The 54,474-nt window shown below is 41.8% G+C and overlaps 2 protein-coding genes across 2 annotated transcripts; both read right to left on the bottom strand.

Moving 5' to 3' along the window:
• Nucleotides 1-18,579: 18,579 nt before the first annotated feature.
• LOC147434058 (putative pentatricopeptide repeat-containing protein At5g09950) lies at nt 18,580-21,867 on the bottom strand. The gene is made up of 4 exons (XM_086489572.1): nt 21,711-21,867; nt 21,399-21,627; nt 20,928-21,225; nt 18,580-18,795 (listed from the first exon to the last, which is right to left on the bottom strand). Exons 1-4 carry the CDS (start codon nt 21,865-21,867, stop codon nt 18,580-18,582), a joined length of 900 nt encoding a protein of 299 aa, XP_086345698.1.
• Nucleotides 21,868-24,357: 2,490 nt separating this feature from the next.
• Nucleotides 24,358-29,073, bottom strand: LOC147434057 (isocitrate dehydrogenase [NADP]). The gene is made up of 16 exons (XM_086490674.1): nt 28,858-29,073; nt 28,219-28,262; nt 28,029-28,138; nt 26,984-27,021; nt 26,826-26,903; nt 26,702-26,755; nt 26,524-26,625; nt 26,337-26,428; nt 26,105-26,208; nt 25,946-26,014; nt 25,736-25,851; nt 25,621-25,655; nt 25,371-25,513; nt 25,133-25,255; nt 24,817-24,903; nt 24,358-24,695 (listed from the first exon to the last, which is right to left on the bottom strand). Exons 1-15 carry the CDS (start codon nt 28,907-28,909, stop codon nt 24,822-24,824), a joined length of 1,242 nt encoding a protein of 413 aa, XP_086346800.1. The 5' UTR covers nt 28,910-29,073; the 3' UTR covers nt 24,358-24,695; nt 24,817-24,821.
• Between the last annotated feature and the right edge of the window lie 25,401 nt (nt 29,074-54,474).

Raw genomic sequence — 54,474 nt, 5'->3', positions numbered from 1 at the left:
GCTCCTCAAGCACTTTTTGGATTTTTATAGTTTAGACATACCAACACTATCTACATAAGCCTTACATTTAGAGAGAGAGAGAGAGAGAGAGAGAGAGAGAGAGAGAAATGCAATGTTATATTAACGTCTTCAAAAGGACAAAGTGACCTATGAGACCAAAAAGTTACAATGTGATGGATCTGATACAAAGTCTAACAAATTAAAAATAGTGTAGAATCCTAAGCTACTAGATGTGAGCTAAGCAGCTAGTTGGAGAGAGAGAGAGAGAGAGAGAGAGATGTGCTTGACCTTTCTCACTTGCCCTCAAATTTACTATTCTGCTCTAATTTGCTCTCTTTTCATGGATATTGATTCTCTCGACCTTTCTCACTTGCCCTCAAATTTACTATTCTTCTCTAATTTGCTCTCTTTTCGTGGATACTGATTCTCTCTCTCTCTCTCTCTCTCTCTCTCTCTCTCTCTCTCTCTCTCTCTCTCTCTCTCTCTCTACATGCCCAACCAAAGGAAACCCCCTCAAGCTACTGCAGAGAGGCAAAAGGAACGTGAAACTTTGTTTGCTATGCATGTAGAGTTCTCATGTTACAATGCCCTAATGGTCTCTTTGCTTTCTTCCTAAGCCATAAATTGTACTAAAAATAGTATTTTACTCAATAAGATCATTTTCAAGCTTATGCTATATTCAATCAAGGGAGGTACAATTATGGCATACCAAGCCATAAATTGTACTAAAAATAGTCTTTTACTCAATAAGATCATTTTCAAGCTTATGCTATATTCAATCAAGGGAGGTACAATTATGGCATACCAGTGTCTATAGTACATGGAATGCCACATTGACTTCCATGTGTATGCAATCCATTCATGTTTTAGCGTAATCCCACCTATAAATTTTGAGATTTACCTCTAAAGTTAAAGAAAACCTACAAAAGCTAGAGGAAGTTTAGTGTGAAAACCTTTAAATATAGTCAATTTACTCGTTCAATTTCTCGTATGTAAGGTTTTCAATTCTTTGAAAAAGAGTTCTTTTGGAAAAAATGTCCAACCTTTTCGCTCTTGCATGTCTTACAAGTGGCAACGATAGAGGCAACATTTGTGTGATGAGCCGAGCAATGATTGCGATCCTACAATCTCACACGTCACCAAAAAAATCAAAGTTGTTTATATGTGATGCCCTTTTGCTATATATTTCGATCATGGCCAAGCTCTCTGGCTATGTGATCATCTCCTACTCTACAAGAGAGTTCTAATAGTGGTTTAGGGAATCCCACCTTTCAATGAATGGGGTATGTTTATCTACCTCAAAAGCAGGTTCTATCCAACCTAAAAATGTATGAATATCTGCTTAGCCATGGATATAGACAACTCATCTAAAATGGGTAGAAGTGTGATTCTAGGCCAAAGGGCAGCAGCACATGGTGTGCCTAGCCTTCAATGCCTGTAAGGCACAGAGTTTCAAAGTGGCAAGCAAGCGGCCACTGCCCTGTGACAAAGAACACCTTCACCAAATTATTTGAAAATTGTTATAATGTCTCAGTAGTCGCTCTGTATTATGTGGCCTTGAGGCCATGCATGCATGCAAGGGAATGAGGTGGGCGGCAAAGGCTGTTGTTGGCTAAGTCATTTCCAGTGGCGTAGGACTTCTACAAAGCTAGTCGACGCCTGAACTTGACAAAGCAGCAAGCAACGGATGGGGGAGAGGGGGGGTATATACTACACGGAGAGGGAGTACTCACCAGAGGATCTGGACAACACAGCGAGCAATGGATGGGAGAATACAAGGAGAGGGAGAGAGATTACGTGGAGGTGGGAATGGGGGGAGGGAGCTGGGAGCTTGGAACTGGGAACTGGGAACTGGAAGGGAGGTGGTGATGCTTGGACTGCACATGCATGCACAACAGAGCAACTTGACAGGGCGTCATAGACCAAGGGAGGCATCTTGTGAGGGAGGGGGGCAGAGAGAAGCAGAGATGCAAGAAGGCAGGCACAGGTTGACCATTCGAGGCAGGCAAGTTGTGGAGGAAGCCTGGGGTATCTATCAAGCCGAGAGGAGAGAGGAAGTTGAGGGGTGAGAGAGAGAGAGAGAGAGAGAGCGTGTGTGTGCGTCGTTTCAATGTCGAGCTAACAAGGTGAATGAAGGGCACCGACAGTTGGAAGGGAGGGCTTGTGGTGTGAGCCAGCATTTGTTGCCACATGGCAACCCACTCCTGTCTTTTTTAAAACAAGGTGAAATTTCACTATGGCCTACATGAGGCTATGAGAAGAATTTATAATGAAAGGTTTCTTTGTGAGAGAAAACAAGAAAGTGACATTAATTTTTTAAAATATTTGTTATCACAATAAAATTTAATGTTTTTTGAAAAAATGTAAAACAATAAACTATTTAGACTATAATATATTCCAAAAACTAAAAAACAATGTTTGTTAAACTACACTTGGAAGCATTGCAGCAAATTGAGAAAAAAAAAAGGCGAAAGAGGACTAAAAAGATTGTGTATGATCCAATATTCAATAACCCTCTTTACAAAGAGGTAAACAAATGTCAACACCTCTCGCAAAGACCTATAAAAAATATTAAAAAAGAAAGGTTTTTGTCACGTGGCACTAATTTTCAAGCTTTATTCAATGGTCCACAATTGCACCAAAAATCCAATGCTTTACTAAGGACTCCTTATGTACTTCAACAAGGTGAAAGTTCACTATGGCCTACATAAGGCTACGAGATGAATTTATAGTAAAAGGTTTCTTTATGAGAGGAAACAAAATTTGTTATCACAATAAAATATTAAGTTTTTTGAAAAAAAAGTAACAATAAACTATTTAGACTACATTATATTCCAGAAACATAAAAAACAATGTTTGAAAAACCACACTTGGAATCATTGTAGCAAATTGAAAAAAACGAGTGAAAGGGTCACGATAGCTTTCTAAAACAATAAGAAAGTGATAAATCATTATGTTGAATTTAACTAGAATTATATAAGGTGAAGCATTGTTCGAGAATATCTCTTTTATGTAGGGACTGAGTGTCCTCCTGGCAAAGAAGCAAACAAAAAATACTACCATTTTTTTTTTTTGTAAGATTTTTGAACTAAGTTTTGACATCATTGCATCGATTTTTTTTTCTCTTTACCATGGCTTTCTCATATATATATATATATATATGTTTATTTATTTGTTTATATTGTGTGTGTGTGTGTGTATATATACATACACACACACATATACATAATAGAACTTACTAGAATTATGCAAGGTGGAGCTTTACTTTAGCATTCTAAAAGAATAGAATGCAAGAGAAGTCAAGCCATGTGAGGAAGTGAAATGAAAGGTGAAATAAAAATATCCATTTAATACTTTAAAACCAAAATAACATTTAAGGTAAATCTCAATCATCACTAAAAACATTGAAAGTATGCTAACTCAACACTTCTCTAAAACTTCTTTTAGAAAGCCAAAAAAGGTGATAGGGCGAGAAAGATTGTGTGATATCTAATATTCAATATTCCTCTTTAAAGAGAGCGGTACACAAATGTCACACCTCTCACGAAGACCTAATAAAAATATTAAAAAAGAAAGGTTTTTGCCACGGGGCACTAATCCGTAAGCTTTATCCAATGGTCCACAATTGTACCAAAAATCCAATGCTTTACTAAGGACTCCTTATGTAGTCCAATAATGGTGAGCAGTTTCTCACCCAAGTTCAATGGTACCAAATTTCATGCTTATCAGATGAAGGTCAAAGATAATCTTACTCATTAGAAGGGTTAAAGGGAGTGTTGTAACTTTCACAATCAAATTAAAAGGTACACGCACACACACCCCATAAGCAACTTATGAGTCAAACCTAATTGGGAGAAACACATGCTTTCAAAAAATGTATTCCATTGTTATTTGTCTTCCTACGGAGGACAAATACACCCATACCCACTCATGCACACCACACTTTCACCTAGGCTTTGCATGGAGTAGGATTGTCCAAGAGGAATGCTTGTAGCAACATTGAGGACACTCTTCAAGCACTTATCCGATGGTTGATTTGTTGTCAATTGACATAGATTGGGCCTTGAATGTTACCTAATAACATGTAATGCTTACCCTTGGCGTATTTGTTTCTCCACCTTGTTTTTCTTTAATATTGAAAAACCACAAGATTACGACTACTGATGAGGTATTGTATTAGGATTGGCTTTAGCAGTTTATTGTAGAATCTCTTGAGAGTATTGATAAATCGTCCTATTTGTAGTGGATAGAAAACTACATCATGTTTCTTTGATTATATAATTTCTTTTGCCCTTATATTTTGATAAAAATGCTAGCTTTTTCATGAAAATATTTTTCTAAAAATTTAACACATGCTTTCGGAGTGAGCTTTTCTTATTTCTGTTGCTGATTAGCATTTGGAAAGTGCAAAATATTGCCATAGAAAGAGTCCTTTTTGGTTAAATGTTTCAATATCACATACTCATCAAGAATACCTTTAACATATTTGTTAATTTTATAGACTTGTGTTTTTTAGTATGAGGCATTTACTTATGCTTGTGAAGTCATGTATCTACCTTTCAGTGTTTGATTCTTTGACTCACACCTTAAAAGACATTTTCTTTTAGGTTATTAGCTTTTATATCTGGTTGCTAGAAATTTATCTTGTCATGCTTGACTATCAAACATGCAGTTCAAGAAAATGGGTGAAAAACATATATGAGCTTCTATGTGTGGCAAGCTACCATTGTGTGCTAATTGTTTTACCCATCAGGTCCTTGCTGATTTTCTTCATCCTTATGCACTTGTCTAACACTTCTATGTTCACCAATCAAAGCTAAGTAAGAGGTTCTATGAATTCTCAATGTCGTTGTTTAATTAACTTGTAGTCAAAGAAGAGCTTTTGAAGGGAGTTATGCTTGTCAATTGTTTGTTATCAAGTAACAAGCTTTCATATGGGGATCATTTTCTTTTGCCCTCTTGAAGAGCTAAAACTTCATTATCATCACCAATCAAGCCACCTGTGCAAGCATTGTCCCTAGAGGGCGGACTATCGTGTTATATTCTCGAGTTTTATAGGTCCTCAAAATACCTTATTTGCTACTTATTTGGGTATCATCAAGGGGAAATCTTATGTTTCTTTTTGTTGTTAGGCAAGAGAAAATTGAGGAGCAACCTTATAGCACCAAGTATAAATTACAATGAGTGTGTACATGTAAAAGTTTAGCAATGGACATTCCAAATTGGTGATTCTTATTTAAAGTGTAAATTTAATATAAAATTTCTATCAATCTATGAGATTTAAAATAGATCAAGCAGTAGCTTGAAAATGGGATGCAAAAAATAATTAAGACTATATTGAATAGCAAGGTGGATAGGTACAATAAGTATGGTGCAAAAAAAACATTAAAAAACATCGTGCAATATGCGTAATCACTACGAATAAAGATAAATTGTTAGGTTTTGAATACAAATAGATGTACATGTCTATTTATGCATGCTTGCATACATGTAATGCATGTATACATACATCTAAATCAGTGTATGTACTAGACACACATATGTACTTGCATATATACATCATATGTACACAACCCTCTATACATGCATGTATGTGTATTTGTGCGTGCAAATAAAGTATTGAATATTGACATATTATTTATCATACGATATGGGAAGATTGATAAATAATATTGACATATTATTTATCATACGATATGGGAAGATTGATAAATATGCATTTGAAGTGCAACGTTGCTCAATAGTTAGTTGAAGTCTATAATCTCATAGTTCTACATTCTTTTTCCCAATTTGCAATTACAGAACATAGCCAAACATAACTTCTAAATTGTCCTTTGATACATTATCAATAGCTTCATCACCACTTGCCAGCTACTACCACATTTTCCTAACCATAGAAAAGGCTAGCAAGTTCCCATGAAGTGAGTAATATTTTGTAGGCATCTTTGACATTGTCTCATCTTAGATGTTGCTACCTCTACTTTGAGCTCAAGAAGCTAGAATATTTTATACTTTTGGTAGACTATGCCTAACTAGCCTATGCAATCCCTTTATTTGCCATTTCTATTATAGGCCGCCATGTGCTTTCTAGTAAGAGCATGCTTGGTCTCTTTTGGAGAGGTTAGGCAAGTCCTTCTCTATTTGGTCTCTTTTTTTGGGAGGCTAGGAAATTTTTTGGAGGGCTTGATCTCCAATTGTGCCTAGCCCAATGCCTACGCTTTGGAAATAATAGGGTTAAATTGAGCGGCTAGCATAGTATGTCATGAACAAAACATTTTGTGCCAAATAAATGTATGCTTGGCAATTCTTTGGGAGGCATTCTCTTGATAAATACACCACTTCAACTTAAATTTTTTCAATCCCTCATGTTACAAGTGCAAAAATTTCATTGCAGCCAATGGCTTTTACCTAGCTGGTGATTTCCCTTATGCACGTGTTTGTATAAGCTAAAACTAAAGTGCTCAAAAGAGGTGCATTCCACTTTGGGTGAAAAAGTACATACTATACTAAACATAGATTTTGCATGAGCTAGAAATATTTTGAATGCGTAGGGGCTAATTATGAATGTTATTGCACAAGGTAGAGATGGATGTTGCTGAAATGAATGTCCTTGTAGTCTTTATCTTGCAGAGTTTGTGGGAGCGGAGCGGGCGAGTGTGGGTGCATGAGTGCACGGTTAAGGAGGAGACACACATGTGGGTGGAGCTCTCAGTGAGACAATGTCCTAATCACCGCTCGTTATTCTATCTATATTACCAATGGATAGGAGATAACAGTGTCCGGCCCGTTGGCCGCATGAAGCCTAACAATCTCTCACTTGAAGGCCAATCTGGTCCAAGTGGCTATAAGTGTAAGGGTTAATATGTACAATTGTATGAGTGTGAAGCATAGCAATGGCTTCACCCTACACCCATCATCTCCATGCAATGTGCAAACTGCTATGAGTGTAGACTCTTTGTAAGAGCATCTACAAGGTTGTCATCTGTATAAACTTTGACTAGCTCAATGTACAATTGTACAGGTGTGAAGCATAGAAATGGCTTCACACTACACCCATCACCTCCGTGCAATGTGCAAAACACTCTGAGGGTAGACTCTTTGTAAGAGCATCTACAAGGTTGTCATTTGTATAAACTTTGAATAGCTCAATGCATTGACTAGCTAATGTGTCACGTATCACATGATAACGGACTTTTATGTGTTTTGACTTGGAGTGAAACACAGGGTTCTTCGCTAAAGCAATCACACTCTGACTATCATAATGCAACACTGGAGTCTGAGTGATGCCAAGATCTCCCACTAGGCGAGCTAATCATACAGTTTCCTTGCTAGCATCATAAATTTCCATATAGTCTGCCTCACTACTACTGGAATATGATGTGCAATTTTGGAGACATGATCTCCATAACACAACTGCTCCAAAAAATAGGAATACGTTGCCATATGTGGATCGTCTAGAATCCACATAACCCGTACAATTTGCATCAATGTAACCCACAATGGATGCATCATTGTTCCCAAAGCATAAGCACTTGCTTGTCGTACCTTTCAAATACTTTAAAATATGTTTCATTTCTTCCCAGTGCTTTCTGTCAGGAGATGCCATAAAGCGGCTAACCACTCCCACTGCAACTGCAATGTTAGATCTCATGACATACATAAGACTACCAATTGTAGAAGAATACGGCACCTTGGCCAACTCTGCTTTCTCAGCATCGGGCTTGGGAGCATCATATTGTGAAGTTGTGCATATGCCTGCATTGGAGCACTCAATGTAGCTTTCCCCCCCTGAATCTTTGAAAACATAGCAAGACCTTGTGGATATATGTATCTTGAGACAACGTGAGTATTCCTCTTGATATGCATACCAAAACCGTGATTTGCATATCCTAAATCCTTCATAGCAAACTACTACTAAGAGATTTCTTTGGTAAAGCAATCTCATCCTTGGATTCCAAGCAATGAGCATATCATCCACATAGAGTATAAGGATGATGACGAAACCATTGTTCAACCTCCTGGTATAGAAGCAGTGATCTTCTTGGCTCCGTACACATAACCTTGGGATTGCATGCATTTATTGAATTTTTATATATAGGATAAGCCAGAAGCAGATGTCTGGAAGCTAGCAGGGTTATGGCAAGGTGATTGGATAGATACTTGATGCTAGATATGGCAGGTCCTATGGGATGTGTATGCCAGATAAGGCATTTAACATGCCAAATCTTTACATTTTGAGTCATGCCAAAGAGAAGCGATTTGTTGCAGATTGATGATCAAGTTGGGCAATGATATCATGATGTGTATGGTGAGAGATTGCTCAGGCTTGGTGAGTTTAAAGATCTTTAGGTATTTGAAGCACAATGCCAATCAAATCTCGATCGGATAACATGGTAGGCGGGTAGTTGCAGCTTCAACTTAGTTGATGCTCGTGGAGATCGTCACCTCTCCTGATAAGTTCTCGACATACGAGAGCCCTCGTTGCGGAATGGCTCATATTTGTTCATGGCAATGAGGTCATGGGCACAAGAAACTATTGTTATGAAGTACTATGTGATGCAGATTTACAAGGTAGCCTATGCTCACAAGTGGCTAGGAGGCGTTGGCACATGTACAAAAAAGTATTGATGCCACTGTGGCATGCAGAGTTGGAGGCCGTGTCATTCTTCTCGTAAGCAATAAAGGAGGTTTTTTTCTACGTTGGTTAAAACAAGTGAAAGGGTCACGATGGCTTTCTAACAATAAAAAAGTAATAAAATCATTAAGTTGAGAATAACTGAAATCAATGATCGAGAAAGAATTGCCTCAGCTTATCCTTAAGCCGGTTACAAACCATGGTAAAGGGAAGAAGCACCGGTGAAATATGTGAGAAGATACCACGCCATGTTTTTGCCTGCTACATATCAGAACCACCACTCGGCACCAGATTCTACAAGTATTGTCTTTATACCTTAACATTTCCATATGGTTCGTACAACAAAAAAAACACTAAAATGATCACTGTAACCAAAATAAAAAGATGATTTCCACAAGTTGCAAGGGCTTGACAGGAGGATCAAAAGTGATCCAAACTAATAGTCTACAAGATATGTACTTCAAGGCTACATGGTTAGTTTCTAGATTGGTGAGGGAACATGGATCGCAATCCTTGTCCCCTTGCATCACCCAAACTTCAAAATATTTCCGCAAAAAACTCCCCATAACCCTACGACTTCTCTGCAATGAAAATAGAAAAAAAGGTGCCCAAACATAGATCACGATCCATGTCCCCCACTTTCTCATATTTGGACCAAAATTAAGCAATAATTGGAGTACAGCTTGGGAATGGTTCTCGTGAAGTTTGGTGGAATTTGGACATCCTTTGGTCTAGAAACCACAAATTTTCCATAACTCGGAGTTCAAATGGTCATTTTGACCCAGAGAAGGCAAAAAAGGTGCAAAACCCCAAATGTTGATGTCCTGTAATTATAAAAATATGCCATGGAGTTTCCCTAGAAATTTCTTATCAATTGACTCTAGAATATGAATCGTGATCCATGTCTCCCATATGCCATTTCAACCCAGATTTGGTTGAGAATTAGCTTAGTGTACCGGTCGGCCATGGATATTAAGAATGTCAAAGAAATATATAAGGTTGGATGAAACTCAAGATTGTACCTTCATAGTCTCCGAGCATTACAAGCTAGGGTTCTTTGGGAAAACCTTGAGTTTTAAACTTTGGAAGTTCTTTACATGAATTAAGGAGCCAAAATGTATCCAAAAAATGCTTGACAAGAACATAAAACCTGGCATCATTGGCAGAAGGTCCAATCAGAGTCAAATTATGGTAAGAATTGACAAACAAGAGGATATACATGTGTTTTTCAGATCATAGAATGCTAACACCTACTAACCACAGGATTGCAACAAAGAAAGCTTCAAAAATCAATTTTGGTCAAAGTTGGAGATATATGGCCATAAGCTGAAAATTTGTGTTAACTTAGTGAATTTTTATTAGACTTTGAAAAGATTTCATTAGTGTGCTAGGATTAGCTATTAGGGCATACTCTCCAAATCTTAGCCACTCTGTGACCAAACATGGATCGTGATCCATGTCCCCCTCCCAGACTTCTGATCCAAAACCTAGCCATCTTGTCCACATGCTATTTATAGACTAACCCCAAAGTTTCAAGTCATTTGGATACTAAAATCCTTGTGAAAGTCCCATAATTACTATCCAAATGTGTGAAAAAAATGTAAAGATTGACTTGATTTGCAAACGAGACATCCAAACCCCAAACGTTTGCTACCAGGGCATCTACTAATCATGTTGAACTTGATGGTATCAAGAAAACTCAAAATGATGTTCCAACATGGATTGCAATCCATGTATAGCTAGCTCAAAATTGACCTAAACAAATTTTTCCTAGTGCATGTAGTTATCTTAGACACACTCGTGAAATTTGATCAAATTTGGATCACATTTCCTTAAGTTATGCTCAATTTTTAGTTTATGGTCAATTTTATGCTAAAGCAATTTTTTTGACAAGTTTGCGACCAAGTTCTTGGCACTAAAGTGATTTACTTTGTCAGCAAGATGCCTCAAAGACGTTTGTCAAAGAAGCGGGGAGCTGTCCCTTATGAGGTGGTAGATATTTCATCAAATGAGAAGGCACACATCAAAGATGAAGACCTAGAGCAAACACAACAAACATCTTTATTGGCAAGTTTCAAGTTGCGGACAAAATAAGGTCAATGCTACCATATTTTCCAAGGAATTATGGACGCTCAACCAAAATCCTAAAGTACTTGATGGTGCTAGATGCCTACAAATTGACGGCTTCTTTTGCTTCCCACCATGGGGCACAGGTCTTCAAAGAGCACATGAGCTGATGTCCAGCATACAATACAATGGTGAGGCGACCCTTATGGAAAAATATGGAGCTATCGTGTAGGTGAAGATTACTAGTGAGATAATACAACAGGCCCTTCACTTACCTGCCGACCACCACCACCTACTGCTAAAGACACAAACTTACTTACAAAGATCTGATCTATGCAAAAATGGAGCTCCCATTGCGGTTGATTTGACAGCACATCAAAGTACAAAAGCCGCAAGATACACAGAGCCACTCCTACATCTGGTGATGGTTTTGACCATTGGATTATCAAAGCACCGTGTCATCAAGTGCGACATTGGCAGCTACATCTTGGAGAACCTGGTCAAGGCCAACCTCAAGAGCAATGACAAGAATAAAAGCTACATGAATGTTGGGCCAATGTTGACTCGCATTTCATACCAAGCTCTTGGTATGATTGACAAACTTCCAGAAGCAGAATCATAGCTAGACCTTTTGCACAAGTCCAAACACAATGTACAAGCTGTAAGGAGTGCTTCCACAACTCCCACTAAAAGAAAGTCATGTGGCTCGAGCTCCAAAGCACTTACCACAAACAGTGAAGCCACGAAATTGGATATAGAGCTCCGGGGTGAAATAAAAAAGGAAGACATTCCTTCAAAGTATCAAATGACTGAGGAAGAAGAAGATATTAAGATACCCCTTGTTAGGAGGAAACTGCATCAGGAGGAGCATATCCCAAGCCTACTTCAAGGATCCATGGAAGAGGCCCAAAGGCTCATAGCCGAAAGGCTAGCCAAGATGGCCGAAGAACAAAGGAAAGCTGCTGAGACCCAATAAGTTTTGTCCTCCTCGGATACAGATGATTCAAAGTTGGATGCAAGATTGTGTGAACTGTCTGGAATAGACAAGAAGTTTCTCATTGCAAAAAAAAGAACAACTTAATATTGATCCATTTGATGCACAAGAAATTCAAGAAGGGGATGGATATGATAGTTTACAAAGTGAGTGTGAAAGTGAAGATGCATCATCTAATAATGTGAATCGATGCTTCACAAAGAATTCGATGGCATATACTTGAGGATGTGCAAGTTTGAAGGGGGTGGATATCATCTTGCCTAGAATGTTCAATCATTGTTCACAAATAGAGTGTTCAAAGGGAGGAATCATTGTCCACAAATAATAGTGCCTACGTGGCCATCAAAGATGTGTCCATAGATCATGACAAATGTAAAATTGATTTTGGGCATAAAATTTAAGCTCAAGGAATTTCTTTTATAAATTTAGGGCTCAAAATGGGTTATTTATTGGTAAGAGGGCCAAACAACATCCATTTTGGGTCAACTATGGCTAAAAAATTCTACATCAATCAGAGTGTTGTGATTGTAATAAGCAAGGGAAGTGATTGCTTATAGCCAAATATCACCCTCTTTGAGAAGGGATAGACAAGGTTTCTCGGTGATGCACTAGCGCAATCCTGCCCACAACCCTGTGTTCAAGTGAGTGAGGGTGCCAATTAGGGTCTTCTCCTTAAATAAGTGTGTGAGCTTCACTATGGAAGTGCTCAAGCTTCACAAAGAATTGAGGGAGGAAGCTAGGATTTTCGACAAGGTAAACTAGCATCATATTTGTACACTTGGAAGCGGGACTACATGTAAGTCTGAAACATGCACAAGACTTTTGTGTTGATTTTGTGCTTGTGTATGAGTGGAGCTTTCATGTCTAAACTAAAGATTTTCTTCATCGTGTCTCTCTTGAATAAGTTGTGTATGTTATCATTCAAGATACAAACTCTTACAGTCGGGCATGGTGCCCTCCTAAAGGTACCATGAACTTAACTTCTCGACAACATAAGTTTTTACTAGCAAGAAACACTCCACATGGAGCTCTATCTAATGTGCTAACCAAGAAACTTGTCACACTTGGTGGGCTTATTCAAACGTTAAAACCCAGAATGGATCAAAGAAAAGAGATAACTATCAACATATATGAAGATCGGCATTGTGCTTCTAGTTTCAAATTACTACTAAAATATATTAGTTGCATTTTTCAAAGTCAAATGCGACATTGTAAGAAAAAAAAAACCGTGCCCTCCCTTGTTATGTATATGTTGACAAACCTTAACTACTTATCGGTTCAGTCATGTGCACTTCACAATGTTATCCAATTCGAGGAAAATCATGTGTTGTACTATGGCCACCAAGGTAAAAGGGAAAGATATCACAAGAAAGGCAACAGTTGGATACGAAATTATGCCACTAGACCATAGCAAGTTTTTCTATTGATATTGAAAAGTAGTCTGTCTACTATGAAAATCAATATCCTATGGTATTGAATCGTTAAAAATTCCTAGAATTTGATAGCTTCATAATCAATATTAAAAACTTATAAAATTTTAAATTCCAAAAATTGGTACCTACAAACACATTGAACTAGAGTGCTTCGTTAGCTCTATTCGGATCGAATTAAAATTGAGCAATATAGTGGAAACTATATATGCCATTTCAATACTTCTCAAGTGAAAATTTTTACGAAAGGAGAGAGAGAGAGAGAGAGAGAGGCTACCGATTGCCGTGGTTGAGAGGTGTACCTCGCAAGAATGAGATACCAATCGTAGTGCTTCAGAGGGGTACCTTGCAAGAAACCACGAGCAGAGTTAGAGGTTTGTCAAGGTCAATGTTTGTAATCATACAAGTTGTCAATGTTATCAATTCTTTGTTGTTCCATTTTTATGTTTTTTTTAAAAACAAAACATGCAAGTTTCTTTGCATGGGGGAGTTTGCACAGTCCTCCCCAATTTTAATAATACGAGGGAACGTACCATTCCCACGGCAACATGCAATTTTCAGTGTTTTCATTAACTGCATTTGCAGTGTCAAAAATGTCAAAAATCACAGAATGATAATGCTTATTCACCGCGTGATTGAATGTTTGTCTCGTCGATGCACCTTGCATCAACGATGTTGGACATCTCCTATTGTTCACCCGTTGCAAGAGATTGACAGCCCATGGAGGATGAAGGAGCTAAGCTTGTGACTATTTGGGTGGAGGAACTTTAGGAAGAAGCGGGTCTTTGCATATGGATAAGATAGCCCAAAGCCTCCTTGCTAGAGCCATGTATCTCATATTCAGCAATCAACGCACTATGAAGGGGACATTTTGCATAGGAAGCTCATCGGTTTTGTCCTTTAATACGGACACCTCATCCAGCATACATATGGATCAAAGCATTTCCTGAATGTTTCTGCAACAGCCCTTCACTTGCAACCACATCATGAATTCTTTAACCCATTCAAAGATCTTGTATAAGGCCACAAGCCTTCCAGGTGGAAGCGTAGGTGATTGCGATTAGAGACAGAACATCCCTTCGCATCTTGTAAAAAGAGCCCACAGCTTCCTTGCCACGACGAGGTTGACCCTATCCTACATTCCACTCAGTCCAAGAGATGACAACCTAGAGAGGATCCCCATCAAAAACTTATCATGCTATTGTGACAGCACTACATTTGGCATACATATAGATCAAAGCACTGCCAAGTATGGCATCTTGATCCGATAGCCCCTGGCTAGTAATCTCATCATGAATTAAGAAATCATACATGTGAAGGTCTTGCCTAAGCTTGCCACAACCAGATTGACCATATCCTGTAATCCACTGACTCCAAGAGACAACATCCTAGAGAGGATCCCATCAAAAACTTATCGTGCTATCATGACGGCACCACATTTGGCATACACATAGATCAAAGCACCGCAGTCAGTGCATTGCAAGAGTTGGCATTCTGGACAGAAAGCTCTTCAAGCACTTTTTCTGTTGTCTCAAGCGCACCACATTTTGCATACATATCGACCAAGGTAGTTCCAAGCACGACATCTTTTTTCAACAGCCTTTGACTAGCAATATAATTGTGTATTTTTGTGCGTATATATATGGATTTTCAAAAACCCTTGCCTTAGAATCTCATCATGAATCTGCTTCCCCTTATCAATAGCTTTGCTTGTGGCACAAGCTTTCAATGTGCAAACGTACATCACTGCATTTAGCGAAACACCCTCATTGCATCTACTCAAGACAATTTAGAACAAATCAATTTTCATGTGCATAACTTGCCAACACCATAGTCCATGTTGTCAAGTAGTGTTTTGGACTCATCAAGCTTGCCACATTGCCAAGCACAAAATGTTTCTGCAACAGCCCCACAATAGCCCCTAATTGCATAGGTGATTGCATTTGAAGGAAGGCCTTTCCTTCGCATCTGCTAAAAACATCTCAATGCTTCGTTGCCACAGCCATGTTGTGCATATCTCATCAAAACATCCTAGCCATGAAAAAGCGTCTTTCTTTTGCATATGGTGAAAAATCTGGTTACTTCGTTATTGCCATGGCCATGTTGGGTATATCCTGTAGCACACCACATTTGGCATACATATCAACCAAGGCAGTGCTAAAATCAGATAAGAGGTTTCTGGCGCCGCCCCTATCTGGAAAATCTTCCAATCAATGCATTCAAGAGCCCACACTCCAGACAAGAAGCTCTTCGAGCACTTTCATCGAGCCAGATGCCTTCAAGATGTAAGCATAGCCTTCAAGACGAAAGTATAGGTGACTGATACACTTACTTTGCATCAGCTGATAATAGGTTAGAGGCTTTTGCCCTGCTCTTGTTGCGCACATTCTGCAATCAGTGTATTCCAAGAAGGCAACATTTCGGGCATGAAGCTCCTTAAGCACTTTTTGGTGCTTTTTCAAGTACACCACATCTCGCATACATGATCCTTGCTTCTATGTAGTGCCACATGCTTTCAAGATGCAAGCATAAGTGATTACAGGAGAAATGTCCTTGCTTTGCATTATGAAAACAGCCAGCAAGAGCTTCCCGGTAGAGATGACATTCCGGACATCAAGGCAGTGCCACATGCCTTCAAGACAAAAGCATAGGTGATTGCATCTAGAGAGATGCCCTCGCTTTGCAGCTGTTGGAAACAACCCAGCCCAGCGCTCCATGGCCCTGCCATATTTGGCATACATGTTGACCAAGGCAGTGCCAAGCATTACGTTTCGTAAAAGGGAACCACAATATTGATCAAACCACCGCCAAGCATGACATCGTACCACTAACAGCCCCCGACTAGCAATCACATCATGGATTCTGATACCCTTGCGATAGGCATATTGGGCATATCTTGCAACCAACATGTTGCACCCCCGACTAGCAATCACATCGTGGATTCTGATACCCTTGCGATAGGCATATCTGAGCTTTCTGACCGTGCTCCTGTTGTATGTATGCATGCACTCCAAGAGACCTCCTCACGCACGTTTTGTGCTTCCTATAATCACCACATCTCGCATACATGTCATCAGCCACATGCATTCAAGATGCACACGTAGAGAATTGCTCTTGCTTCACACCTATTGAAAACAGCCAGAGCTTCCATGCCCAACCCTTGTCGGGCATATCTTGCAATCAGTGTGTTCCAAAAGACGACATCCCACAGCAACATATGTGATTGCATCTAGAGAGAGGCCCTCATTTTGCATGTGCTGAAAACAGCCGAGATCTTTTTGGCCATGCTCTCCTCGCGCGTATCCTGCATCTGTTCAAAATAGTCGAGGGCTTTTGCCCATTTCTCCTTGTCGCAAATTGTGACATGCCTTCAAGATGCTGTATCCATAGAGATGCGCTCGCTTCATGTGGAGAGATGGTCGCTTCGCATCAGCTGAAAATAGTCAAGAGCTTCCTTGCACCGCTGATGTGCGGCACATCCCACAATCAGTGCGTTTAAAGAGGCAGAGTTCCGCATAGGAAGCTCCTCGAGCGCTTTTCGTGTGTTCTGAAGATCACCATATGTAACATACACATAGTCCCAGGCAAAGACAAGCACTTCTTTCTTGTATCGCTCATTGGCCTTGCTCTTCTTGCGCACATCCCACATTGAGTGCATTCAAGGAGTCCACACTGCAGAAAGAAAGATGAAAATAGCCTAGAGCTTTCCGAGCTTCATCACCTGCCCTTGCTAACTGGATATACAAGAACTCCAAGGACTTCGACTGGTGAGAAGCCGTCACTTTTCTAAAGCGCAACACATGTCATTCTTATCGACCAAGATTGTGTGCCAAGCGCGACATCTTTTTTCAACAGCCTCTGAACAACAATAAAAAGCTGAGTTTGTATGCCCGTATCACCCTCTTGCATAGACACACATGCCTGCAATGTGGACATGTAGGTGATACCATATATAGAGAGACCCACATTGGCATCTTGTGTACATACATATGCCTTCAAGACGCAAGCGTATGTGATTGCATCTGGAAAGAGGTCCTCGGTTCAGATCCGCTAGAAACATCCGAGAGCTTTCTGTCCGTGCTCTTGTTTTGCGTATCTTGCAATCAATGCACTCCGAGAGACGGCATCAGGGATATGAAGCTCCTCAGGCAGGTTTTGTGCTCTCTGAACATTCAGCATACGTATTGACCAAGGCATTGTTAAGAACGACAATTTCTTGGAACAGTCCTTGGTGAAGTGTCCCACATTTGGCATGCATATCGACCAAGATAGTGCCTAGAACGCCATCTCTTTTCGAGAGCAATTTGCATAGAGACACATGCCTGCAAGATGGACACGTAGGTGATAGCGTCTGGAGAAAGGCCCTCTCTTTGCATGTGCTAAAAAAAGCAAACGTAGGTGATAGCGTATGGAGAAAGGCCCTCGCTTTGCATGTGCTAAAAAAAGCCCAGACCTAGCTGGCCCGCCATTGTTGGGCATATCCTGCAATCAATGCGTTCCAAAAGACGACATCCCGCACAGGAGCACCACATCTGGCATACATATTGACCAAGCCATTGCCAAGCACAGCAATTTTATGAAAAAGCCCTACTGAAAATGTCCCACATTTGGCGTACGTGTCAACAAAGGCAGTGCCAAGCACGCCATCTCTTTCAAAGAGCCTCTTGCATAGAGCCACATGCTTGCAAGATGCGCATGTAGGTGATAGCATCTGGAAAAGGCCGTCGCTTTGCAAATGTTCAAAACAGCCCATAGCTTCCTGGCCCGGCCGTTGTCGGGCATATCTTGCAATCAATGCATTTCAAAAGATAACATTCCGCACAAGAGCACCACATTTGGCATACATATCAACGAAGGCATTGCCAGGCACAACGGTTTTCTGCAGCAACTTATGACCAAGAACATTAGAGTGAATTTTTAAGCCCATATGAGAATCTTGCGTATAGACACATGCCTTGTAGATGAACGCGTATGTGATTGCATTTGGAGAGAGGCCCTCGCTTTGGATCCGATGAAAACAGCCGAGAGCTTTCTATCCCACATTTGGCATACATATCGATCAAAGCATTGCCAAGCACGCCATCTCTTTTTTAGATCAACTTGCATAGAGCCACATGCCTGCAAGATGCACACGTAGGTGATAGCGTCTAGAGAAAGGCCCTTGCTTTGCACCTGCTGAAAACAGCCCAGGGCTTGCCAGCCCGGCTGTTGTTGGGCATATCCTGCAATCTGTACGTTCCAAAAGACGGCATTCCGCACAGGAGCATCACATCTAGCATAGATATCGGCCAAGGCATTGCCAAGCATGGCAGTTTTTTTCAACAGCCCCTTACTACCAATATCGGAGTGAATTTTTAAGCCCACAACAACGTGTAGTGTGCCTTCAAGATGCACGCTTATGTGACTGCATCAAGAGAGAGGCCCTCGCAATATGCACGCTTATGTGATTGCATCTAGGGAGAGGCCCTCGCTCTGCATCCGCTGAAAACAGCTAAGAGCTTTCCGACCCTGCTCTGTTGCGCGTATCCAGCAATCAAGGCACTCCAAGAGATGGCATTCCAGACAGGAAGATCCTTAGCCACGTTTTGTGCTTTCTGAAGTGCACCACATTTTGCATATGTCTCGACCAAGGCTTTGCCAAGCATGGAAAGTTTTTGAAACAGCCGTATCTGAAGTGTTGGCGTACATTCCCGCAATCAATGCACTGCAGGAGACGGCATTCGGGAGTAGAAGCTCTGCAAGCACGTTTTTTGCTTTCTGAAGTGCAATACATTCAGCATACGTATCGACCAAGGAGCGCGACAACTTTTTGAAAAAGCCCTTGCTGAAGTGTCCCACATTTTGCGTACGTATCAACAAAGGCGGTGCCAAGCACGCCATCTCTTTTACAGAGCATCTTGCATCAAGCCACATGCCTACAAGATGCATACGTAGGTGATAGCATCTGGAGAAAGGCCCTTGCTTCGCACCTGTTCAAAACAACGCATAGCTTCCTAGCCTTGTCGAGCATATCCTGCGATCAGTGCATTCCAAAAGACGACATCCCGCACAGGAGCACCACATTTGGCGTACATATCAACCAAGGCATTGCCAGGCCCGGCAGGTTTCTGCCGCAACCCTTTACTAACAATATCAGAGCGAAATATTAAGCCCATGTCGGCATCTTGCGTACACATACATGGCTTCAAGAGGCATGCATTTGTGATTGCTTCTGGGGAGAGGCCCTCGATTCGGATCCTCTGAAAAGATTTCTGGCCCGGCTACTGATGCGCTTATCCTGCAATCAATGACTAGGGCAATAAGCTCCTCAAGCTCATTTTGTGCTTTCTGAAGTGCACCACATTCAGCATACGTATCGACCAAGGCATTCCCAAGCACGACTAGTTCTATAAACAACCCTTGTCGTCACTTTTCTGAAGCGCAACACGTGTCATTCTTATCGACCAAGATTGTGCCAAGCGCGACATCTTTTTTCAACAGCCTCTGAAGAACAATAAAAAGCTGAGTTTTTGTGCCCGTATCAGCCTCTTGCATACATACCTGCAATGTGGACATGTAGGTGATACCATATATAGAGAGACCCACATTGGCATCTTGTGTACATACATATGCCTTCAAGACGCACGCATATGTGATTGCATCTAGAAAGAGGTCCTCGGTTCAGATCCGCTAGAAACATCCGAGAGCTTTCTGTCCGTGCTCTTGTTTTGCGTATCTTGCAATCAATGCACTCCGAGAGACGGCATCAGGGATATGAAGCTCCTCAGGCAGGTTTTGTGCTTTCTGAACATTCAGCATACGTATTGACCAAGGCATTGTTAAGAACGACAATTTCTTGGAACAGTCCTTGGTGAAGTGTCCCACATTTGGCATGCATATAGACCAAGACAGTGCCTAGAACGCCATCTCTTTTCGAGAGCAATTTGCATAGAGACACATGCCTGCAAAATGGACACGTAGGTGATAGCGTCTGGAGAAAGGTTGGAGAAAGGCCCTCGCTTTGCATGTGCTAAAAAAAGCAAACGTAGGTGATAGCATATGGAGAAAGGCCCTCGCTTTGCATGTGCTAAAAAAAGCCCAGACCTTGCTGGCCCGCCATTGTTGGGCATACCCTGTAATCAGTGCGTTCCAAAAGACGACATCCCGCACAGGAGCACCACATCTGGCATACATATCGACCAAGCCATTGCCAAGCACAATAATCTTATGAAAAAGCCCTACTGAAAGTGTCCCACATTTGGCGTACGTGTCAACAAAGGCAGTGCCAAGCACTCCATCTCTTTCAAAGAGCCTCTTGCATAGAGCCACATGCTTGCAAGATGCGCATGTAGGTGATAACATCTGGAAAAGGCCCTCGCTTTGCAGATGTTCAAAACAGCTCATAGCTTCCTGGCAGGCCGTTGTCGCGCATATCTTGCAATCAATGCATTTCAAAAGATAACATTCCACACAAGAGCACCACATTTGGCATACATATCAATGAAGGCATTGCCAAGCACAACAGTTTTCTGCAGCAACCCATGACCAAGAACATTAGAGTGAATTTTTAAGCCCATATGAGCATCTTGCGTATAGACACGTGCCTTGTAGATGAACGCGTATGTGATCGCATTTGGAGAGAGACCCTCGCTTTGGATCCAATGAAAACAGCCGAGAGCTTTCTATCCCACATTTGGCATACATATCGATCGAAGCATTGCCAAGCACGCCATCTCTTTTTTAAATCAATTAGCATAGAGCCACATGCCTGCAAGATGCACACGTAGGTGATAGCGTCTAGAGAAAGGCTCTTGCTTTGCACCTGCTGAAAAGAGCCCAAAGCTTGCCGGTCCGGCTGTTGTTGGGCATATCCTGCAATTTGTACGTTCCAGAAGGTGGCATTCCGCACAGGAGCACCACATCTAGCATAGGTATCGTCCAAGGCATTGCCAAGCATGGCAGTTTTTTTCAACAGCCCCTTACTACCAATATCGGAGAGAATTTTTAAGCCCACAACAGTGTATAGTGTGCCTTCAAGATGCACGCTTATGTGATTGCATCTAGGGAGAGGCCCTCGCTCTGCATCCGCTGAAAACAGCTGAGAGCTTTCCGGCCCTGCTCTGTTGCGCATATCTAGCAATCAATGTACTCCAAGAGATGGCATTCCAGTCAGGAAGATCCTTCGCCACGTTTTGTGCTTTCTGAAGTGCACCACATTTAGCATATGTCTCGACCAAGGCTTTGCCAAGCATGGAATTTTTTTGAAACAGCCGTATCTGAAGTGTTGGCGTACATTCTCGCAATCAATGCACTGGAGGAGACGGCATTCGGGAGTAGAAGCTCTGCAAGCACGTTTTTTGCTTTCTGAAGTGCAATACATTCAGCATACGTATCGACCAAGGAGCACGGCAACTTTTTGAAAAAGCCCTTGCTGAAGTGTCCCACATTTTGCGTACGTATCAACGAAGGCGGTGCCAAGCACGCCATCTCTTTTACAGAGCATCTTGCATCGAGCCACATGCCTACAAGATGCATATGTAGGTGACAGCATTTGGAGAAAGGCCCTTGCTTCGCACCTGCTCAAAACAACGCGTAGCTTCCTAGCCTTGTCGAGCATATCCTGCGATCAGTGCATTCCAAAAGACGACATCCCACACAGGATCACCACATTTGGCGTACATATCAACCAAGGCATTGCCAGGCTTGACAGGTTTCTGCCGCAACCCCTTACTAACAATATCAGAGCGAAATATTAAGCCCATGTCGGCATCTTGCATACACATACATGGCTTCAAGAGGCACGCGTTTGTGATTGCTTCTGGAGAGAGGCCCTCGCTTCAGATCCTCTGAAAAGAGCCGAGAGATTTTTGGCCCGGCTACTGATGCGCTTATCCTGCAATCAATGACTGGGGCAATAAGCTCCTCAAGCTCATTTTGTGCTTTCTGAAGTGCACCACATTCAGCATGCGTATCGACCAAGGCATTCCCAAGCACGACAAGTTCTATAAACAACCCTTGCTGAAGTGTCCCACATTTTTCATACATATTGACCAAGACAGTGCCAAGCACGCCATCTCTTTTCGAGAGCAATTTGCATAGAGTGAGATGCCTGCAAGATGCACACGTAGGTGACGGCGACTGGACAAAGGCCTTCGCTTTGCACATGCTGAAAACAGTCCAGAGCTTGCTGGCCCGGCCGTTGTTGGGCATATCCTGCAATCAGTACGTTCCAAAAGACGTCATCCCGCACAGGAGCACCACATCTGGCATAAATATCGACAAAGGCATTGCCAAGCATGGCAGTTTTTTGCAACAACCCCTTACTAACAATATCAGAGTAAATTTTTAAGCGCAAACCAGCGTCTTGTGTTCTTTCCAGATGCACGCTTATGTGGTTGCATTTGGAGGGAGGCCTTTGCTTTGCACCTGCTGAAAACAGTCAAGAGCTTGCTAGCTCGGTGGTTGTTGGGCATATCCCTCAATCAATGCATTCCAAGAGACGACATTCCGGACAGGAAGCTTCTCAAGTAGTTTTCCTGCTTTCTCAAGCAAACGACAAGTGGCATACATATTGCCCAAGACAATGCCAGGCATTGTATCTTGAACTTTTTGAACAACCCTTGACTATAGCACTCTCATCATGAATTATCTCATCCGTGGGAGGATTTCAAAGTGCTTGCAAGAGCTTCCTTGCCACAGCCATGTTGAGTATACCCTGCAATCAAAGCACTACAAGAGACATCCCAGAAAGGATGCCCATCAAGAACTTACGTGCTTTGGTGAGGGCATCACATTCGACATACATATCGAGCATACATACACTCATCCATGGCAACGTCTTGTGGACTGAAAACACAATAGAGCTTTCTGGCCCATGAGGATGTAGGAGGAGTTGCTTGCTCATCAGATGCTAGTACTGCATCGCTATTGCTTCCACTAGAGAGAGGTTCTTGGATTAAGGGAGGCGCTGTTTAGCACGCTGTGAGTACAAAAAGCGTTTGACACGGTGTGAGCTATATTAAACGATTAAATGAATCCTGCCGTTTCAAAAGCTCTGCCAAGTGGCTTACGGAGAGGCCAGATTTTTGAAATCGGCTTGTACGCTAACGAAGTAACAAGAGTCTAAAACACCAAGCTCAAATTTTGACCTTGGAATTTAAGATTCAACTACATTATAGCGACAATTTCACAGTTTTAACCAAAAAGACATGTAGCTGATTGATTTCATCGTTTGACAAATAAGAGAAGCACCTTACAAACAAGGGTTTCCAAGCCACACCCTAGTACCTAATCCATCCCTATTTTGCCTCTAATGTTCATCACCACTACCCACCATGAACAAGATGGAATGCCAAAAATCAAACAAGAGGAAACTTTTGTTCATCGCTTCCAAAGAAGACAAACAAAGAGAGGGATGCCAACCCTAGTTTATGACTGCATCTCCTAATTATCAAAAGATAAAAGAGGAATATCTTGCATTGTTCTCCACTACTAGTTTTTTCTTGAAATAATGTTGAAATGCAAAAGTGTCTAAACAGGACATGAAAGTGTCCTTTCAGGGTTTTGAAAAAATTCAAGCTCTCCTAGAAAAACCTATTCTTTTGAAAAACCCTTTCTGGAGTGTGTAGATTTGGGATTCTCAGGGCTGCCAACAAGATAAATGATAAATAAGGGAAGGAAGATGTATTGGTTTCACACAAAGAATACAGGACGAGTATGCATATCATGCCACCTGCCAATTTTACTTTTGAACCTGTCCAAAGTCCACTATAATCTTTGCTTAGCAGTAATGTTAAACTCCATGAAAATTCTGGCCATTGGGAATACTCTAACATGCTGCATCTAAGACCCCTTTAGAAATGATGCCTGAGAGAGTTGATCACAGAACCGATAACAAGACAAAAGCACTGCAAACATTCCAAGAAGGCTGAGCCTGTTGTATCTTCATAAATCACAGGAGAAAAGAGTATCAGCAAAATTGTTGCATACCTAAAGCGACTGGAAAGACTGCCCATATTTGCGATGGAGAGAGTCACACGTTGATGGACAAATAACATTATCCAATGTTTTACTCCCTCCAGGATTCAATATTCAAAACCCTATAAACTAAGGCAGATGGAAGTCTTGCAGATACATCTAAAAGCAGAGCTTTTGCACACACATCAACCAGTATCCAAAAGAGGAAGTAATCAGTTCATCTCTACCTATGAAAAACTTGGACAAAGTGAAATTTGACAAAGTTAAGAGCAAGCTGTAAAAATTTCTTGATCATCCATTGCACAGGTCTTTTGCCAAAGAATAAATGACTATACGGCATCCACAGCAACCTCACAGGGTTGTTGCATTGGAATTCAAATGTCAATCTTACAACCAAGTATAATATGTCCAGGAAGCTAGATCCTCAAGAGTTCGCCCCACCATCTCTCAAACAGGTGCATCTTATTTGAAAATTTGAATTGGGGCATTCCGAGAACATCCAAAGCTCAGACTGACCTCTTCTTTGCACCGCAACCATGAGAAAACTTGCCTTATTCTCCAAAAACTACAAGACGTTCCGTACAAAACTGTGGGAGCTTAGGAAAGCAGTTACCTGATGACAAGCGTAATATAATGAGGCAAAGAACACACAGTAGGCACATCAAGCAAAAATAACATCAATACCGCAAGTGATTCGCAATATCAAAAACCCACAAAAGAAAAAAGGCGAAGACCTTTCTTATACAGAGAGCTTCTCGGTTAGATGTTTTGCAACAGCATCAAGAAATTCCTCAGTGTTCAAGTAATGATTCCTGGAAAGCCTGCAATAAAGCAATGAAAACAGTCAATCCAGCACAAAAAACAGATTACAGATTAAGTGCAAAATTGAGTACATAATGAGATGTAGCCAAGAGATAACTCAAGATGACCCGCCAACGGGGGAGGGAAGAGGGGGGGGGGGTTTGGGGGGGGGGGGGGGGGGGGGGGGGGGGGGGATGTTGAAATACATCTTTCACTGTCGAGGAAAGAAAGCACAGGATGAATCTTTACTTTGGGCCATGAATCAATAAAGCTAGGTCCTTGGTCATTTTTCCAGCTTCCACCGTCTCAATACATGCAGCTTCCAATTTTTCACAGAACTCCTGCAGCTCCTTGTGTCCGTCCAGCTTGGCCCTACAAAATCAAACAGACATAAGAAGCACATTGATTAAGCAGTTGTATTGTCACAACTGATGAGGACAAATATATCCAGAAAACAAAGTTGGAAGTCCAAATCTCAAGTACAGACCTGTGAGCAAGCCCCCTGGACCAAGCAAAGATAGAAGCAATACTGTTGGTGCTCGTCTCTCCACCTTTCTGATGGACCCTGTAATGTCGGGTTACTGTTCCATGTGCAGCCTCTGCTTCAATGGTCTTGCCATCAGGAGCCACCTAAGATGTCCATAAAACTGTTATAGCCCTAGTGCAGTGTGAATGATGGGGAAGAAAATATAATCCACAAATAATAAAGCAACCCTTAACCAGGGGAAAACACTTACAAGAACTGATGTCATGAGTCCAAGAGATCCAAAACCTATTTACATAAAGAAAGCTCAACAACAAGCCGCACATGTTCCAAACCTTAATAAAAAAAACCATATCAACACAATTCACCCTGTGCAAGGAAGTCGCTCTGCACATCACCATCATAATTTTTACAAGCCCACACATAGCCACCATCACTTTTCAAGGCATATGCAACCATATCATCAATAAGCCTGTGCTCGTACCTAAAAGCATGGGACCAAAGACAAGAGTGAGGCCCTGCATATTATCATAGCAATACAGATGGAATCAAAGCCTTCCAACATTCTCGAGTCTCACCATATACCAGCTTCCTCATACTTTGACTTCCAATCAGCTTCATAGACCTCTTGGAAGATGTCTTTGAACCTGCTTGGGAAAACTAAATTCATTCCAAGAAATGCCCACAATAATCTTCACAATAAGACACCCAAGTTCGAGAGATATGATGAGAATTACCTTCCATCATACTTCTTCAATATAGTATTTTTCGTGCTCAAGTAAAGAGGCCATTTCTTTTCAAAAGCCATTGCCATAGAAGCCTCAGCAAAACTGCGAATAGACTACAGGGCAAAAGAACTTAACAATCAACGAACATGTTGATATTGAGCTCAAAGAAAGTGGAAGAATTTTCCAAAAACAGTATAGCTTCTAAAGCAAGATTCTTCACAATCATAACTCACTAAGGTACCTCATCAGTATTGTACATGCTCAGGGCGACACCACCAGCTCCCTGAAAATCAAATACCTCCATCTCCTCAGCTTCACCTCCTTTTGAAGGAACTGACACACACAGAAATACAGAACTTAAATAACAGTCATAAGAGAAAGCTAAATGTCAAATAAGCCATAACCAAAGGCATTTGTTAGTAATTGACCAAAGACTAGCTTGAGCTTTCCAGGGCATTTGATGACAGTGTCAGTGGCTCTGTATTGATCACCAAAAGCATGCCTCCCGATGCAGATAGGTTTTGTCCAGCCTGCAAGGAAAGGACGGGTAGAGGTTTAGCAACCAAGCAAAAGGCCAAGCCCTACAACCCCATCCATTTTGCTTACCTGGAACTAGCCTCGGAACATTCTTGCAAACAATAGGCTCTCGGAACACAGTGCCTACAATAGATTATCAGGAAGCTAAATTGCCTGAATGAAAGCTTGGAAGCAAAAGGTATGCTATACTCACCATTCAAAATATTTCTGATGGTACCATTTGGACTTTTCCACATGAACTTCAGTCCAAACTCCTTCACTCGCGTTTCATCTGAGAAAAGATAGTGTGGAATTGAATATCTAACCTCATAATATGAAAACTTTTAGAAGTTTCTTAGTCCTCTCACTCACCAGGAGTAATCGTTGCACACTTCACAGCCACGTTGTACCTGGAAAACAAACAAGAAACCGTATGCTTTCATATTCATAAACAAGTTAAGATCACCATGATCCATCAACAATACACAATCAAACAGTTTAATTACTGTGCATCTTAACCAATCAGTTGTACACATCCCAACATTGCCAAATGTTCCTCCAAAAACAAACCCAAGGAACAAGGGGACCTAAGTTTCAATCCTTCATCGACGGATATTGAGTTGTTTATGAATGAACCCCTAATCTCTGTCTTATTATACAATATAGGCTGTAGCACATGGCAGAAAGCAAAAAAAATTACTTCAAAACCATCACGCATCCTCATGCCTCCAAATTTCAGTCGTGATACAACCTGAACTGCAAGAGGAAGAACTTGGCAAGATTGAATTGAAACTCAAAGTTGGCAAAGCACTTTCTCAAAGTTGACATGATGCTGCCAGCAAGAAACTCGATAGATTTGACCAATGATTGAGCCACTGCAATTGGCCATCCGTGAATCTCAGGCTGCTTACACACTGCCTGCCCAATCTCAGGCATGCAGATGTGGTAGTCAGCTCGCGCAAAACCATTAGTAACAAAAAGAGGCCATGAACATAATTGTAGGTAGCCAATACCCCCTGTCCTAGCTTGCCCAAGCTTGGGCGGGGATCGAGCTTCTGCCAGCTCGCGCAGCGAAGGGCATCGAACCGATACACTGCAGAGTAGAGCTGATACAGCCATCGTGTTTTTGACACACGACGCTTTCAGTGTGTAACGCATGGCCGCCCCCGTCCCAAGCATGATGAACCTATAAATATTTTTGAGGTTCCAGAGAGCCTCCAAGTAACACTAACATGCATCTTTCTAAAAACTCATCATCCAATTCCTCTTTAGAGCACGAATAGTTTCCTTTCACAACCTCTTATGTTAGCCTAATATAATCCCAAGATTTGCTCGATGACTCAAAGAAACACACAAACTGAAAACTTCAAATAAAGTGTACAACCTAACTTTAAGCACAAAAGTTGTGAGTAATTACTTTAAGGTGGCCAAAGCTGACTCAGTTGTCACATGATCATTGGTAGCATCTCTGTGTTCCAGCCCAAGGTCAAAATACTTTATGTCCAGGTCAAGGAACGGCAGAATGAGCTGTACAAACACACTAGCATACATATAAGTATCAAAGCATTAAAGATGCTACATTTAAATTATTATGGAAACAATTTGACCTTATCCTTAATCATCTTCCAGATCACCCTTGTCATTTCATCACCTGTATCAACAGAAACCAGCAAAAGAATCACCCAATTATGACAGCTAAAATCAGTATGAGTAAAGAGATGCACAATCAGAGAGAGAGAGAAAGAGAGAGAGAGAGAGTGTGAAGGAAGAAAACAATCTTCAGAGCAACTTTGATCACAGGTCAATTCGTTGGGTGTTAAGTAGCATTATTAGCAAATTGAAACTGATGCTGTCAAAAGGTGATTCGAGGGCGCTGTCTTGAACATTAGGCATAGATCAGAGGTGCTTAAATTCTTAAAATTCACCATGCGTCACAGAGAACATAGGTGCTTAAATTCTTAAAATTCACCATGCGTCACAGACGAACATTCGATTCCACATGAAGAAACACTATAGATCTGATACAGATGGCTAGCATAAGTCCGACCGAATCGAGAGCTCACGCAGAATCACCTTGAGTAATATTCATGACAAATGGCAGAGAGACAGACACACACGCAGAGAGAGAGAGAGAGAGAGAGAGAGAGAGAGAGAGATCTTCAAACAAAAACAATACTGGAGATTCATTGTCCAATCCCAGTGAGAGGAGGAGAGAGACGCGGAGAAGGAGCACAGCAGAAGTTTACCGTCCATCTCCACGATAGGCTTCTGAACCTTGATCTTGTTGAAGGCGGCCATGGCGATTAGTCGACGAGCTTGCGATTCCGTCTGTGTAGCAGCTCGAGTTTCTCAGAGACCTCTAGGCTCTCGCAGAATCTCGCACTCTCTCTTTCTCTCTTTGATCAATGCAAAAGCCGGATTCTAAATTTGAAATGAAATCCACGTGCGTGCTGTCGATTGGCTCTTTCCTTCGAGCGAGCCGCACCTTGTCTGGCAACGCCGTATTAGGGTTTAAAATGTCCCTTCAATTTCGTAACCCGTTTGTCTTTTCAGAGTTTGAAGGGAACACTCCATCACCCTCCACCTTCAGATGGGATCTACGGCTGGGGGGATTGGGACCGTCCGATGCACTTTTGTAAAATTGGGGCGGCTTGTAAATTTGGGATCAGGTTGCTTGTAAATCCGGGGTTGTCCTTGCAGCGAGCCATGTGCTCTAACTAGTCTTGCTTGGTGGGCGTTGCTATAGAACCTACCAAGACATACGCAGATTGACGTCAATCATCTAGCACTGAAGTAAATGAAGTACACAATGCATTGATGATTTTTTTAAAAAAATTGGGTATATGATGACTAATTACCTCTACATCTATCTATAAAATGGTGGAATTTCACGGCATCGACGAACTTTTAAAAATGAAATGCATGTGTATTTATTCCCCAAATCAACCGTAGTCAATTTTCTCTTATTTCTCACAGTACCCGAGAGAGAGAGAGAGAGTTACGTGTTGTCGTAGTCGGAGGGAACAAGGAGTCTTGGTTGTCGATATTTGGGGAGGAAAATGTTAGGCAAAAGTTGTCCTCGTGCTACAGAATGGTTATGCAAAGGAGAACGTTGGCCTGCAATATATAATGCATTGCCAAACAAGGACGTAAGTACTTAGATTCACAGCAACCACCTAGGAATAAAGTAAACATGTGCAAAGTGCATTGAGTACTATAATACATAACTTGAATTGCCAATTTGTCAGAGAAGAAGTGTGGGTCTATTTGGTATATAGATTCAATGATTGAGATTGAGCATTCACTACTGAGAAAAAAACATGTGGCTAATTTAAGCTTAAGGAAGCATTGAGAAACTCAAAAAATATAGAAAGCATCAACAGGCTAAAAATTGAAATACACTACTGACCTGGTAATCGTATATGGGTGTCATCCAATTGTGCAAGCTGGAGGACAATGTTTGAATCAAGCTACATCAAAGCAATGTGAATAGTTACACATTTCGTTTTGCAGTTAGGCGCAACGTGCAAATGCTAAATATACAATGTGCGTCATGCAAAAGTGCCATACGAAAGTATGGTGGAGAGTTGGCATTGTGGTCTCTCCAAGAATTATGAGAAACGGAAGTCGTGCCTTGCCACGTAGCATTTATGTGTTGCGCCAAGCAAACGTATAGGCATAGGGAATTGGATATAGATAACGGACCTCGCAATATTGTCGAGTTGGAGTCATGCTTGTACGATTGAAGCGTCCACTGTTGTGAACTTATCATCAGACACAAAACAAGAGTCAAGACAAATACAGGCGCTCATGAGTGATGTTGATACTATTGAGGTTGTATGTTGTCTCAGGCCTTGTCGTCCATTGCGACATATCTAAATAAGCAAAAGCTTTTGCTTATCAACATCATCAATGAGGCGTTTCAGGCTTAGCGTCCCACGTTGTTCGAGCTATTATGATGGAAACACATCCTTGAGCACAAGCGAAATTAAGCTTGGGATGAACACCTTGCTCAGGAGCAGCACCTCTTGCCCCAAGTGCCGATAATTTTGGTTGCACTCTAGCCTCAATTGCTAGCACACCAACTTGCCACCCATGTGCATATCCCCACTCTTTCTGGCATTAACAATTGCATTGTCACTCATAGTGAACTCCCGTTTCTTCACCGATGGATTCAGCTATATCTATGTCTCCTTGTTCGGACAGAAAGGAACCCACTCTCACAACCCATTCTTTGGCTTGGTCCCTATCCCACAAACACCCCATTTGCCCTCGTCCAGCTCTTTTCCACAAAATGACTTCACAGGTTTGATATAAGCATCTTCGATACAAAAAATTTCAAGTATAAGCTATAATTAGGTCGTTAGTAATATCTTGCACATATGAACATGGCAGTGACAAAAACTCTCCTCGAGGAGGAGGGGTTGTTGCGTCAAATTTTGGATTCTCTACCTGCCCCAAAGGCCTTGCAGTTTCGCAGAGTCTGCAAGCTGTGGAACAACATACTCGCCTTATGAGCGTTTCTGTAAACCTGGTCTAGGAAGCACAAATACCATCATATGGACGGTGCCATCCCATTATGGATTGTGTCATAAAATCTAATATCTAACCAACCCAAATGATTTTCTCATATTAAACTAATCGTTTAATGTGGGAGAATAAATGGGAACAAGGGTTAGAATATAGACATGTGCTTATGGATTTGTCTCAACGCGTGGCCAAGGTTAAAGGGGTCCAAATGAGAGATGGTATGTTAAAGAGCAATGCTACCTAATGGAGCTTAAAGACCTTAGGGTTAACTTCATTAAAGACCTCCAAAAGTTAGTGTCACAAAAAGTCCTTTGACATTAGGCAAGCTAGGGATGACCTTGAGGTGGGAATCCTACCCAAGCATGAGGTGTTTGTCGTGCTTGCTAACTAAGGTGCTTAAGGTGTTTGTGGGAACCTTGCCCAAGATTGAGATGCTTCTCATGCTTAAATAACTAAGGTTCTTGAAGTGTTCAATTCAAACATGATCTCTCAAGAGGCATAAACAATTTTCATGCTTAAATAACTAAGGTGTTGAAGTGTTTAATTTAAACATGATATCTTAAGAAGCATAAAATACACATGTCAAGATCCTCCCCATGTGGCCCTCATGACATGCTTGAATCCTATTGGATAGGCTTTAAAGGGGTCCAATGAGAATTTAGATGCATAAAAATAAATAATTAAGTTCTTTCTCTCAAAGAGGAAAAAGAGGACACGTGTCCAAATTATATAATTTAGTAATACGAGAGAGAGAGAGAGAGAGAGAGAGAGAGAGAGACAGGTGGACCGAGCATGAGAGGGGGTATACTCTTCCACTCTCTCTCTCTCTCTCTCTCTCTCTCTCTCTCTCTCTCATTGTGTGAAGTGCAAAATGCAAGAGCTCCATCTCCTTCTCCAAGCTTGTTGAGAAGTTGAGAGCCTACACCAACACTCTTGGCTATGGAATGCAAATCCAACCAAGAGCCATGCTTCAATGCTTAAGCTTGCCATCTTCTTCATCTTCATTACTATGCTATTATGTTATGGTAAGCAAAAAGAGTGATGATAAGAGAGGAACTATTTCTTTCTCCTATGAATGATTCTTCTTCTTCTTCCCTACCCCCATTCCCCGCTAGCTCTCTTCGCCTTTTAAGGTGTTTGAGGCCTTGGGATTGAGGCCGGGGATAGTTAATGCTTTTTGACAAATTTTATGTTATGCTCATGATGCATGAAGCTTTCCATCTTCATAGCATCACCAAGGTCACAAGGGACACAAAGATTGTATTGTACCAAGTCTCTCTTGATGGGAGAATCTATAATACAAATGCCTTTTGGAGAGGGACCGGCTCCAAGTAAATCCGGTTCTCAACTATTGTCATGTTCTCTAATACTCTCTGTTGTAAAATTATTGTTCATGCCAAGTTAATTAAGTATTATGGTTATGTTTATACCGCCAATTAAGTTCACCCTCTATGTTCTCCAAGTAGTCTCACAAAAATGCTCACTCTAATTCTCTTAATTCTGCTATTCTCAAAGTTCATAGGCCATTTCCATTACATTGGTATCAGAGCATTTGGTTTTTCTTTTCTTGCTTAAGAAGAGAGGTCCTTAAGTAGCCTATTAATGATTGATTTTGTTAATTATATTAGGGTAAGTGGGATTGGGATCTATTATCGATTTTGTTGAGCCCACTATGTGGGATATGGTGCACACTTCGGGAGCTTTTTGTCTTAATAATGGGGTCTTTTTAGACTTGCCTACGGTTTACCATTGAGTCATAAGAAGTCCGAAAGGAGCTAGCCCTCGGCAATTCTGCAATATTAGGCCACTCCACTACTCTCTATAATTAACCAATTCGAGTCGTGGGTGTAGATAATTAAGTGCTAATTTTCAAAGGCTAAGAGGAGTAGCAACTAAGGTAATTTCCAAAGAATACACTAAGTAAACACATAAGTATAATTAGGACGGCTGACAATAACCAAAAGAGTAGAATGAACATTGATAACTTTGATTTTGCACATGAAGGTGCTAATGATGATGCCTCCATGTTTGTAAATTATCTTGTTACAAGGTTGTAGCAAGCTATGGGCAACCTTGCTTTGCAAGCCGAAGTTACTCAACAACTTCGTGCTTATGGGATTTCCCTTCCTCTCCAAGAGGGGAGAGAGCTTAGGAGGCCTCTTGATGAGACCCGCAAAAGAACCCCATACGAGAGGACGAATTCAAAGAACAAGAAAGTACCTAAGTTCCTCTGAAGATGTGGCTCCACAAAGACGACGGTCTAGACGATCGCCAACTCCTCCCAAGAGGAAACGGTCAACACATAGTCCTTCTCCTCGTCACTCCGAAAGGAAAGAGAGTAAAACAAAGGAAGAAAAGGTCAAGAAAGAGGTCACCCTCTTCTCCTTCTTCTTCACCTTCCTCCTCTTCTGACGAAATCTATGGCTATTGTCCTAGAGAATACAAGAGGGAAGGACATCACAAATCATACCCTGCATGGCGAAGGTCACAAAAGCTCAAGAAGTTCAAAGAGGGAGGAAAGAGTATCTCTTTTCTCAAATATATAGCATGAGCATTACATGACTTAACAAAGAAGAACGTTAAGTATTCATGGACTGCTAAAAAGAAAAATGCTTTTGACAAGCTCAAAGAGAAGCTTACCTCTCAACCAATCCTCATGCTTCTGGATCTCTCAAAGCCATTTGAGGTCCAATGTGATGCTTGTCATGATTTCCTTGGAGCAGCCTTGCTTCAAGAAGGACATGCCATAGCATATGAGAGCCGAAGGCTCAATACGGATGAATGGGTCTTAGATTGAGAAAGAGCTTTTAGCTGTTCTACATGCCCTACACACATGGAAGCACTATTTATTGGGGACTTCATTCATTTTACAAACAGACCACCAAAGTCTGAAGTACTTCATGACGCAAACCAAGCTTTTCGACAAACAAATGAGGTGGGTAAATTTTTTTTCGCAATTTTATTTTCATATTGCTGGTAAGCACAATCAAGTAGCCGATGCACTTTCACGACGCCAAAAGTTAATGTGATGTCTATAACAACTCACAATGATCTATCTTCTATGATAGATGAGTGTGCTACCCTGACTTAAAGATGTAATATCAACCCTTGATTTGGGGAAGAAAGAGGAACCATTTACCTTGCAGGATGGTTATCTTCTCCATGGCAATAGGCTATGTGTTACCCACTCCCTTCGTGAGAAAGTCATGTATGAATCCCATGCCCCTCCCTATGCGGGGCATAGATGCATTCAACCTACTCTCCGAGGAGTAGAGACATACTTCTATTGGCCTACCATGAAAGTGGACATACAAGAATATGTTTCAAAATGTGTAGTATGTCAAAAGACTAAGTATGATAGAGGGAAGCAACCTGGAGTACTCCAGCCATTGCCAGTCCCTAATTAACCATGGGAGAGTCACTACAAGACGTCACGCAGAAGTTGGCGCAGGTACCGATGAAATAGCATTAATTTTTAAACTAAAAAGTGCTGAAATAAGCCTCGTAAGAGACGCCAGTATCGTAGCGTCGGTATGACCATTGGTATAGCGGGCGTCGAAATACACCTTTAAATAGGTGTCGGAATATGCAACGTAATAAGCACCGGTATTTAGATACTAAATTCCGATGCTCATTCCGTTTCCCATACCGACGCTGATACCGTCACCTGTATCGACGACCAAAACCTAGAGGGAACTAATACTGCATGCACTGCAGCAAAAAAAAACAGCCCTCTCTGCCCAAAGGAAGAGTGCACAAGCAACCGCACTCCACCTACAAGCTAACGCTAAAGAGCGAGTGTATGGCAATTAGCAAGATTGTAAGAATAACATAACGTGAACATAATTAAAACATGAGTCAAAAACATAACGTGAACATAATTAAAACATGAGTCAAAAATTGTAAAACCATAAACATAACCTGTTTGCCATACCATAACCATTACCATAACTTGCTTGTCATACCATAACCATAACAGCCATACCATCATTGCACAAGCATAACCATAACCATCACACGATTGCTATACCATCATAGCAAAACCATAACCATCACCTGATTGCCATACCATCATTGCACAACCATAACCATAACCATCAGATGATTGTCATACCATCATAGCAAAACCATAATCTTAAGTTGACTGTCAAACCTTAACCATAACATATGTGCCATACCATAAACATAACCATAAACCATAAACATGAGCACTACAAAACTATACATATGCAAACAATCACTGAGTGAGAAGACCCTCATGGTAATGCCTCCCACTCGACGTCCTCTCCCTCCTCTTGCAGCTGGGTCAAAAGGGCCACAAGTCCATGCTTGTACCCATACTTCTCCTCTTGGCGTGTCGGAAGGCGCTTCACGACAACTTCCTGCAAAATTATGGTTTAATCATTAGATAAATCTTCAAATAACATATATATTACCAATAATTTAAAGCATATGTATAATACATACAAACTCATGTCGAAGCGTATCGTAGCCTCCACTCCCAAGATGTGACGCTCCAACAGACTCCAAGCGTGCTCTGGCTGCATCTCTCTCTGCTGAAATCTATCGGGATTGTGTTGTGCCTCTCGTGCAATCTCCGTCCACTCCTCTCCGTCCAACCATGCCGGCTTGGGACTGCCGTCATTGTACCTGTCTCTCGCCTCTGATCGACGGTGTGACATTGAGGACCTCGCCATGCTCAAAATCCAGGCGTTCGAGACTTGATCGTACACCTCTGTCGGCCTGTACTCTCTCTGAATGGCGTCGACGATGTAATTCTTTCCCTCAGCATCGAGGTTTTCCCAAATCTCCATCACAGAGTGACCAAACTGAATCGTACAGAGCTGTCGAATCCTCTGTCGCATTTCCTTTCCGACCCTATCTACCATAATAGCCCTATCCCTGCTCTTGTACACCTTGCTAGGATCATGCTCGTGTGATCCCCAAGGTGTACGTGGTGTGCTCATCGGTGAACTATCTACTGAAGAGAGTGGTGGACTCTCTCTCGGTGGTGTGGACGAATCGGTAGAACCACTACCACAGCAACCACCACCTCCAGAACAACGGCTACGTTGACTCGAGGATGAACCACCCGTTGATGTAGGGAGCACACGAGTCTTAGACGTATGGGGCACGCTAGACTAAGGTGTGGGGCCACTCGGTGTAGGGACCACACTAGTCCCGGGCATAGGGTCGGCCATAGTAGGTCTAGAGGGACCTGCACCCCAAAGGTGCTGTGCCATCGCGATCTGCTCTTGTGTGAACTGAGACAAAAACGAGCCCATCTGCTCGGGTGACATGCCGGCTGGAGTGACAGGAAAACGAAAACTAGGAGAGTATGGCTCATCATCATCGGCCATGGCTAATCATACACAAACAACACCCACAAAATACGTTAGTTTACGTAAGAAATGCTTAATCAATACAAATAACAAATCAACAAAACTGCTACACAAATGACAACTAAAGTGTATTGTAGACTAATAAAAAGATCTTTACAAAAGGTTTCCTAGCAAAATTCATTAGTTAATCTCTCATCCTCTATGAGATCTGATGCACCAAAGATGTCTATCTCAATGTGTACTTCTGCATCTTCGTCATCAAACTCTACTTCTTCGTCGCTCTCCGCATCAACTTCACTATTTGACACCTCATCTCTAGGTTCATACAATTGCTCAATGCTGACATCCACCTCAGAATCTAAACTTAAAGTTGGAGTCGTCCTGCGCTTTGTTCATGAATCACTTCTTCGAGCTCAGCATCCAATCCTTCACACACTTGCTTGCTACATGGAGCAACTTGAACGACATAGAGCCAGCAGGGTTTAGACAGATCATTCTCATCATTTTCTATCCATAGTGGATCGTGTATGAACACAACTTGTTCACAATGCTGCGGAAGTACCAATGTATCCCGCACATATGTCCACACCCGCCTAGAGTTCACTTGAATCAATCCACTCTTGTCTTTGCGCACAGTTGCATTAGGGCCACTGGTAATAACTTTGAACCACTTGACATCAAAGATAAACATATCAAACTTTCTAGTTGCACGGTTGCGCTTGAATTGAAGGCGATCTGTCAAACGTTGTTGCTTTTCCCCTTCGTACCTCTCTAGCCACTTTTGCATGATGTCTGAGTTGAGAAGACAAAATCTCATAACCTTTTCTCGCGTTGTGATGTCCGTCTTCCTAATGATTCCTTGTCCCTGCGGCTCGTCCCTTGTCACCTTGACGTTGACCTCAGTAGTCCACATTCGAGGCATCTCTGGATCAATTGAGACCAAAAATTCACTGATGAGAACAAGAGACTCTTGTACAAGCCATCCTTCGGCCATGCTACCCTCGGGGCGATCCCTTTGACGAACAAACCCCTTTAAAGTCTTCATAAATCTCTCCAAGAAGAACATCCACCTGCTATGGACCAACCCATCAACAACTGCAACTTCATCGACCACATGCACAAGTACATGCATTTGGATGGTAAGAATGTTTGTTGGAAAGTACTTCTCCACCATGCACACTGCTTCAATAGCATTTAAGCGTGCTGCATCGTTGTTGTCTTCTCTTATCTCTTTTGAATTGATCCAGCGTACCAACTCACTGATTTTGTAGATTGTTTTTCTAATGACTTCTGTCAAACAACCCTTTATGGCAATTGGTAAGATGAACTGTAAAAATTTGTGCCAATCGTGGGACTTAAGACCGTTGAATTGTCATCTCTCATAAAAGCCGTTTTCAAACATCGCATGCACCTTGTGGGAGTCTTGAATGAAGATATAGTCTTCTTTAATTGTTGCTCTTCTGCGCGACTCAGAACCCATGGACCTTTTGGTATAAACCACTTTCCATTGGGTTTAAGTCAAGGCCACATCTCTGGCATTCGACCCATAGCTTGTAGGTCGTCTCTTTGGACCTTGCTCTCCCTTTTTCTAGTGATGGTCTTCCAGATAATCTCCCCCACATTCTTGAAGATGTGCATTGGGTCGAGCAAATGATTAATCAGTAGGTCACTCCTGTACGGGAGATCATGGAAAATAGAAAGTCTTTTCACTCCAGGTGGCATCCAATCTCCCCTCTCCAGCCACATGTTTTTCCAATCGCTCGCTTTTAGTGGATGCATGTCATGTTTGCATATGTTTGTCCACGTAGCTCATGTCCTTCATGCAAAAATCTACCATGCTCCTCGTAAATTGTCTTGCTCAAATGCTTAGAGCGGCGGAAACCAAGTTGAGGACCACATTTCGGACATGCATGATTGCCCGAGTAACTCAAGCCTAAAACATCACATATTAATATTTAAAAGCGTTGACATAGCCATGAATCACATGTGTGTGAGGGTTTCAAAGGCACTTCCATGAGCACTCACCAAAGCCTAGCCAATCGTGCGTGGTTCACATGAGAATGCCTTGCACATGTACATTCCATCGTCCGATTGGTTGGGACATATCAACCACATTGATTCCTGTCCACAAGATTTGGAGCTCTTCTATAAGTGGTGCCACATAGACGTCCATGATCTTTGCTTTGTACTTTCTTGGGACGATCAATGACAACAACAGATGGCCCTTCTTGATAGCGAGCCATGGTGGAAGATTATAATTAACCAGACAAATAGGCCACATGCTCCATGACAAACTCCGTAATTTGAGTGGGTTTACTCCGTCCATTGCCAGACCAAAGCGGATATGTAACATTTAATGGCCTAGTAACTTGTGTGTAGTGGAAAATACCATGAACATAGTGAGCATTTCATTAGAATAGATTCCTAATGAGATTAACAAGAGTACTTGGGTGGAGAGAGCAACAAAAAGCATAACACCTAGTTAGATAGCATGAACAATACTTCAAAAGAGAGAGAAATTAAGCAATTGACAACAGTTGAGGACCGGATTTGCATGGAGCCAGTCCCCCCCTCCAAAAGGCTTTGTATTATGGTTTCTCCCATCAAAAGAGACATTTTACAATACAATTTCTTGTGTTCCTTCAATACTAGCTAGTGCAATGAAGATGGAAACTTCATGCACTAAGAAAAACACTTGTCAAACACAACATCAATTCCGTCACGGTCTCAGACCCAAGACCTCACACACCTTCAAAGATGGTGAGAGCGAGCGGGGTATGAGAGTAGATTGAGAGGAGGAAGGAGTATTCTTACGAGAAAGATGTACATCTCCTCACATAATCACTCATATTAGCATAGCTTAGCTTAGTAATTAGCATGGTAGAGGAGATGAGCATGCATTGAAGCTTGGCTCTTGGTTGGATTTGCATCACAAAGCCAAGAGTTGTTGGTGTAGGCCTTCCTTCTCACAAGCTTGGAGTAGGTGATAAGCTTTCCATTAAAGCTTGAGAAGGAGAGAGAGTCTTCTTTACTTCACACATGAGATAGTGTGAGTGTGTGTGTCAATAATGCCTTGCAAAAATCAGCCCCCTCTCTCTCTTGGTCGACCCCCTTGCTAATTACTCATGCTAGCATCCTATTGGACCTCCCCAGGCTTAGCCAATGACAATTAAGCAGCATAAGTGATAGCCTTCTGACATGTGTCCCCCTTTTCCCTTTTGTGAGAGCTTTAGGTAATTTAATAATTGAACGAAACTCTCATTGGACCCCTTTGCCTCCTGGCCAATAGGAATCAGGCAGGCCATTGGGCTGCTGATGCTCATTGGTCCCCTTGGGAGACTGCCCAATAGTCTTCTAGAGAGCTTAATTCTTATTGGTTCTTTTAATAAGTGTTTTTAAATTAATTAAACTAGACTTACTCTAGCCTAATTCTCATTGGTCCACCTTCATGGCCATCCAATAGGATTTGAGGACACCTTGTGGGCATCTGGCCTAGGGAGCTGACATGTGTCCCTCTTTTCCCTTGTGTACAAATGAAGCTTGTGAGTGTGTGTGGGTGTTTCTCTCTCATCCCCTACTTCTTGGGCTCGCCCCCTCCTATGTAGGGTTTGACAAAGACTTTTTGGGACACACTCAAAGCATCCAATTCCCCTAATGTTTGACCTTTGGACACAACCTTTGAATTTTGGAACCTTAGCATTTTGGAAGTCTTAATGGGCTAAACCTTAGGGTCTTTTGAGCCCATTGTTGCACATAGCTCTTTTGCAGATGGCCCCCCCTTTGGATCCCTACTGTGGCCTATCTGCTAGCTTAACCAATATTCTAGCTTTTTCTCCCCTGGCACTTCCCCATATTAAATGATCAGTTTAACATGAGAAAATCATTTAGGAGAATTAGATATTGATTATTATGATAGGATACATCGAGGCTCGTTCTTAAATGTAGGCCAACTTTCCTCTATGTGCTTCCATGCACGAGAGTTAGCAGGTACCCGCATAACATCATCTGTCGATCTAGTATTTGAGTGCCATGTCATCAAAGAGGCTATGGACTTGCACCTCAACATGCTCTTTATTCTTGGAATGATAGGAAAGTGTCGAAGGACCTTTGCAGGGATAAATTTTCCTTGTGTGTCCTCCCTGTACCTGTTTGATCCACAATTGGGACATTCTTCGAGGTTTGCATACTCATTGCGAAAAAGTATACAATCATTAGGACATGCATGTATTTTCTGATAATCCAAGCCCAAATTAGTAAGAAGCTTTTTAGCGACTGGAGGGGTAGGGGGCATGTGATTCCCTTCTGGCAAGATTTGCTCATTCAGCAACCTGACGTTACATGAACAAATCAGCCCTTTAATCACTTTATATGGACTGTAATTTGCACTTTACCATGCTTAGGATAAATATATTACCCTGAAAAGCTCTGTGAGGCATCAGACCAAACGTAGACAGATTGCAAATTAAGCATTGCCAATGTGGTACGGAGAACTGAGATTTTTGCACCAGTGTAGAGCGGCATGCGTGCAAGACTTTGCATCATCTCACCCTCCTCATCGTTGCTATCATGCCATCGATATGAATGGGATGGCTGAGGTTGGTCCACAGTACTGCGTCCAAAATTGTCGCCTTCTATGTTGGAATCCATGTCAAAGAACGCATCCAACATCTGCTCTATCTCTACTTCTTGAAATGCCGCTTTAGGTATTAGTTGGGAGGAATCAGTCGATGGTTGCTCGTTTTCAATTTGAAAATTGTCTTCTCTGGGATGAAGTTGGAGCAATATCTACTTGCGGACTTTGACCTTCAATCTCTAAACCATGAGATCGATAACGCAGGTCTTGTACTTGCTCTGTCGAAAAGAGACCGTGACTGCGTATGTGTTGATCGCATGTTTTTTGTTTTTGAAAAATCTGATGCTTGCAATGCGCACAAGGACACGCCATCCTATCGGCCATACTTTATCTACCAATGATGCAACAAATAATTAAAACACTCTAGTTGTTATAACTACACACTACTAAGTACATGACAAGCTTTAACAACCTCACATTCTCTAGCCAGGCCTGATCCCCGCACACCTCGGTCTACAGGTGCAGGGAGATTAGGACCACAGGGTAATAATCTCGTCTTTATTGGTCAATGACTATACATTAAAGTTCTTGAAGTTTGTGTGCACTTTTGAAGTCTGATTGCATTTTTTCAACTATTTTCTGCTAGCTCTAACAACCTCACATTCTCTAGCCAGGCCCGATCCCCGCACACCTCGGTCTAGAGGTGCACGGAGATTAGGACCACAGGGTAATAATCTCGTCTTTATTGGTCAATGACTATATATTAAGGTTCTTGAAGTCTCTGTGCACTTTTGAAGTCCGATTGCGTTTTTTCTACTATTAATTTGATGCTTGCTCTAACCTAACCTATAATCTAACCTAACCTATAACATAACCCTAACCTAACTTATAACCTAAACCTAACATAACCGAAGTCTGTTTGCGTTTTTAGAAGTACACGAGTTATCTTCGAAGTCCGATTGCGTTTTTTCTACTATTAATTTGATGCTAGCTATAATCTAACCTATAATCGTTATGCCTAACCTATAATCTAACCTAACATAAAACCTATACCGAACTTAACTTAATGTAACCTAACTTATAGCATCTACCTAACCTATAACCTAACCTAACCGAAGTCCGTTTACGTTTTTAGAAGTACACGAGTCATCTTCGAAGTCCGATTGCGTTTCTTCTACTATTAATTTGACGCTAACCTAACCTATAATCGTTATACCTAACCTATAATCTAACCTAATGTAAAACCTATGCCTAACTTAACTTAATGTAACCTAACTTATAACATCTACCTAACCTATAGCCTAACCTAACCGAAGTCCGTTTGTATTTTTAGAAGTACACGAGTCATATTCGAAGTCCGTTTGTATTTTTCGACTATTATGTCGTCGATAGCTCTAACCTAACCTATAATCTCACCTAACCTGTAACATAAACCTAATCTAATCTAACCTAAGATAAAAACAACACAATGGTGAGGCTTTTAGCAAAATGACAAGCCATACAGCTTGCCCACAATGCATATGCAATGTGGGCAAGCTCTATGGCTTGCCAATTTGGCAAATGGCTCACCATTGTGTTGTTTTTAGAGTTGCGAAGTGATTTTATGGCCTGAAAACCGCTCGTAGACATAGAGACAACACAATGGCGAGCCGTTGGCAATATGGAAAGCCATAGAGCTTGCCCACAATGCATATGCCTTGTGGGCAAGCTTTATGACTTGCCGTATTGCCAAATGGATCGCCATTGTGTTGTTTTTAGGGGCACGAGGTAATTTTCGCGCTTTGTGGGCACACAATGCATATGCCTTGTGGGCAAGCTTTATGACTTGCCGTATTGCCAAACGGATCGCCATTGTGTTGTTTTTAGGGACACGAGGTAATTTTCGCGCTTGAAAATCGCTCGCAAACATATAGACAACACCATGGTGAGCCGTTTGGCAATACAGCAAGCCATAAAGCTTTCCCACAATGCATATGTATTATAAGCAAGATCTATGGCTTGCCGTATTGCCAAACGGCTCGCCATGGTGCTATTTTAGGACTTGAAAACCGCTCGCGGACATATAAATAACACAATGGCGAGCCGTTGGCAATACGGAAAGCCATAGAGCTTGCCCACAATGCATATGTGTTGTGGGTAAGCTTTATGGCTTGCCGTATTGACGAACGGATTGCCATTGTGTTGCTTTTAATATGCGTTGTGGGTAAGCTCTACGGCTTGCCGTATTGTCGAGCGTAACTTAACCTAATGTAGCTTTACCTAACTAAACCTAACGTAGGTTAACATAACTTAACCTAACTTAACGTAGCTTAACCTAACCTAACCTAATACAACTTAACCTAACGTATAAAATAACCTAACATAACCTAACATAACAACGTAGCTTAACTTAACGTAACCTAACCTAATCTAACTTAACTTATAACCTAAACTTAACCTAAAACATAAACCCCATCAACTACATAATTTGAAAAACGACATAATTCAATAAAAAATTTCTTCAAAACAAGATTTTTTCATAAATTTAAACAAATTTTTTTCATAATTTAAAATGAAATTTCACATAACAAATCCTAATTTCTTTTAAAGCATTGAAAGTTTAAAGCACTCAAAGTTTAAAGCACTCAAAAGTTAAAGCATGATTTTTTTTTCTTAATATACAAAGTAATTTAAATAAACTTAATATGCATTTAAAGGTTTGAGCACTCACATTCGTCCTATTTGAGCAATGAAAGTAGTTGTAAAAGTCCTGGAACTTGCAAAAACGCACACACAAACACAAAGTTAAACCCTAAACCCTAAATCTACAAGTAAACATGAAAACAATCTTACCTTAGTGTTATGCGCGAACCCACAAGCAAGATTAGCACCTCTGACGGCGTGTATCGCAGCAAATTTGTGAGAGATGGGAAAGAGGAAAGGTTGAGAAAACGCACAAGAACTAAGAGAAATGCGCAGAGAAAGCTCACGGTTTTAATTTTTGCAGGTACCGTCGGTACAACTATCGATACAGCCATCAGAAGAGGCGTCGGTATGTGCATTCGTGTTGTCATCGAAATACATGCCGGAAGAGGCATCAAAAATTTCAATTTTAAAAAAAAAACCTTAGCTCCCTCCATAAATACACACACATATATCGGCGCCTGCTACTGACACTGGTAATGTGGCACCGGAATTCAAGTGACCTCTTGTAGTGAGTATACCCATGGACCCAAGTCTATCCATGGGAATACGGGAATATGGACAATAGTCGACAGGTTTAGCTAGCAAGCACACTTTATTCATGTCAAAAAGACTATTAAGGCACACCAAATGGAAACTCTCTTCATATCTTAGATTTTCAAACACCATAGATTGCCAACATCCATTGTGTCAGATAGAGACCCTAGAATGACCAGTTATTGTTGGAAAGGTCTCATTAAAAATCTAGGTACAAGATTGAATTTCTCTTCAACCTATCATCCACAAACTGAACGAGTACGAGCGGAAGTGCGACGCGAGAGAGAGTGCGAGAAGAATAGCACGACGATATGGTGAACTCGCTCTACTGTAATGTGTAGAGCATAGTGAGTTCTTATTAGGTTTTTACAAAAGAATATGTGTACATACCTGGCGGCCCGCCCACTTACCTGGGCGACCACATTGGGCTTTATACCCCAACAACCTCCCACTTAAAGTCCAATGTGGTACTTTAAGTGTGAGAGAAGCTACTATACAAGCTAATATACAAGAGATGTAGAGAAGTGATGTACTACCCTACACTTAACTGCTTGCGAAAATGCGCAAAGCTCTCTAAGGGAAGTCCTTTTGTAAGTAGATCAGCAGGATTTTCTGTGGTGTGAACTTTGACAAGCTGAAGTTGCTTATCCTTGAGCATTTCCCTGATGAAATGATACTTCACATCCACATGCTTTGTCTTTGAGTGATAAACTGGATTGCGAGCCAATTGTATAGCACTTTGACTATCACAATATAACACATGCATCTCTTCTTTGATTCCCAAATCTGTTACTAGTCGATTAAGCCAAATTGATTCTTTGCATGCCTCTGATGTTGCAACATATTCAGCCTCTGTAGTAGACTGAGTAACACAATCTTGTAATCTAGAACGCCATGATACTGCTCCACCAGTCAATGTAAAGACATACCCTGACGTAGACCTTCAGTTGTCTAAGTCACCTACATAATCTGAGTCTGTAAAACCCTTTACACTTAGCTCCTGGCTCCCATAGCATATATGCATACTCTTTGCAGCTTTCAAGTATATCAATATTCCTTTCACTGCCTCCCAATGTTTCTTGCCTGGGTTTTACATGTATCGACTTACTACTCCCACTGCAAATGCAATGTCTGGGCGAGTAGCAATCATTGCATACATCAAACTACCCACTGCAGACGCATATGGAATCTTATCCATTTCAGCCTGTTCTTCCTCAGACACAGGACAATCTTGTTTGCTAAGTTTCACATATGGTGGCAATGGAACACTCAATGCCTTTCCCTTCTCCATATTGAAACGTTGCAAAACCTTGTCAATATACTCTGTTTGAGATAACCAAATCAACTTCTTTGATCTGTCTCTCTCAATGCGCATACCAAGTATATGACTTGCCTCACCCATGTCTTTCATGTCAAACGATTTTGCCATCTTTGACTTCAAAGCTGAAATTTCTTCCAAGTGCTTGCCAGCAATCAACATGTCATCCACATACAAAATAAGAATTAGCCAACTGCCATCCTTAGCCTTCTTTGTATATAGACAGTGATCGAACTCACTACGTTTATAGCCTTGAGAAAGCATAAACTTGTGGAACTTATGGTACCATGCCCTCGGTGATTGTTTTAAGCCATAAAGACTCTTCAACAACTGGCATACCAAATCTTCCTTGCCTTTCTCAACAAACCCTTCTGGCTGCTGCATGTAAATTTCCACATCTAAATCAACATGCAAGAACGCTGTCTTGACATCCATTTGGTGCAACACCAAATCTAATATGGCAACCAATGCAAGAAAGCATCTCAATGTAGTCATCTTGACCACCGGAGAGAAGACTTCATTAAAGTCGATGCCTTGTTCTTGCTTAAAGCCCTTGGCAACAAGCCTTGCTTTGTACTTTGGCTGAATATCATGATCGGTGATCTTATACCTGTAAACCCATTTACAAGGTAGAGCCTTTTTGACCTGTGGTAATTTAACTAGCTTCCATGTCTGGTTTTTATGCAGAGCTGTCATCTCTGACTGCATGGCCAATTGCCAATTTCCGGAGTCCTTCATTTGCACTGCTTCCTTGTAACATGAAGGCTAATTGCAATCAGTCAACATGACATAGTTCATAGATGGAACAAACCGATCAGGAGGTCGTGAGATCCGTCCCGATTTACGCAAAATAGGTGGCTGAGGCTCAACCACAACCTGTGGTTCCACTCTATCCTGTCCTTGCTCCTCTTGAGCCCTGACATTTTGTCTTGCATGTGCAGGTCCATCTTCTTGGAAGACAACTCTTCTAATCTCCTCAACCCTCTCTGGTTTAGAATGATATTTGGCTTCATAATAGTGAACATCATTATTGCGGATAACCTTTCTGGATTCGGGATCCCAAAGTCTGTACCCCATCTCACCAGAATTACCATAGCCTAGAAAGATGCACTTTCTACTCTTTGGCTCAAGTTTGTTCCTATATTCCTTTGGAACATGAGTATATGCCTCACAGCCAAAGACTCTGAGATGCTTGTATGAGGGCATTTTGCCTGACCATACCATCTCTGCCACTGAATCCTTCTGCAAAACCTTGCTAGGAGATCTATTTATAAGATGAACAGCTGTTGATACAGCTTCAGCCCAAAACCCATTTGGCAGTTGTGCATTAGACAACATACTTCTGACCTTCTCTTGTATGGTCCTATTCATCCTCTCAGCAACACCATTTTGAGGAGGATTGTAAGGAGCAGTAAGTTCACGTTTTATACCTTTTGACTCACAAAAGTCCTGAAAGGCCTTTGAAACATACTCTCCACCATTGTCAGTGCGTAAGCATTTAAGCTTCTTGCCACTCTGATTCTCCACAAGTGTCACAAACGTTTTGAAAACACTAAACGCTTCATCCTTGTGCTTGATAAAGTAAACCCATACTTTCCTCGAGTAATCATCTATAAATGTCATAAAGTAAGAAGCTCCCCCTAGAGATAGGTTAGGCATAGGTCCACACAAATCACTATGAACAAGTGCCAACTGTGTATCTATTCTACTGCTTCTATGCTTATGTGGCTGTTGTGTTTGCTTACCATACAAACAATGTTCACAGAATTCAAAATCATTAAATGATAGCCAGGCAAATAACCAGAACGAGACAAGATTTCCATTCCCTTCTTGGACATATGTCCTAACCGGCTATGCCACAAAGAAACGTTCGGCTGCTCGGTTACATTGATTACATTTTTAGAGACATTTGATACATAAATCATGTAAAGTCCTCCAGACTTTTGTTGGGGTATAAAGCCCAATGTGGTCGCCCAGGTAAGTGGGCGGGCCGCCAGGTATGTACACATATTCTTTTGTAAAAACCTAATAAGAACTCACTATGCTCTACACATTACAGTAGAGCGAGTTCACCATATCGTCGTGCTCTTCTTCTCGCACTCTCTCGCGTCGCACTTCCACTCGTACTCCTTCAACTGGTATCAGAGCTCAGATTGAGGCTCGGGGCAGCACTGCAGGAGGCTATAGTCACCAGCTCAGATTGGAGTGAAATTCGACATGCGAAGACACGGCCCCAAATCTCGTGGGTGAGCACGAAGGGCTCGGTGTTGTCAGAATTTCATTCTGAGGTCATCTCGGCCACCGTTCGGCTTCGACAAAGGTTTGCGCAGGCCATTTTCGACTACGTGGTCTCGGCGGGTGCAGATCCGACTCTGCAAATTTGGGGTTTTTGGCCTACGACTGCAGGTGCTGAGGATATCGACACTCCCAGAGTGTTGATTTGTGGCTGTCTACACATCGAAGGACGGCTCACAGTTTTTGGAGGCGTGTCACATACGACACGGGCGCATCTACACACAGACTGTAGGCGACATCCACTAGTTCATCAGGTAGCTTGTGTTTGCTGCTTGATATTCCAGATTTCATCCTGACATTGCAGGTACTTCCACATGGGATGTATTGTCAGAGATGATGTATGTTTGTTGAGGGTTTCCTAGCTGTGAGTCACGCAGCAAACAACCGCCGCAGCGGTTACAGCATATAGTGGGAAATTTGTGGATGTATGACTTTGTGGGAAGTCTATGTACTGTCAGATTTACTGCAGCCTTTGTTGAGGGTCGAGTGAGGTTTTATTGAGCTGGGGGATTCTCGAATGTTGAGATCCTTTCGGTGATACAGGTCTTGGAGCGATCCCTCAAGCACCCTTAGATAGGCAGCTAGGATGTATTGACTGTGAGTTAGACAGTTGGGATTGCATCTTTGCTTTACTGCCATTGAGGCATTGTCGCAGTCTATGCTTACAGGACAGTGAGAGACAGTACAGGTGCAGGACACCCACAACTTATAGTGTTAGGGACAGTGGTTTTTTGAGCTGTCCCCCAGCTCAATAAAACCTCACTTGACCCTCAACAAAGGCTGCAGTAAATCTGACAGTACAAAGACTTCCCACAAAGTCATACATCCACAAATTTCCCACTATATGCTGTAACCGCTGCGGCGGTTGTTTGCTGCGTGACTCACAGCCAACAAACCCTCAATAGACATACATCATCTCTGACAATACATCCCATGTGTAAGTACCTGCAATGTCAGGATGAAATCTGGAATATCAAGCAGCAAACACAAGCTACTTGATAAACTAGTGGATGTCGCCTAAAGTCTGTGTGTAGGTGAGCCCGTGTCGTATGTGACACGCCTCCAAGAACTGTGAGCCGTCCTTCGTTGTGTAGACAGCCATAAATCAGCACTCTGGAAGTGCAGATATCCTCAGCACTTGCAGTCGTAGACCGAAACCCCAAATTTGCAGAGTCGGATCTGCACCCGTCGAGACCACGTAGTCGAAAATGGCCTGCGCAGAACTTTGTCGAAGCCGAAGGGTGGCCGAGATGACCTCAGAATGACCCCACAAGATCTGGGGCCGTGTCTTCGCCTGTCGAATCTCACTCCAATCTGAGCAGGTGACTCTGGCTACCTGCAAATGCTGCCCTGAGCCTCGATCTGAGCTCTGATACCAGTTGAAGGAGTACGAGCGGAAGTGCGACGCGAGAGAGAGTGCGAGAAGAAGAGCACGACGATATGGTGAACTCGCTCTATTGTAATGTGTAGAGCATAGTGAGTTCTTATTAGGTTTTTACAAAAGAATATGTGTACATACCTGGTGGCCCACCCACTTACCTGGGCGACCACATTGGGCTTTATACCGCAACACAAACGGATGGCCAAAGTGAGATAACCAATTTTACGACACTCGGTCTACTAAAGACTTATGTTACAGAAGTAGATCAACGCTCACAATGGAAAAAGTACTTACCTCTTGTAGAGTATGCGTACAATAATATTGTACATACTTCTACTAGGAAAGGAACCTTTTGAAATTATAGTGGGAAGACCTAAAAGTCCCTTGCTACTTAAAGTACATTGGAAGATCTTCGCTGATGAGTATAGCCGTGACCTACAAGAATCTTTTCAAAAGACTAAGGAGGCTATATCTATCTCTCAATAACGACAAAAAGCTGCTGCTGACAAGCCCAGAAGGGCAATAACACTCAATGAAAATGATTGGGTCTTACTTAAGTTTCCCAAGGCTTGATCGAGGCAAACGATGGGCAAAAATCCTACGGGCCATCAAAAGTATTATGCTAAACTAGCAAAAAGATATTGTGGTCCTTTTAAAATCTTGAAGCCAATCAATGAGATGGCTTATCAACTCAAGTTGCCCAACCATTGGCTCACACACAATGTTTTTCATGTGAGCCTAATTGAGCTTCACAAAGGAGAGCCACCCAAAAAAACCAATTATTGAAGACCCTTCAGAAATCGAAGACCAAGAAGAGGTGCTACAACCTGAAGCTATCCTTCGACGCATGAAGACTACTATGCATGGTAAGATTATCTGACGGTATCTTATTAAATTTAAAAACTATCCTTTTGAAGATGCTAGATGGATGCAAGGAACACAGCTTAAGGATAGTATGAACCTTGTCAATGCTTACAATGCTACAATAGAGTAAGCAAAAGTAAATGCTTTCTAAATGAACAATGTTTTTGTCTTATAAGACTAATCCTCTTTTGTGCACAAATTTAAATAGTATGCATGCTTAGAATCATGTTTGTGATGATGACGTCACTCAAACACCAAGTAGAATTTGTCACTCTACTTTGGGAGTATGATATGGACTAAAGAGCAGACATGCTTGCGGCAACTAAGTCTCCCAAGCACCAAATGGACTAGTCAACCATTTTGGAATGATGCCGTACGGTAAAAAGGGAACCCTCTACCCACTAAGAAACGTAGATTAATGACTAGGACTTTATCTCTTTTACCTCATAGTCGAGGACGGCTATGATTCAAGAGAGAGGTAATGTCATAAAATGTAATATCTAACCAACCCAAATGATTTTCTCATATTAAATTGATCATTTAATGTGGGAGAATAAACTGGAACAAGGGTTAGAATATAGACAGGTGCTTATGGATCCGTCTCAACACGGGCCAAGGTTAAAGGGGTCCAAATGAGAGATGGTTTGTTAAAGATCAATGCTACCTAATGGAGCTTAAATACCTTAGGGTTAGCTTCATCAAAGATCTCTAGAAGTTAGTGTTAAAAAGTCATTTGATCGTAAGCAAGCTAGGGCTGACCTTGAGGTGGGAATCCTACCCAAGCATGAGGTGCTTGTCGTGCTTGCTAACTAAGGTGCTTAAGGTGTTTGTGGAAACCTTGCCCAATCTTGAGGTACTTCTCATGCTTAAATGACTAAGGTTCTTGAAGTGTTCAATTCAAACATGATCTCTCAAGAGGCATAAACAATTTTCATGCTTAAATGACTAAGGTGCTTTAAGTGTTCAACTCAAATATGATATCTTAAGCAGCATAAAAGACACATGTCAAGATCCTCCCCATGTGGCCCTCATGATGTACTTGAATCCTATTGGATAGGCTTTAAAGGGGTCCAATGAGAATTTAGATGCATAAAAATAAATAACTAAGTTCTTTCTCTCAAAGAGGACACATGTCCAAATGATATAATTAATAATACGAGAGAGAGAGAGAGAGAGGTGGACCAAGCATGAGAGGGGTATACTCTCCCACACACACACACACACACGAGTCTATAATTGTGTGAAGTGCAAAGTGCAAGAGCTCCATCTCCTTCTCCAAGCTTGTTGAGAATTTGAGAGCGACCTACACCAAGACTCTTGGCTATGGAATGCAAATCCAACCAAGAGCCATACTTCAATGCTTAAGCTTGCCATCTTATTCATCTTCATTACTATGCTATTATGCTATGCTAAGCAAGAAGAGTGATGATAAGTGAAGAACTATTTCTTTCTTCTATGAATGATTATTCTTCCTCTTCCCTACCCTCATTCCCCACTAGCTCTCTCCACCTTTGAAGGTGTTTGAGACCTTGGGACTGAGGCCGGGGATGGTTAATGCTTTTTGACAAAGTTTATGTTATGCTCGTGATGCATGAAGCTTTCCATCTTCATAGCATCACCAAGGTCACAAGGAACACAAAGATTGTATTGTACCAAGTCTCTTTTGATGGGAGAATCTATAATACAAACGTCTTTTGGAGGGGGGACCGGCTCCAAGTAAATCTGGTCCTCAACTATTGTTATGTTCTCTAATACTCTCTCTTGTAAAATTATTGTTCATGCCAAGTTATGTTGCTACCGCCAATTGAGTTCACCCTCTATATTCTCCAAATAGTCTCACAAAAATGCTCACTCTAATTCTCTTAATTCCACTATTCTCAAAGTTCATAGGCCATTTCCATTACATATTGTGATGCAGATAAGACAATACCCGAAAGAGAAAAGCCCATGGATGTGTATGAGTCCCATAGAAATTTCAAAAGAGCTTGTTGTGTTTGACCCTGGCTTAAGCACTTGGGTTTCATTGTAAGTTGCAATGGCCAGTTTCGCATTTATAACGCTCAATGATACTATTTCCATCTATAGAGATGCAGGATCTCGGGCAAGTCTCGTTCAAAAATAGATAAATATCGGTTTTCTACCACGTTGTAGGTGAGCGTGACTGGCAGGGTCACTCACCCACGATTTGAGTGGGCTTGCAAGTGGGCTTGCAATAGAAACGCAAGAGAGAGAGAGAGAGAGAGAGAGAGAGAGAGAGAGATGCTAGAGGATGCTATGATGGTATCATGTACACAGCTAAAGAGCAGAGTTCTTAATATCTTGTATAAAATGTAAATAAAGAGCACACATTTTTTCGTGAGAGATAGATAGATAGATAGATTGAATTATCGTCCACGGAGGTCAAATATGACCTATGGGACCGAAAGCAAAACAATACAATGGCTCCTTCGAGTTGATAGTAGGATACATATCAGCTAAGGACTAAGGGTCCATCAGGGAATGAGAGAGAGGGAAAGAACCTAGGGGGGATTAGGTGGGGAGGGAGCCGGTTTGGGAGTTCAAAATTCTTGAATGATAGCTTTACCACGTCGATAGACCGCCCATTTACCTTCTTTACGAGCATCGTGTACCTTTTTGAGCTCGCTTGTTTTTGCCTTGAGTTGATTTACGGTCAATTGTTTGGCGATCCACAACTTTCTTCCCTTGCGGAGGCAAGATTGACGCAGTAGCTTTGTCCGCTCCTCTTTGTCCTTGACTGTGAGGATACAATGCTTGGGTGGAACACGCTTGTGTGCGTCATTTATCCAAGAGATGGTTTCGGTCTCGATGTGAACAAGTTGAGGAATGTCATTGAGCTTGGTGATTGCATCTTCTAGTGTGTCCTCGTCGGTGCACCATGGTGTGTTCGGTGCACCATGGTGTGTGGAGCCCCCCGATTCTTACCTTGAGGCCAAGAGATTCTTGCATCTGGCGTTCTTGTAAGGCTGCGTGTATCTTGGTGTTGATTTTCTGATGTGTTGTCTCATGAACTTCCTTCTGGACCGCCTTGACTCTCTCCGTGAGCGAGGTTTCGACTTCGTGTGTTTTTGCGAGCAAAGCTTGACTCTTTACTTCCTACATATCCTCGAGCATGTGTAGACCAGCTTGCTTGAGTGTTTCATTCTCTCTGATGAGCTCTTGAATCTGAGCCTCTAGGACTATAATCCTTGCATTTTTGCGGGCAAGGGGGTCCTTCCTTGGTGCAGCCGCCATTGCAAGGAAGCGCTTGCGTGTGGGGGATGGGGTACCAAGAGAAGACATTGTCTCTGTAATATTATGCACACAGCTTGAAACTTCGCTGGAAGCAGTTGTAACCTATAGGGGGTATGAGAATTGGCGGGGCTAGTTGCCTCCAACCACTTGGGAACTTCACCAAGTGTAGTTGCACTCTGTGGAGAGAGAGAGAGAGAGAGAGAGAGAGAGAGAGAGAGAGAGAGAGAGAGAGAGAGAGAGAGAGAGAGAGAGAGAGAGAGAGAGCGCTATCGCATGGTGCTTGATACTTGGTGACCGAGGTGCAACAGAGTGCAGGAGGTTTTCACAGTGCTTGTCGAAGCCGAGGTGCAGCAGGGCTGATTACTGGTTTGTTTTGTTTGATGATTATCACAACCTTCAATGATGTGCTTTTCCTTCACAACGCTGATGCTTTTTAGTGAGCCTAGATCAATGCTAGATGCTTTTGAGTGAGCCTATCTCAATGCTGATTTCAATAAAAAGCAATGGCATGGATTGTGGCAAGCGGCCTCACGTAATCTCAAGGAAGTCGAAAAGCATATTAGGCTCACCAAGTAACCATGAGCCCACTTATGTTCATTTAAATATAGGGAATTTGTTTATATCATATTGTAAATGCAGACAGATTTGTAAATTTGGGGCAAATTTGTAAATTCAGGCTACCGCCGCACCTCCAAATCCGATGGCCCACGATTGACGCATCCCCTATTTTTTTCCCTCCACCATTGATCCCATTTGGAGCTGCCTTATGTGACATAGCGATGAGGCTCCACCACTCGCTTCACTTTGGTTCAAACTTTACAATTCTTGAGGACGTGTGGTAAGGGTGGATCCGCACAGGTAGGGGTACCCCAACCCACATTCATCAACAAACGTTGCCCATGAGTCTCAACTCTACCGAGTTGGAAAATGCACCTTCTACCCCCACCCCACTAAACAAGTTGTCATTTGGTGTTGGCTCCATTTATCAGAAACGACAAAAATTGATAATTAGTGCCCCCGTCCGTGCGAATCCGCCCTAACCTTCAAGAAATGTGAACATAGAGTATTAGAGCCCCATCCTTAGTAGAG

The sequence above is a fragment of the Adiantum capillus-veneris genome, chromosome 19 (assembly GCF_014529385.1).
Source record: "Adiantum capillus-veneris isolate H3 chromosome 19, ASM1452938v2, whole genome shotgun sequence".
NCBI lineage: Eukaryota > Viridiplantae > Streptophyta > Polypodiopsida > Polypodiales > Pteridaceae > Adiantum > Adiantum capillus-veneris.
Note: the sequence above shows the minus strand (reverse complement) of the source record. Positions and strands in the feature narration are given on the sequence as shown.

Bases quoted from the DNA above. Each gene is read 5' to 3' on its own strand.
- LOC147434058 (XM_086489572.1), bottom strand. From the start codon at position 21,867: ATGGGCTTAATATTTCGCTCTGATATTGTTAGTAAGGGGTTGCGGCAG. The intron at 21,628-21,710 runs GCTAGGAAGCTA...TGCATCTTGTAG, and splicing joins CGCAGGATATGCTCGACAAG to GCATGTGGCTCGATGCAAGA. The intron at 18,796-20,927 runs GTGCAAAGCAAG...CCAACACTTCAG, and splicing joins CTTTGGGCTCTTTTCAGCAG to ATACGGCTGTTTCAAAAACT.
- LOC147434057 (XM_086490674.1), bottom strand. From the start codon at position 28,909: ATGGCCGCCTTCAACAAGATCAAGGTTCAGAAGCCTATCGTGGAGATG. The intron at 26,429-26,523 runs GTCAATTACTAA...TGTGTGTGTCAG, and splicing joins AAAGCTCAAGCTAGTCTTTG to TTCCTTCAAAAGGAGGTGAA. The intron at 24,904-25,132 runs GTAAAGATTCAT...GCTTTATTGCAG, and splicing joins TTATTGATTCATGGCCCAAA to GCTTTCCAGGAATCATTACT.